The sequence below is a fragment of the Pinus tabuliformis genome, chromosome 4_2 (genome assembly GCF_031772625.1).
Source record: "Pinus tabuliformis cultivar Carrire ecotype Pingquan chromosome 4_2, CPIR1, whole genome shotgun sequence".
Classification (NCBI taxonomy): domain Eukaryota; kingdom Viridiplantae; phylum Streptophyta; class Pinopsida; order Pinales; family Pinaceae; genus Pinus; species Pinus tabuliformis.
The window spans coordinates 663,221,477-663,293,565 of record NC_142304.1 but is presented as its reverse complement, the minus strand read 5'-3'; the positions used below and the strand labels follow the sequence as shown (position 1 = coordinate 663,293,565).

At 37.2% G+C, this 72,089-nt stretch overlaps 1 pseudogene; it reads left to right on the top strand.

Annotated features, from left to right (window-relative positions):
- The first annotated feature begins 16,909 nt into the window (after positions 1-16,909).
- On the top strand, positions 16,910-66,015 carry LOC149171151 (growth-regulating factor 4-like; annotated as a pseudogene).
- Positions 66,016-72,089: the final 6,074 nt, after the last annotated feature.

Genomic DNA, 72,089 nt, shown 5'->3' with positions numbered 1-72,089 from the left:
AACCTCCAGGAAGAGGAGTATCAACAGGCTTGCAGCCATGCATGTTGAACTTCTCCAGTATCTCCCGAGCATACTTACCCTGAGAAACAAATAGTCCATCACTGCGCTGCCAAATTTCCAATCCCAGGAAATAATGAAGGAGGCCCAAGTCCTTCATCTCAAACTCCTTAGCAAGATCATCCTTGCATGAAAGTATCAACAACTCATCACCTGTCAGAATCAAATCATCTACATAAAGTACAATGATAAGCAACTTACCCTCCACCACAATCTGGTATAGGTTAGGATCCGCCTCACTCTTGGAGAATCTAAGTCCAGTGAAATAACTGTCTATCCGTGTGTACCAAGCATGTGGTGCTTGTTTCAACCCATACAACGCTCTCTTGAGCCTGCACACATGCGACTCGCTGCTGAAGATCTTGAAACCTTCGGGCTGCTCTATGTACACCTCCTCCTCAATGACTCTGTTGAGGAATGCAGTCTTCACATCCATCTAATGAATGTGCCACCCCATCTGTGCTGAGAGAGAAAGAATAGTCCGTATGGAAGAATACCTTGCGACAGGTGCAAAGGTCTCCTCATAATCAATCCCTTCTATCTGTGAAAAGCCTCGGGCAACAAATCTTGCCTTGTACTTCTCCACACTCCCGTCAGCTGCCTGCTTCACTTTGTAGATCTATCTCGAACCCACCACTGAATTCCCTTCCGGTCTTGGGACAATCTCCCATGCACTGTTTCTAACAATTGAATCATACTCGTCCACCATGACATCTACCCATGCGGGATCCTCCACAGCTTCATCGAAAGAGGATGGCTCAGTCACAACACATTTGCTCACAAGATCCATGTATCCAGTGTACCGATCAGGTGACTGTCTCTGTCTGCGTTGAGCTGTAGGTGGTCCTACAACCTTCTCTGCATCTTGAGCCAGTCGCTCAGCTTCTGTAATGCGCTTTCACCCTCTGATGGTTGGCGTTGCATGTGTGGTCTCTTCCAATCCATGAACTTTGTCCTGTGGATGATCCACGTCCTGAAGCTCATCCTTAGGAACTAATAGCTCCTCATCTGCGTGCAAGTGTGGCTCCCTCTCAAGCGAACACTTCATGGCTTTCTCCTCCTGAAATTTGATATCCCATCGCACAACAGTCTTGCGGCTGTCTGGAAAATACACACGATAGTTGTGGGGTGTATCAGTGTACCCCACAAATATCCCAACCTCTGTGGTCGGCTCCAGCTTCTTCCTGGCATCCTTCGTCACATGCATGTAAACGTTAGAACCAAAAATCCTCAAATGAGAAATATTAGGCCTCTTACTAGAATAAGCCTCCTCGGGTGTACTCATGCCAAGTATCCTGTGAGGACAACAGTTCTGCACATATACTGCAGTATTGCATGCTTCCGCCCACAAGTGAAGGGGTAGGCCCTGATCATGCAACATCACCCGTGCACCACCCACGATCGTTCTATTCTTCCGCTCAACAACCCCGTTTTGTTGTGGGTTATGGGGAGCTATGAGCTCTCTTCGAATCCCTTCTACGATGCAAAAGTCCTTGAACTCGCCAGAGATGAATTCACAACCATTGTCGCTCCTAAGGGCCTTCACCTTCTTCCCCGATTCCTTCTCGACCAGTTCTTTGAACTCACAGAACTTTGAGTATGTCTCGCTCTTCTTCTGCATGAAGAAGATCCAACACTTTCAAGAGAAGTCATCAACAAAGATCACATAGTACTTGTGCTTTGCTGTCGAAGCTACTGAGAAAGGTCCACACACATCTGTGTGAATTATTTCAAGGATCTTCGTGGCGCAACTATCCTTCTTGTGAAAGGTAGCTTTCACAAATTTTCCCAAAGTACACCCCTTGCATTGATCTGACTGTGCAAGAGTGCCTTCAGGAAGCCCAGTAGTAATCTGCTGCAGTATCTTCAAGGCTCCATGGTGAAGGTGGCCCAATCTCCTGTGCCACAGCTCGCCCTCATCCCGGCTCACCAATCCTTCTGCCTTGCATGCCATTGCTGCGCAGCCATCTACATGCAACTGATAAAGGTTCCTGACTTGAACCCCTATCTTTCGAGTTTCTCCAGTTGTCTTACTGCGTAGGAAAGCCTTTCCCTCGCTGAAAACAACATCATATCCCTTGTCTTCTAACATCGCCACAGAGATAAGATTCTTCTTTAATCCTGGAACATGCATCACTTCCTTCAATATGAAGGGTTTACCAGACTCCTTCTCAAAGGAAATGGTACCAATACCGGTCGCACTGTATCTACCATCATCGCCCATCTCGATGTGCACTCCAAGATCTTTCTCCTCCAGATCAGAAAATAAATCTCGATCTCTTGTCATGTGAAAAGACACACCACTGTCCAAGAACCATACCGATCCTATCACACTTGATACCAAGCATGCGATCAATGAAAAATCAAGCTCAAACTATGAGGCTAAGGCCTCTCCTACTGCAGATCTAGAAGCTTGCTTATTTTTCTTCTTCTGCGGACAATTTGTGGCATAATGTCCGTGCTGGTGACAGTGAAAGCACTTCACCTTGGACATGTCCTGCTTCTTGCCTTTCACACAGGAATGAGAAGCTTTCTTGTTCTTCCCCTTCTTTGCTTTGGCAGCCAAAGGGCAATTTTCTTCATCAGTTGCCTTTGATGAAGATCCGTCCCTAGTATCCAGCCTGATCTCCTCCTGCACAAGATCTGACCAAAGTCTCTCCCATCCTGGCAATTTCTCCTGACCATTGACAGAGTCCTGATAGGAATTCCAACTCTTCGGAAGACCAAGGAGAGCCAAGCTCACCAAGTCCTCATCATCGACAGTCACCCCCACACTTCCCAGCTCATCCCTGCTCTGAGTGAACTTCGTGAGATACTTGGGCATATTGTCTCCTTTCTCACACTTAATGTTTCTGAGTTTATCCTTGAGAGCCAACTTCCTCTGGTCGCTCTTGCTTTGGAATAGATCTGTCAACACTTTCCACATCAAGTATGGAGAAGCCTTTCCATGCAGGCTGGACACAATGTGATGCTTCACGCCCTCCAACAGAATCCTTCGACACTTTGTTGTCTTCTTTTGCCAAGCATCAACTTGAGCAGTATCAGTAGGCTTTGGGACCTCAGCCTCTATGAACTCCTTCAACCCATTATCATCCAACACTGCCTCCATCATGTCTTTCCATGCAATATAGTTCGATCTGCCTTCAAGAGCATACTCCAATCGCAATCCGTTGAAAGACATTGCAACTTTGACACCAAGAAAACACTGCTGCAAATTCGAATTCCACGAGCTCAAAACTCAACTGCTTCTGATCTAAAATTCGTGAGAACAAAATATTTCTCATACAGAGATTGACTGTATGGGATTTTACCAGATATCTCACCTTCCAAAGGAAGGATTAATCCAGAGGCTACCTGGCCCGATTACAGACTCTGCCTGAAGAAATAAAATGTAAACACTTTCTAAATAATAGATCTGATGATCAACTCTGCTCTGATACCATGTAGAAATTTTGAATAATATGACACTTATTCACAGGGATTATCCCGATTATACACTATTGCGGAATACATGCAAAATACATAACCTCCTCTATGTTGGTCATCAATTTAGCAGCATTAAAAACAATGAAACATCAATCGCATGCGCACATTAACACAGTATGTAACCCGGGGAAAGCATACAGATGAAAACCCCACACTATCTGTATATTATAATGATTGAGAACATGTAAAAATACATAGTACAATACTCCTCACAAGTAATCAGTACTATTTCCACCTGTTACACACAAACTAGCTCAGATCTGAATCAATCACAGGTTCAAATCTCCTCCTGCTACTTGTCTGCCTCTACTGCGCAATCCTACATGAGAATAGATGAGAATTGCTGAAGCAAACTCATATTTCCTTGGCTGAACCACGCAATCCTCATTGTCAATACTCAATCCATTGATTGTGCAAATCTCATGCACAACTATAGTCACAACTGATAGCAATCTCAACCTCTAACACCTGTCTCCACTGAACTGTCCATGCATTGAGTTAATTGATGTATTCTTTAGTTGCTTTATGAGTTAATAATTAGTGAATTAATTTAACAATTAATTCACATCACTCATCACTAGTATATTTGTAGTTAGACTAAATACAACTAGTTTAACCAAGTCAAACTGAACACAACTCCATCAACTCCTCAATCAACTCCACCAAACTCAATCACTTGAGTTCTAACTGAAGTCCACCATGCAATAGCTCAACTGAATCATAAGAAAGGAATATGTCCTTCTGACAGCTGCATGTGCCACATCTGTAGCTCAAACTGAAGTGCTCCAAGAGGATAAGATAATGTTTATAGTCTAAATATTATTATGAGCTAATAATATTCGACTGTTCTATTTTTAGCCTGGCAGTCTAAAAATAGAAACCGCCCATATGTCTAAAAATAGAAGTCCATATATTTTTACCAACATGACCAATCATCCACAAATAGCATCCTACAACTCATAGACCATGATCCATATGTCTAAAAATAGACTTTGCGCCAAAAATGGCCTGCAGGCCCACTTAGTGAAGGTGACTTCTTTCCACTAAGCTCCATCATATTGTTGCATTCTCAACATGTCGTGTGTGGTTGTATGTGTGTGATTCACATTATGTGCATGTGCACATGGTTGAGGAGAAGGAACTGGGTGTTTGTTAGGTGTGGCAACCGATCTGGTGTGCGTATGGAATAAACATAAAGGTAGAAGCTAAGGATTGATTAAAGGATAAGTATTAGTATTTTATTTTAGTTTTATTATGCATGTGACCTATGATTCTGGTTTATGATGGTTACATATGATTTATGATTTTGATCTATTATGGTTGTGTTTTGAGCTAACCTGACATGATATGTTTATACATGATGATTTGGTCAAAGGTGCTAGTTTGACTTATTGTGACAGGAAGCAAACAAAATTGCAAGTGTACCTTATTGACAGGCCACCAATGAGGTATGATTTGAATTTTTATTTATTTTTTTGAATCTAATGGAAATTATGTGCTTGGTACAGGAAAGCATGAAATGCCTGGTTGGGTGGTTGAAACCAACTGCAAGAATTACCATCAACCACAAAAATGAATTATAATAGGCAGTAGTATGCTGGTAAAGCATTCAGGAGCAGGGACATTGTGGGAAACTCGTACCCAATATTGTCCATTGATTTCCATGAGCATGATATGACTGGTATGATGGTTTGAGGTAGGTATATGCCTTTGGTCTTTTGACTTTTCGATGCAAGGAAGCCTTGCCAAGGGATGGATCGCCCCAAGATGTTGGGGAACTTGGAAGGTGAGTGACTGCATGGAAGAGGGTGACCATATTGCTTGAGGGACCGTGTAGCAGAGAAGGGAAGGCTAGGGATGGATTTGTTTTCGTCATTAGCATTTCCAAATGGAATCAGATACACATTGGGAGTGCGCCCTGGAACAATGATCCGATAACTATTCACTGAGAGGACAAGTGGCATTGGATTGTAGCACTGGACATTTGATGCAGTTTTGACTTTGGCACTGGATTATGGACTTGCTGGGAAGGAGGTGTATCCTGGTATTACTTTAAAGGTGGAGGTGTGAGGCTCTGGATTCCCTTGTTGCGGATGCAGGAATCATATCATTTTATTTGTTGGTTGAGCAAATGTATATATGTCTATATGTGTATATTATTGTAAATAATGTATCAAGTTGGATTTATAAAGCTCCATAAACAATATGTTTATTTGTTAGTTGAAGCAAAGGTGTATAAGTATATGTGGATTGTAAATATTGTAATGAGTTGTGTTATAAAGCTCAAGTAAACGATATGTTTGTCTTGTTTTAGCAGATGGTAATTGTAAATACTGGAACAATCTATGTTATAAAGCTACATGGGCAGTATGTTTTGTTTTCAACGGTCTTACTAGTTATAGGTGTCATTGAACACCTTGGATAGTGTTCCCCCAAGGGGGAGGGTTCTGTAACAACCCTGGTTAAAAATACATGTAAATATAAAAATATAAGACCACGATCATGGGACACGTAATCCATGTTGAATGGTGGGCAAACATCCTAGTGGGTGTTCATTCAGTTTATTATGGCTAAGGAAATTGGCAAAGGAAAAGGAAAAAGGCATTTTTGTCGCATTTTTTTATGAAAATAATGAGAATTAGGAGAAACGGAAGGTGAAAAGTCACAGGTTTCATGTGAGGAGGAAAGTGAAGGAAAATAATGGAAAATGAAGGAAAATAAGGGAAAATGAAGAAAATAGAGGCCTCATTGATAAAAAGGCTTCTCAGAATCAGTTGGCAAGCTTTTGACCAAGTTTTACATTGGATCAAGAAAGGAAAAGAAGGCAAGAAGAAGAAAGGATAAAGCAAGGAAGAGAGAGATCAAGAAGCTACAACAAGATTCTTTGCAGGTATCGATTTGTATGTGTGATTTCCTTGCTAGCTTTGGCATGCATGGTATTGCATGTGGTTTTTTTTTTTGTTATGGCATGGGTTTTTCTAGGTGTAACAGTGTTTTTAGTCTAGCCTTTCCATTTTTGGATAGCCATGGTGTGATGGGGTTCTCATGTTTTGGTTAAGCTGGATTTCTGGATGGATTCAAAGCTGAGTGAGGTGGATATCCGAATGATAGAACACATGGCGTAGTGGTCCCTAAACCAGATTGTGGATCATGGTAAAGCCACTAGCTTAGTGACCCCTGAGCCATACTGTGGGTTGCGCTAAAGCCATAATTGTGTTGCCTCGGTGGGCCTAGGAATCATTTCCGGTGAATGGAAGGATATATGGTAAAGCCAAGAGGTGGATTGCTCTCCATTGGGCCTAGTAATCCAGGTTGGGATATGCGGTAAAGCCTGGAGAGTGGGTCTAGGTTTAGGGCCTAGTGATTTGATGTGGGTTGTGGTAAAGCCTAAGAGACTGTTGTCTCAGTTTAAGGCCTAGTGATCTAGTGTGGATTGCAGTAAAGCCTGAGAGACTAGGAAATAGGAAAATTCCTCATGGTGTAGGTGGAGAAATCCGGTGGCATCCATTCTTGTTTGACCTAGTGATCGGATGGAGATCATGGTAAAGCTTGTTATGACATGTTTATTGTGTTGCCCTAGTGATCTGAGATGGTTTCTATTGATGAGGGTGAGGTGGTTTAGCCTCCATATGCCCTGGTTGGTTCTTTTTGTTTGAGTCCCATATTCATACTTGGAATATGGCATGAGGGTGAATGGCTGAAGAGAGATTTAGCTAAGCCATTCTATGGTTAGGTGGAACATGGTAGTCCCATCTCGAGTTTGGATTTTTCATCATTAATGAAAGGCTATTGCTCCTTGTATTTATATTAGTATTATGCTGGTTTATATGTGGATCATATGGCTGTGATTTCATCGGTATTTCTGTTGCTATTATGTTGGTTATGTATGTGTTTCATGAGAGTGGCTATGTATGGCTCTCATCATGTTTTTACTTGTAAATGAATGGAAAATGTATCTATGACCTAATGGATGATAATGCAACAAATGATATGAGGGGATAGTGGTTCTTAACGATTCTCAAATAAGTATGAGATCTCTATGCTTAAGTATGTTGTTTACACGTATAGATTACATAAATGTGATATGTTTGACGAAATTCCTGTCATGGCTAGTAGGGGTCTGGTTAAGGGCTTGTTCAACTATTTTATTTTGCATCATTATTTCCTTGTTATTTTACTGTTCTGAAGGTGTAATTCAATTTTGGGCAATGACCTGGCTATGGGCCTAAAAAAGTGGCTCAAATATAGGGGATGGGCACAACACTAAGAAAAATAGTCCTTGGATGCTGGCATGCCTTGTCGTGAGAGTGTTCAGAGCCTCTTGGATGCTAGCAGGCCTATAGCATGGGAGCGTCCGGAGGTCAAGTGGTCAAAAACTTCACTGGGACCTAGGGGCTAGCTACTTGAGTGGTTGGGATGGTTCCTTGGATTCTTGTAGCTAATGTGGAGGGTCTGTATGTTGTGTTTCCATCTATTCCATTTCCTTAAGGTCACATAAGAGGTTGAATCTAATCATAGTAGCCTCTCATCGCATGTTTACCCCAGTTGGCCGGTTACTTGGGTAGATGTGGGAGGATAGTGTTACAGTTCCAATAACTCACTCCCTGATGTGTTTTCCAACAACTCAATCCCTTGGCACATTTTTTTTCTAGACACTCCCGCGATCGGCACTGCCCTTTCAACTGTCTAACTATTCAAATACCCCTTCTCTCACTCCAGTTGCGCTTTTTCCTAGCAGTTCATGTTTTTACTCTACCCTCCTTTCTACATTGTCCTCTTCCCTTGGGTCTTGCACTCCCTCTCTACATGTTCTAATGATCTTCTCCTTTTTTACAATTGTGTTAATCCCAACAGGTCAAATTTCCTCCCTCCCCTGCTGATAGTGAAATCTACCTATCATAGTCTCTCTAGCCAATAAGAAGGGTCCATTTGTCAAACTCCCCCCATATTTATTCCTTTTGGTTAGCTTGTTTCAGTGTGTGGCCTACACACTTACACTCTAGTAGTATGCCCCTTTTTCTATTTTATTTCTTGTCCCTTTGCCTTGTATAGTTTTCCAAGCAAGCATGGTCCTGCATCCTTCCTCTTGCAGCTCCATAAAAAAGCTGAAAATACCAAGCCAATAAAAATACACTATCTAGACTTTAATTGTTGTCATATGCAGTCCATATTTCCTTCAACAAGAAACTCAACCCATCCTAGGCTAGAAACCTCCCCTAGTCTCTGGAATCTGTGTCCCATTGCTCATCCCAATTTGTCAATTATTTTCATAAAATATTTATAGTGCATTTCACAAATGGAATATGACCAGGACTATCACAATACTTGACATATTTGACTACCCAGTCGAATCATCTATACAATCTACTAGAATATTTTTATTGGTTGACTCAATTAAATAGTTGACCAAGTTTTACGTTTAGTTGAAATAATTTTGTGGTCAACTAACTCGATTGTGTAGTTTACTAATGCATTTCATTAGTCGATTTGACCTAGTGGTTGACTAACTCGATTGTTTAATTGATTTCTCTTTGTGGCCCATTGGTTTATTATTTTGGTTGACCTAATTGATAGATGACTAACATATTATTTTGGTTGACCTGATTGATGGTCAACTGACATATTATGTTGGTTGATTCGATTGATAACTATTTAGCATATTATTTTGGTTGATTCGACTTATAGACAATTGACATGTTACTTCATTCAATTAGATCTATGACTAGCTGATGTATCATTTTGGTCAACCTGATTGATAGTTGATTGGCATATCGCTTTGGTTGACTCGATTGGATGATCGATCAATTCAACCATAGGAGTGAATCATCTTTGTAGTTGACCAACATATACATCAGTTGACTCAACCTACAGGTTGAATAAACTGAATGCTTAGTTGGTAGGTTTTTGCAGTTGATCAACATACTACATTAGCTGATTGGTTGGGTTAGTCAACAACTTGAGCTATATGGCTTGCCAACTAAAAATCACCCATAGGTATATATTTGGGTGCATTCGTTAAACAAAGAATATGCTTGAATGTTTGGTAGTTGGATTAGTACATCAAATACTATATTAGCAACCAAATTAATGATTTTTACTATAAATTTTCTTATAAATTTTGTGTTCTAAATTTTTGGGACATTTTTGAGGCTCTAAACAATGTTTTTAGACATCAAAAAATTTGTTGGGTGTGTGTTATATTCTTTCCACATGCATACAATTTTTATTTTATGCAGACCCAATAATAGTTGGGTAGACACAAGGATGGGGGGCAGACCCAAAGATGGTGGGAAAACCTACCCATGGTTTTGCACATGGTTTTCACGCATAGTTTTTGGGCACAATGATTTTTTCCCATGGTATTCATAGAGCCAATAAAGGAAACTATGATTATGTTCTAATCCAGGATTAGTGGATTGGGTTTTATGAATGCTTCCCCACACACACACACATACAATAACATTAAAAGGAATATAATGAAAAATCAATGTGGTATTCTTAGTTTTGGGATCTAGGGGAAAATTTATGTGTATATTTGTTTTATGGAGTCTCGTCATTGTATATATATATATATTTCAAGAATTCGTTTGCAGGTAATTTCTATATAGGGTTAAAACCTTCAAAATTTTGGGACCATTGTGCTTTTAGCACACAATCCCAATTGTGTCAAATGAATGAGATCAGGGAGAGATTTGCAACATGATATTGCAAATGCAAAATAGAGTCAATATGAAAAAGTTACACCTAAAATAGTGAAGGAGATAAATATTTCAAAGAGGATCTTGCAAGATAATTCGAGATGAAGGACCTCGGGCTCATGCATTATTTCCTTGGTATGGAAGTATGGCAAGGAGATGAGGAATTGTTTGTCTCTCAAGGAAAGTATGCCAATGAGATATTGAAGAAGTTCCACATGGAGAGCATACCCATGGAGACTCCACTAATAGGAAATTGGAAGAAGGAAGATGCTACTTAAAGTGAAGTAGTGGAGGATACTATTTACAGGAAGATTGTGGGTTCAGTTATGTATTTGGTGAACACACAACCAAACATATGTTTTTCAGTTAACCAACTTAGTCAAGCAATGGCTGAGCCAACCAAACTCTATTGGAAGGCAACTAAACGTGTGTTGAGATACATTAGAGGCACCACTCAGTTTGGTATTTGGTACATACAGACAAAGGGAGTGAAGTTGCAAGGCTTCACATATGTAGATTCTACAAGGATTCCATTCGACAGGAAGAGAACATCACGGGGAATCTTCAGTATTGGGTCAACAATATTTTCATGGTACAACAGGAAGCAGAGATCAGTTGCACTCAGTTCAGCAGAAGCAAAGTACACGGCTACTAGTCAAGCAACTTGTGAGGCTGTCTGGATGAGGAAGATCATTGTTGGGTTATTTGGTCAGCAGATGGATCCTACAATGATTTAGTGTGACAATCAAAGTTATATCAAACTCTCTCAAAATCCAATTTTTCATGATTGGTCCAAGCATATCGACATCTGGTATCACCATCTACGAGATTATGTGCAAAGGAGAATAATGTTGCTGGAGTAAATTCCTACATAGGAACAAGATGCAAATATTTTGAAAAAGGCATTGTCAAGATGCAAATTCAAGTTTCATAGAGATAGAATCGAGGTAAAAAATTATCCATTTATTGTTGAGAGGGAGAATTGAAAGTGCAATAAGAAAATTCTAGTTTAATTTTTTCCTTGAATTAAGTTAGGAATAAAATTGCAATTCCACATCACATGATAACTTGTATTAGTTAACTAAGTTAATTTGACTTAGTTGGCTTAGTTAATTCAAGTTTAGGTCTAACTTGAGTCATGTATAATTTCTCCTACATTATAGGAGACCTGGTTGAATTTATTTTGAGTTGTAATTAATTAATTTGGTTTAACTGAGTTAAAATAAGTTAAACTAGTTCCAACTGATGGAGGAACTAGTAGGAGGTCAGACAGTGGGGTGTTGCTTAACATGTTCAATAGGTTAACTGATGATTCATTCATAAATAACTGATGCATATCATATCTAATAGTTACCCAGTTGAGATTGGAGTTCAAGGACAATGTACTATCAATTGTATAATCATCCAAATTGTATAGGTGGTGCATGCAGTCAGAGGAAGTCCTATGATGGATTGCACAATTCCTTTGAGGAATTTCCCTAATTAATAGGGGGATAATTCCCAAAGAAACAATTCAAGGAAGTAGGGACTTGGGAAATCGATAAATTGGTTAAGTATTGGCCTAGGCTTGTCTAAAAAGCAGTGAGACAGATAGAGATAGTGCAGAGATTGTTCGGGATTGAGAAACACATTGTAATATTCTCATATATTCTAACTAATGCAATATACAGATAGTAGGGGTTTTTAGTTGTGGCTTTCCGCAGGAAATAATTGTGTAATGTGTTGATTGAATTCTTTCTCTTGTATGCTTCATGATTTCGTGATTGTTTAATTGTTTCCACTGATGAGTAGATTAAATTCAAGTCATTTTTTTAGAAAATTATATAAGAAGTTTGAATCTACAAGGAATTTCTAAATTTTTTAGAGAAGTTTTGGACAAGTTTATCCCATTATTTTTAGATGACATCCTTGTACTCAAAATTAGAGGAGGAACATGAGAAACATACAAGGATGATATTATATTTAATCAAAGAGCATTAACTCTATGCCAATTATTTGTTCCTTCTACCAAAAATAGATTCATTATTTGGGTCGTATAATCTTAGAGAAGGGAATAAATTTGGACCCAGAGAAGATCAAGCTATTAATGAGTGGTAAACACCTAGAAATATGACAAGGGTCATGTATTTTATGGTATTAGAAGGCTACTATAGAAGGTACATTGAGGGCTTGTTAAAGATAGCACACCCAATCACCTCTTCGCAAAATAAAGGTGTAAACTTTAAATGGACTCACTATTGTGAAAGGGATTTCTAATATTTGAATTTATTTTTGAGAAGCACACCAATTCTACAGATATCTGATCCAAATGAGGGATTCATTATGCATTGATTTATGCAAGGAAGGACTTGGAGGAGTCCTCATGTAAAATCGATATGTAGTATGCTTTGAATTTAGAAAAATAAAAAATCATGAGAGGAACTATGCTACTTATGACTTGGAGTTGGTAACCATAGTTCATGGTCTTAATATTTGGAGACATTACCTCATGAGAAGTTCAAATCTCTAAGTTTCAAATATCTAGGTAATGTCTCCACATCTTGTAACCCCATAGGAGAAATATTTTCTCATATCTTGAACATTCATCCTACCCACAACCTTATACATTGCTAAGTTATGATGATATACCACATTCATCTACCATTTTCATGGATCATATACCTCTCACCATCCATTATTCCTCCTTAATGAAAGTGGGCTACCACTCGGAAGGTACTTTAACCATTTTGAAATCAAGTGATTTTAATTAATGCTTTGGGAATTCTAACATGGATAAATATGTTATTTGGTTGACTGACTGATATTGATTATAAACTTGTTCTCTCACCTTACTAGGGGGTTAGTATTTATCCCTAGTCTAACAAGACCTCCTCTAAGGCTTTAGGGTTATAAGAGGGGCACTACTTGGGAAACTTGGATTGAATTAGTGTGTATGTAACCATTCCATACTTAACACCTTTCATCATTCCCTCGATATGACATCCATCCTTCAGGATAATTGTCATTGGTTCATTGGCACTCCTGCATCCACATCCTTGGGTTTGGCTAGGAAAAACTTTGCCCTGGAGGTTGATGCAACTACAAGAAAGATAAAAGCATAAGATGACCAAAACAAAAGAAAAAGAAAAGTTAAAATGAAAAATATGGTTGAGACATAATTAGGCATCATTAGCCATCATTTGTTTCCTGAGCATTAGATGCTCCATCTAATCATAAGGAACCCTTGCGTGTCCCAACTCATAAAAAACATCTTTTTTTCGTTATCTATTTTTCCAATCCCTTTAAGGAAAGTTGTTAGGGCTACAATATAGGGCCAATTCAGTTATGGCCTTGATTGGAGTGACATTGAGACTTTTGTAGCATGATATCACTTTGAATTATGATTTAAAACTCAAAATCTAACTCTTTTCATTGTGAAATTTTCCCTAATAGAGCTGACATCATCTACCTTAGTCAATTCGTGTTGTATTTAAACGCTAATCTTAATCAAGGCTTCAACTTAGGGTCTCATTTCAAGGTTTTCCATCTCTTTTTGTTGATTTCATCATTAGAAAATAGTTTCATTGTGCTTGCATTTGTATATACTTATTTGTTAAGCTATAGCTTGAAACCCTGAGTGTACCTTGTATGATTTGATAAGATTCTTGAGGAAGTTTGTTGGGCCTCCAAAATGTCTTGAAAATGCCATACACTTTCACCTTCATTCTCACTTTATTGCCTCATTTCACCACCTTGTCGTCACATAACCCTACATTTCCATTACCATATGGGTTCATATTTGTATTTTTCAAAAATTATTAATTTAAAGTATTTAAAGTGGATTTATGATTAAAAGTTAGAAAAATAACATGTATTTGCTTATACCTAAAGGTGGAATGAGTTTGGTGACATGTGTAGGTGATTTGGAAGGTTCCAATACACTCTTATGTGGCTTCCAAGACTCAAATTCGAATTCTCTTGAAGATTTGAAGGAGATTTGGGATAGGGGTCAAGCATATATCATGGAGAAAAATCATGGATAAAGGAATATGTGTCTCATATTGGTTGTAACCATATGAAGGATTTGTGGATCTAGGAGGGAGTAGGGGATCTCCATTAATGAGTTAGTTGCTTATGTTTTTGTATAAATAGGAGTACCTCCTCCATTCCAAGGGGAGGACTCTTGGAGCATGTATCCAACTTATGATGGAATAGAATAAAGCTTCATTTTACATAAATTTCCATTCTATAGTTTTAGATATAAATTTTCTTAATGTAGTATATGGAATAGTTTGTCACTTTGTTCTTAAGAGAATTGTTTTCACTCCAAAAGTATCAAAGAAACATTTTATTTCATTATAGATTTTATTTTCATTTAATTACTTATATGTTTGAATATTTTTCATTATTAACGAATGAATTTTAGTTTAAATCTTATCAACATATGAAGGAACAACCAAGAGTCTAAGTTAGGCTCTCCTTCTATTTGGTTTGAACAATAATTAAAGTTCATTTCCTTTTCTTTATTTCAAGTTATTTTTGAGTTTATGATTTGATGCAATGGTAATGTTGTTGGAATAGAACTGTGAGGAAGGACAACCAGTACTTCCTAAGTTAGGAACCTCTTCTCTTGCTTTCTATACATCACATATTGCTGCTCTTTAGTTTCTCTTCTTGAGGACAGTACTATGGGGAAGGACAACCAGGACCTCCCGAATTAGGAGCCTCTTCCTTCACTTATTGCATCTTGAATAAGAGACTTTTTAGTTTGCTTAGCTTAGAGTTATTTGCCTACTCCTGCATATATTTTGCTAGCATCATCATAAGCTTACGAGTATCCCTAGTTGATAATTTACTGAAAATCAATTTAAGCAATTGAATTGCCCAACATTTTGGCACCGTTGTCGGGGATGGTGCTAAGGGATTAGGCATTAGGAATTTAATTCAGTACCAGTGTTTTTCTTTGGAAAAACTAACTCATGTTGAAAGGATAATTTGGTGATAGCAGGATCTTCGTAACATGGGGAGGTATACATAGATGATTATTTTGAAAGTTTAGACAATTTATTATAGTTGCATTCATTATTAAATTCATAGTTAAAATTCATGTTAAAAATAATTTAGATGCATAACTTTCAATCAATCTTTGTACTATAAGAACTTTTGAACTATCCCATTTATGGACAAAAGATCTAGAATGATGTTCAAGCATTTGGAGGAGAACCAAGAGAATGAGGACTATATTGAAGATTGGTTCCAAAAGGTGACTATGCCACAACATTCTTCCATTCTTCAACCAATCCTAGCATTTAATCCAAATGTGCAATTGATCTCTCATATCCTTGTAAACATTCAGGTATATTTTTCACATTTGGATGTGAGCATACTGGAGATTTTGATCCATAAATGGCTTCATTGGAAATACTCCTACACTCGAAAATAAAAATAAAAATCTCTTTCTCAAAAGAGAGTAGGATAGAATAGGAAAATAAAACCAAGGTTGGAATTTTTTTTTTAAGTTTTTGTTTTCAAACTTCGTTTCATTTATTTTCTTGGAAATTTTGGTGGTGTAGTGAGAGCCACCTCATTCAATAACCATTGGCATGAAGATCTACAATCAAAGGGAAGAGAGCTAAAATTTGAGGTTTGAATGATCAATTTTTCTTACTTTGTTTTTCAAAATTCAAAATTTCAATTGTATAAAGAATTGACAAAACTTCTGAGTATGCTCTCTTCTTGCACCTTGTTGTGACTTAAAAGATCAAAAAGGAAAATTGAGTAAATTAGCAATAAAAATCATAGATGTGAAAAAATTATTAGGAGATCAAAATCTACTATTAAATCTAAAATTCGTTCTAATTTTGATGTCCAATTCATAATTAAATTTGTCTCATAATTTGTTATAATAAATCCTTTTTCATTATTAAAAAAAAAATCCTATTTTTAAATTTTCTAAAATAGTTTTATTTTTTTAAATAAAAACAAAATAATTAAAAAAATAAAAACCAAACAGGAAAAAAAAACACACATAAAATTTACCAAAATATTAAAAAACAAAACCAAAAACAAAAATAAGGAAAACAATAAAAAAACTTCATAGAAAACACCAACATAAAATAATTAAAAAAAAAAAACAAAAACACAACCATAAATTAAAAAAAAACGCAACAATAAATTAAAAAGAAAAGAAAAACATTAAACAGAAAATAATAATTAAAAAAGAAAACAACAAACAAACAAAAATATAAAACAACGAAATTTAGGCATAAAAATACAAAACATACATAAAACAAAACCTAAATCTATTAAGGTTAAGAACCCACGTTACAAAATTAAAATAAAAACGTAACAAATAAATCAAGCCACACATGTAAGAACTACCAGGCATAAGAATCAAAGAAAAAAATAAAAGTTAAAAAAAGAAGGGCCAAGGCTCGAGAATAACAACAAACAAAGTGGTATGATGCGCTGGTTGGGGCCAAATCAAAAGCCTCGAATCCAATTTTTTCGTTTCACTTCGCTTTGATTTTAAAATCTGCAAATAAAATGATTTGTACATGCTGGAGCCTTCGCGTTATTTTTATGGCAACGAACGAAACCAGGCCTCGAACCACGGGGCAGAGCTGGTTTCTTGGCTGTACAGTAAGGCAAGGTGGAGCTGGAGGAAATGAGGCGGTAAAAATCATTTTATGGTGACGAGTAGAACCGCCTGGGACCTGAGCAAGACTACCACGGCAAAAGGAGTTACCTGGGGCACCAGTGTTTTGGAGCTTCAGGCTATGGCGAATGTCACGACGCTTTTGGTGGAGAGTCGACCCTGGATTGACAGAGAGCAGGCCGAGCTATATCTGACTTTTTTTCATCTGATTTCGCCGAGGGAATTGAAAGAATGGACTGAGACTATATGTATACTAGGTTTTTTCAGAAATGACTCTGCATATGAGCAATACACATGGCACCTTCCTTTGGACCCGGAAACCTATTCTGTTTTTATTGAAGAGGAAAGATTGGTGAATTCCACAAAACCCCTCAAAATCGATGACGTATTGAGAAATTAGTCTCGAGAAAATCAAGAAAATGCGGGGAAATATTGTTGAAATAACTTGGCAGGTTGATCTTAAAATCAGGTTGTTTAGATTATGGCCGAGGATCCATAGAAATTGCCCATGCTATAGTCGCAAAGATCTGTACAAACTTATGAAACAAAAAAAACAAAAGGAAAGGAATTCACAGAATTCGAACCCTAGACTTGAGAAAGGCTCTCGGAAGATCCGGAAAGAATAAATGCGTGTTTAAATTGCATGCGCAGAGGATCCGAGAAAAAGGGTGCGATCCGCTTTTGGTCAAAATAGGGGAAATTCAGAAACTAACGGATTTGCAAGACTGCTGGTAGCGTCCAAGGTCTCGAGGTCAATTCCTTGTGAGAGCTTCTAATTTGCTTAAATTTCGAACACTTTTTGTGGTTGTGAAACCCTGTGACTCCTCGTAATATCACAATCCTCCCTTCCAGTGGTGGTGCGCTTGCTTGGCGCACAGCCTGCCATATGAAACAACGCGTTGCCTTATCATAAAAAGAAATGGAGTTTGAAAATTTTAGCATCTTTCTCGTCTTCATCATCTAGATGGGTTTGACTGCTCCGCATTACTCTGTTGCATGCCACATTTCTACTTCCACTATTTTAATTTGTGTAAATAAGATCATGAGTTAGAATTGAAATTAAATTGTGCAGTGGACTTTTATAATTTAACACTTTGCTTTGACGGTTAGAGAGGTGGATTGTGGTTGCCGAAATAATTGGTCCAATTATAGCTGGTGCGTGGCTCTTAGTTGTGATTTGAAATTTTTAAATTAAAATGAAATATTGTTACATTGTTTCATATGTCTAACTTATGGTGTAATGGTAAGATAGTGGGGTTCTAGAATAATGGTTAAAGTTTGAGTTTTGTAAGATCCATTATGTAAGGCCTTCGCAAACTTGGGCGGTTGGGCGATCGTGCACGGACGTGGGCGGGCGTGCGGGCGGGCGCCCGGGCGCACTGAACGGGCGACTTGCGACGATAGTGCAACGGACCTACGACAGAAAAGCGACGATAGTGTGACGAAAGGTGAACACTTAGAATTCGACTAAGTGTTGGAACACACACTTATACCATGACTTAAGCAGCTACAAGCCGACTTGTGAAGGAGTGTTGTGGGCATAAGTTAATGGATGTATGGGGGTCGGCCATGGGGCTGCACACCCCTTCATAAGCCTACGTTAGAATGGGTATAAGTACATGAACTTGGAGCTCATTTGTAACATCATCGAACTTGCTCTTCTACGCATTGGACAAGGGGTAAAAAGGGCGCAGAAATAGTTGGAATGCGCATAGCTCATGCGCTCCAAGGTGTAAGTGCGCAGTTTTACCGGAAGTCATTCGTAGGTCGATCGGAGTGGGTTTGAGGTGGAATCGTGCAGAATCTAAGGGGGAGTCTTAGGTGTCTCGGGTGAGCACCCTCCTACCGTGTAGGTTGGCATTGATGTTGTAAAAGGCTGTTCTATGCCTTGATTGTAAAATTTATTCTAAGTATAGACTTGGAGTTTTGCCAAGTATACTTGATGATGTATTATTGAAGAAACTGTTATAATATATTGTTGGGCAGACTGTTCGGGAGTTGCCCCTCCCTTTATACTTGTTTGCAATTGTTGATGTTCTTGGTTAATTGCATATGGATAATGAATGAGTATGGGCTTCATTAAGTATAAAGGATAAGTGCATTTTACTTGGTTGCGAAAAACAAACTATGTAAGGACAAGTGAATTAGGCGTAGTCCACGAAGGTGAGTATTGGTGAAAAGAAAGCGTTCGGTGGTGCCGCACCTCGCTATAAGCGGTTGAAAGACTACCGCTAGTGTAGGGGCGTGACAGTTGGTATCAGAGCAGGTCTGAAGACTTGGAGAAGTCTTGCAGGAAGCTGGGCGAAGCAAGTGTATATACACTTGGAAACTTGACAGTTGATATTTGAGCAAGGTTGCTCGTGACAGTGACAAGGGTACTTGCAGGTGAAGGAAGTCGTTTTACACGAAGTGAAACAAGGGCCGGTTCACGATTGCAAGGAACTTGGTGAAGCTGGTAAAGGTTGGAACTGGGTGTCGTAGAGTTGGGCAGGCGGTACTACGTGCTGGTCATACGATTTGGGCATTTGTCAGATGGGCAAGTGGGACTGCGTGTGGGCAGGTATACACGGTTTGGGCGTTTGTGGACCAAACGAAGTACGAACCGGGGAAGACGAAGTACAAGGCATGGCAAGTTTGGGAGAAGGTGAAGGGAAGCTCTTGCTTACCTTATACAGGTTGAAGAGGTTGAAGGAAGAGAATCCCCGGATCCGAAATAAGCTTGAAGTCTTGGAAAAGAATGTTGAAGGAGAGCTTCTTCAACTTGGTTGGACAATGGAGCAAGGTAAAGTTGCAGATTGTGCTATCAAGGAAGAGGAAGTGATGATGATTGAAGATGTTGCAGACATGACCATGATGGAGGATGAACTTGAGATTGATCAAGTTGGACCAGAATCGTGCAATTTGCCAGCATGGATGGATGAGGATACTCATATGGAGGAACCTCATGACAATGATGATGAAGTAAGTATTGATACTTGTGTTTCATTTGGGCATTTGGGAGATGGACCATGTGCAGGGAAGGGCAAAGCCAGTTTACCTATGCTAGGGAGGACCTTACCATGGATGTCTATGATGAGACCTTGTATGGAGAAGCAAGGATTGTTGATTGTTGCAGGGCTTGTTGGGGTTGTTTGTGACCTTATGGTAGAAGGTACAAAGGCCCGTGACAAGGGTGGAACTTGATGATCGTTGTGGATGATTGGGTCATTGTTTAGCCACTTTGGCTAAGTGTCCGGCATGACTCATGGACAGGTTGAGGAGGACACACATTCGATGATGCTTGGGTGGACTTCTCATGGCCAAGACCAAGAGATAGTCTTGGTGGACACTTTGGTGGAGGAGCTATGATGGAAGAGACTCGTGATGATGATGATATGGTTGGGTGACCGAGTTCACTAAACCGAAGATTGAAAACTTGGATGAGGATGACCGATGGTTGTGTTGAGTCTACTTGGTTGGACTACATGGACAACTTAGTCATGAACATCAGGTTGGAGGCATGGAGCATGGCAGTCTTATGCAAGGACATTATGTGAGAGCACTTGTAGAGGTGTCATGGACATCCAATGAGGAGTGCCAAGGCAGGGATGTTGTGCAGAAGGATTTGCTGGTGTGACATGGAGACTTATTACTTATGAGCCTATGGAGAGGTTGTACACTCTTGTGCAACAAGACCATGGACTTGGATGGAGTTGTGAGCAGACTATGGAGCATTCCTACTACATGGAGAGCTGAGACATCTTGCAGGGACCTTTGGGCCGAGACTTGTATGCTTGCTAGAGTGTTGGTTGGGGATGAATTATGGAGCTCATGATGACATGAGTTTGTTGTGACTTTGGGGGACTTCATACATGGTGGACTTAGAAGATCTGATGCATTGAGGAGCGGAGGTCAGAGACTTTGATGCAGTATGGGATGCATACTTTCAAAGTACATGTATGGGCATGGCTTGAAAGAGTGACTTGATGTGGAGGATCGATATGACACACTTTGAACTGATGGAGTTACGATGATGATGATGCCTTGGTGGCAACACTTGGGGCATGAGTTGAGCCGAGACTCAACTACCTTTTGACACATGGGAGCTGATTGATCTATGATCATGGGCAGCACATGGATAGATGAGGCAGGTGTATACTTGTTTCTATGGAGATTTGAGGGTTGACACATTGCAAATGTGATGGAGGTAGTTTCATGGACTTGGATGTGGCATACCGAGAGTTGGAGTTTGATGAGATGGTCTCTTCATATGGAGGAGGCACACATATGGATGATGTTGGAGTAGATGTGGCTGACTTCGTGTAGCACATTGACACCAAACATCATGGATGACATGTTGCAGTTGAGATGAGGACTACTTCATGGCCCTGAGCATGGTTTACTTATATGGATGGATTCTTGATCGAGTTCAGGATGTGACAGGATGCTTTGAGGAACGACTGATGGTGGCATGAGGATGTGCATTCTCATGGTTTGGGCGTGACGGTTGGATTAGCTACCCAACTAGTTCAGACATGGGGGTTAACAGTGTGCAGAGATATGTTAGCATTGTGTTGGAGTATCATGGCAGCGGTTCACATGAGGACGACACATGATGAGGTCGACATGATATGTTGCAGTGGGCATGTAGCTTGAGATGGAGGGACCAGCCTTCCACAATGGAGCAACATGTGGAGATTGTGACATGGTGGTTGATGATCATGGATTGAGATGGCTTCCGATATATGACATATTGTCGAGATGAGATGTTGGCACATGGTTGAGGTGTGTTAGCACTTGTTGACATATCATGGGCAGTTTTGCACATGGTGGTGATAACATGATGGAGTTTGACACATTGTTGCGGCGGACATGTAGCTTGAGTTGGAGGGATCAACCTTCCATGGTGGAGAGCAGCATGGGGAGATTGTGATAGGGTGGTCAATGATCATGGACATCTAATATATGACATACATTAGTATGGAGTATCTTGGTGACAGTTGGTTGCTAAGATGAGACATGGTGGAGATGGAGTCCTACATATGTTGCCGAGATGTTTGCCATATGTGAGGGGAGTCGACATCATGGATATTGATGCTTGGAGGATGGTATGTTGTCGAGGACGACAACGATTTCAGGTGGAGGAGAATGTAAGGCCTTCGCAAACTTGGGTGGTTGGGCGATCGTGCACGGACGCGGGCAGGCGCGCGGGCGGGCGCTCGGGCGCGCTGAATGGGCGACTTGCGACGATAGTGCAACGGACCTACGACAGAAAAGCGACGATAGTGTGATGAAAGGCGAACACTTATAATTCGACTAAGTGTTGGAACACACACTTATACCATGACTTAAGCAGCTACAAGCCGACTTGTGAAGGAGCGTTGTGGGCATAAGTTAATGGATGTATGGGGGTCGGCCATGGGGCTGCACACCCCTTCATAAGCCTACGTTGGAATGGGTATAAGTACATGAACTTGGAGCTCATTTGTAACATCATCGAACTTGGTCTTCTACGCATTGGACAAGGGGTAAAAAGGGCGCAGAAATAGTTGGAATGTGCATAGCTCATGCGCTCCAAGGTGTAAGTGCGCAGTTTTATCGGAAGTCATTCGTAGGTCGATCGGAGTGCAGTTTGAGGTGGAATCGTGCAGAATCTAAGGGGGAGTCTTAGGTGTCTCGGGTGAGCACCCTCCTACCGTGTAGGTTGGCATTGATGTTGTAAAAGGCTGTTCTATGCCTTGATTGTAAAATTTATTCTAAGTATAGACTTGGAGTTTTTCCAAGTATACTTGATGATGTATTATTGAAGAAACGTATATTGTTGGGCAGACTGTTCGGGAGTTGCCCCTCCCTTTATACTTGTTTGCAATTGTTGATGTTCTTGGTTAATTGCATATGGATAATGAATGAGTATGGGCTTTATTAAGTATAAAGGATAAATGCATTTTACTTGGTTGCGAAAAACAAACTAAGTAAGGACAAGTGAATTAGGCGTAGTCCACGAAGGTGAGTGTTGGTGAAAAGAAAGCGTTCGGTGGTGCCACACCTCGCTATAAGCGGTTGAAAGACTACCGCTGGTGTAGGGGCGTGACACATTACATGGTGGATACGTATTTTTTGGAAAAAAGAGGATGTCACTTTGTAACTCACTAGCTACCATATCAATCATAAATAGTCAGCGTGATATTGTCCATGTATTTGCCACATTATTAGCCAGTCCTTTGCACAGTAAACATTTATATAGTGCACGTGGCACTCCATGGTGTTGCCACGTGGCATCCATACAGCTCATTTTTACTATTTTGCTAAAACTTCAAACATTAATAACTTTCTCATACAACATCTGTTTAAGGAAATTCAAGTGTTGTTGGAAAGAGCTTGGCGAGATCTATATGATGAGATAGGTTTTAATAACATTTGAGACAATAAAAAATAGTCAATTTTTATGGATTTTACAACATTTACACTTGGAAAAAGCATTAAATCATTAAAAAACACGTTTCTGATATGAATTTACTTTAACCTAATTTTTGAATCACTAAAATCCAATATAAAACAAATAAATTATCAATGACACACTAACGGGCAGTCCAAGGTGCACCATTCCCTGGCAGGTAAAATGTGCATTTTATTTTTATTTATCTTCTTTGAATTTGTTTTATTAGCACTATTTATGAAATTGTTGCGTATATATCGTATGAAGAGGGACTGATCACCTCTCTCCTTCGATAATCTTACATTTTATTGCAGATTAGTGCTAAGTTTTTGTAGGTTCCAGGAAGATCAAAGAATACCAATTTATGCACAAGTGATTTTCAAAGACCAATCTATTTTTCAAAAAGGAACACGAAGAAGTCAAGTCCATTTCAAATCACGTCCATAATACCATTGCTACTCATTCATTTTCCTCTTTCTAAGCTTACAGTCCATCCATCAATATCCATCTTCCTAGAGCATAACTTCAAATCATTTTTCCTTTGCAAGTTTCACACTTTCTTGCATCACTTACATTTCATTTCTAACCCATGAATAAAGTCATTCAGCGCACTTACAATGTTGAGTTACCTTATTTTCCTTTTCCTTTTGTAAAATAAAACCTGCTTCATAAATGAAAATTTTCCATCTATGGTCCTTCAAAATCATTATTTCATACTTGTGTTAGATGATGGAAGATTCATGAAGGGCTTTCTTCTAGCAAGTCTTGACCCATCGACATCAACAGATCATCTGGGTTTCAGACTAGAGGTATTTTTAGTACCTTGAGGCTTACATGCCTTAATGGCAAGTTCTCTCGCCAATGAACATTGGGAATACATCAATGTACCATGTTTTTCGTATCTTTTAGGTGACTCGACTTCAACTCCTTTATTCGTACCTAGTAAGATGTACTTGGGCATCTTGACTCTCATTGACATTAATGGTGAGTAGTCTCGTGTTGGTTAACGACATTCATTAATGGTCGGTAATCCAACAATTTCTTTCTATGTTTGACATCAACAAAATTTATTCACATAGAAAAGAATTATGCCATGATGCGGATATGTATGAAGACTATATGATTTCAATAGCCTATAGCAGATTTTATTTTCAGAGATCAGTTGTAGCAACATTAGTTCCAACAATAAAAAGGCATAAATATTCCACTTTTCAGTTCTTCATCCACTATTCATGGAACCAAAAGAAGAGGAAGCACATCAGATTCATTCACTTTACATTCATGATCCAGAAGCAACATACACACTCTTCTCACGGATGCATTGCTTATTCACTTTTCATGTAGGTGAAGGTATGTTCTTTTCTAGCTTTTTACCATATAATTCCTTCAATACTGAAATTATGATTTTTGGAAAGTGCTTCACCCTATTCCCTTTCTCATTTCATAAAAACTAAAAATACCTTCAGTTGGGGGGGGGAAATACCAATTCATGTTCATACCTCATGTTCACATTTCACAATGCATATTACATTCATAATTCGTCATCACCATTTATATATCACATGCCACCTTAACCAACATACTTTTCCAAACAACTACTATTGCATTATGATTCAAAACGTTACATGTTTTGCAAATGATGATCATAGAATGAATGGTTGATTAAATGTTTTCAAATCCTTTTGATGTAACGCAAAATAACAAACGTATTGTTACACAAGAACCAATACTAATAAAAGTTGGTTGTCACACAAGAACCAACCAAAATAATATGTTGCAATCAAATGTTTTTCAAAAAGAACACTTTGCAAAAAGAACAAATTTGTGAAATGATTATGCAAAGTTAAAAATCGATATCAGCGAAAGTTCATATAAAAGCAAGACAATTCAAAAGATCAAATCACAATTAAAGTAAATCAATGCAATAGATTGCATGAGGACATGCAATAACTCTAGTTGGGGGGTATGTTGGGCCTCCAAAATGTCTTCAAAATGTCATATACTTTCACCTTCATTCTCACTTTATTGCCTCATTTCACCACCTTGTCATCACATAACCCTATGTTCCCATTACCATATGGGTTCATATTTGTTTTTTCCAAAAATTATTAATCTCAAGTATTTAAAGTGGATTTAAGATTAAAAGTTAGAAAAATAACATGTATTTGCTTATACCTAAAGGTGGAATGAGTTTGGTGACATGTGTAGGTGATTTGGAAGGTTCTAGTACACTCTTATGTGGCCTCCAAGACTCAAATTCGAATTCTCTTGAAGATTTGAAGGATATTTGGGATAGGGGTCAAGCATATCTCTTGGAGAAAAATCATGGATAAAGGAATATGCGTCCAATATTGGTTGTAACCATATGAAGAATTTGTGGATCTAAGAAGGATTAGAGATCTCCATTAATGAGTTAGTTGCTTATGTTTTTGTATAAATAGGAGTACCTCATCCATTCCAAGGGAGGACTCTTGGAGCATGTATCCAACTTATGATGGAATAGAATAAAGCTTCATTTTAAATAGATTTCTATTCTATAGTTTTAGATATAAATTGTCTTAATGTAGTATATGGAATAGTTTGTCACTTTGTTCTTAAGAGAATTGAGCTCACTCTAAAAGGATCAAAGAAACATTTTATTTCATTATAGATTTTATTTTCATTTAATTACTTATAAATTTGAATATTTTTCATTATTAATGAATGAATTTTAGTTTAAATATTATCAACATATGAGGGGACAACCAAGAGTCTAAGTTAGGCTCTCCTTCTATTTGGTCTGAACAATAATTAAAGTTCATTTCCTTTTCTTTATTTCAAGTTATTTTTGATTTTATGATTTGATGCAATGGTAATGTTGTTGGAATAGAATTGTGAGGAAGGACAACCAGTACTTCCTAAGTCAGGAACCTCTTCTCTCGCTTTCTATACATCATATATTGTTGCTCTTTACTTTCTCTTCTTGAGGACAGTACTGTGGGGAATGATAACCAGGACCTCCCGAATTAGGAGCCTCTTCCTTCACTTACTGCATTTTGAATAAGAGACTTTTTAGTTTTCTTAGCTTAGAGTTATTTGCCTACTCTTGCATATATTTTGCTGGCATCATCATAAGCTTACGAGTATCCCTGGTTGATAATTCAATGAAAAGCAATTTAAGCAATTGAATTTCCCAACAAAGTTCCTAACTTGTATAAAGCAGCTAAACAAAATATCCTTGAGAGATACATAGAAGCATTCCTTGGACATTTATCATATGCTTTAAGATATAAAAAAACCAAAGTCTTTGGATGAGGCCAAAATCCTAGCTATTGAAATATAGCATAATCTAAGAACATCCAATGTTGATTCACTTGATTAACAAATGGACAGAATTGAACACAAACCTAAGATTAGTGATTAGGTGGGCCCTACCTTGCAATACGTTTCCCAAAAATTTGATAAAGTTACTTTTGAGCTAATGCAAGGACAAACGACTATGATGAACCAATGAAAAAGGAAGGGGATCCCATCAAAATTTCCCTCCTAAACCACAATTCAACAAAGAATGACCTCCCAAGGAGAATTATTTCGTTGGAAGCAATGTTTCACATCAAGGTGTACCAAATACTCTTGCTCCAATCAATATGGTTGACCAAGAAGGTATTTTTTGGTGTCAATCATGTAATGGATTTCATACCCAAGAGGATTTTCCTTACAATCAAGTGGAAGAGGAGGAAACCCCAAAGTAGCTTAACATTCTTTATGATAATGCTCATTTTAACACCTTTCTTGGAGAATCCTATTTCTCTCAACAACAACATGAAGAAAACAAAGAATAAATCACTAGTGATCATGCTGATCCAATCATGGTTGTTTAGGAGCGAAGAAGGTTAAAAAAGTTTGCATTATTCTAGAAGAAACAATGACTAAAACCAAGTAAGTACTAATAGAAATATTTCCATTAAAAAGAGTGGTAGGCCACCCCTACCTCCTAAGAACATCCCAAAACCCAATACACATAGTCCTAATATGTCATTGGATGTTGACTTAGGAAGTTTTTTGGAAAGGATGAATGTGTAAGTACCCCTTTTGGAGTTGGCCATGCTTGAACCCCAAAGAGGGCAAGTAAATAAAAAATTCAACCTTGAAAAGGAGCCTAAGGATCCTCCAATGATTCTCCGAAACATGTATAATGATACCAAGAATGGAGGGCATGCACCTTTCTTAATATCCCTAGAGATATACAATTTGATTTTATACAAATATATGCTTGAATCCACTACTTATGCCAATGTAATGCATTTTAGAGTCATGAATTAGTTGGAAATAGAAATCACTAGGCCATATAAGAATGTGTGTAGATTTGACTCAAAGTTTATCTTAGTGCATGGCTTGATAAAATATGTTAAGGTATCTCTGGCTACTAACACACATATCTCAATGTTGATGGATATTGTGGTCATAGATGTGATAGATTCCTAGGGAATGCTCTTGTGTAGGAAATGGGGAACCTCTAGTGGTGAAAATTTACAAATGGATTTATCGTATGCTACTATACCTATTATAGATGGGGGAACATTCATCCTATATAGAGAACTCCACATCTGTGAGCATGTGGAAGATACGGAACCATTTCCCTTTCCCCCACCTGTTGAAAAAGTCAAGGAATTACATGGGAAGAAAAAACACTTTGAGCCAAGAGTTCATGAAAGGCCTAAAGAGGTTGGATCATCATATAGGAATTTTTTCCAAGTTAAGAGTACTCATGTAAGAAATAATAAAAAAGATGAAATTCCAAAATAAGAAGGAAAAATGGGTTCAAAGCCAATGTAAATATTTTCAAGTTGGTAATTTGGTCCTTGTCGGAAACAACCTCCTTCCATTTAGGATCCATGGAAAAGTAGGAATTTGATATCTCTATATCACTAAACTTAATGTTAACCCCTACCTTCCCCAATGGGAGGTAATTACCTTACTTTGTTCAATGGAATCTGATGCATTTTAGATAAGTAGTTGCATTACATTTGTGTGTTGCATTAATGTGTGAATATCCTACTTATTCATTTTTCATGATATTATGTTGCATTATAGATTAGATTTCATTTAGCTAACCTTTTTATTTTCAATATATATTTATTATATCATATAAACACAAGGGTGAAAAATGAAACCATGTACAAATGCTATCAAACAAGTTGATTTGAGTGTGCATGTAACATGTATATGAGCCTAGGGATTTCTGGGGTTCTCATGAACTCCCCTGTTCACACATATGGATCATGTGCTCTATGGTGAGCACATGTCCCCAAGTTGGAGCCAAATGTTAGCCACCAAAAGTAGGTAACACTAAAAGATAAATTCTTTCTCCTATCTTGGATATCCAACTAGCTAACATCCCTATGCATTGCCCTGTTATGATGATATGCCATATCCCTCTTCCATTTGCATGAGTCATACAAGTCTCACCATCCAACATTGATCTTGAATGAAGGTGGGTTACCACTCAACGTGTACTTTAACCATTTTGCAATCAAGTTCTTTTACTTATTGTTTTGGGAATTCAAACATGAATAAAGGGGTGATTTGGATGATTGAATGATCTTGAATGAATCATTTTTCTTTCACCTTACCAAGGAGGTTAATCTTAAGCCCTAGTCCAATGGGTCCTCCTCTAAGGCCTTAGGGTAATAAGAGGGGCATTACTTGGGAAAATTGGTTTAAATTAGTGTGTCCATAACCATTCCGTGCTTAACACCTTTTATCGTTCCCTTGATATCACATCTATCCTTTAGGATAATTATCATTGGTTCATTGGGATTTGGAACTCATACATCCACATCATTGAGTTTGGTCTAGAAAATCTTTTCCTTGGAGGTTTATGCAGCTACAAGAAAGATAAAAGCATAAGATGACCTTAAGAAAAAAAAAATAAATGTGAAAATGTGAAATATAGTTGGGACATAATTAACACGTGGTGAAAGGCCTAGGATGAGCTATACCCAACTCATTAGCCATCACCTAATTCCTAAACACTAGATGCTACATCTTATCATAAGGAACCCTTGCATGTCCCAACCATGATGGGTGATAAATTGACTCATCCTTAAAGGGTAAATAAATGTTGTATCATAAAAATCAAGCTTAGACACCTAAGCTACACTCAATATAAAAGCATTATAAAAAAGAAGTAAAACACATGCTAGAGGGGTGGTAAATGTAGGCTGAGGAAAAATGGAACTTGTGCCCCCATGCTTTCTCCCTCCATTCCATATATACACCTAGGATCTCGACCTCCATTAGTTGGTCCCATGGCCATGGCACTTAGCCATTAAGTCTCCCCCTCCATTGTCATTATTATCACTAAAACATATGAATTGAAGAGTTGAATTTGGAAATGTCACTCCCATATGGGCCGGGAGCACCTAATAGGGCTGATTACATGGCCACCTCTAACAAGGTAGGGAACACTTTTATGGGGCTTGGTCTAGTTAGATATTTGAAGGTGATCCTAATTTGAAGTCTTACTATGACCTTAACAGTTAATTATGTTACGCTATGATGCATCTATAGTCATTGTCTCTAATGATTAGGTGCTTTCACTCGAGTTTGAGATGATTTTTCTAGGTGGTTCTTCAAAAAGGAATAGAGTCCAAGAGGGAATAGGCAATCCATGTTTAGTCTACATTATGACTAAGTTGTACCACACCTCTGAAGAGAAGTGATGACCTTGAAGATGCAATGTTTCCTTTCCAAAAAAAACATTCTAAACTTTGATGATCCTGACAGTTAATTGACACCTTAAAACACCCTCAAATGCTAAAAAAACTTAGCTCACTTTGCTTAGCAATGGGGATTCTTAATGATGTACTTAGAAAACCCAACATGCCCCTAGGTTCGCCTTGACATTCTTTGATGGACATACCTTGATCCGTATTCTAGATGATGATGATCCTCACTAGGATGATTAGGAAGGGCTTGTACTACCTCAGAGAGCCCCAATGTTGGAGAGAGAGTGCACCATGTTGTCTTGATGACACCCATGGAGATGACACATGCACCTGGATATGGATTTTGGACACATGGAAATGCTTTGAGGCTTGATTTGAGGATCCTTCCTCAACTTATGGTTGATCATAATGGTTGGATATGAATCTAGCCTTTATATTGCACTTCTGGAGCCTTATTATCCATAAAAGGGCATGGCATCATGTTTAGAGAGGGATTTTAGCTCACGCATGCGGGAAACTAGTGTTTTATTTTGTTTTATTAAGCTATTAGGTTGGATTGTAACCCTTCATGATTACTCACAATCAAACTTGTTATAGGACTTCTAGTTGGATTGTTGGATGTGATAGACCTCATACAAAATGATGATCACTCCATTCTTATTGTTCATCATCACTTGTGAATTTTAGCCTCATTTAGGGATCTTGACTTAGCCTTGTTGTACCTCGCTACTTGTGGAGATGTGATTTTTTTGGAGATATTACTATTAGAGAATAATTTATGTCTTGGAGAAGTCTTTTTGGGATTTAAGGAAGGAAATTTCTTGGAAAATTGGCAAGTGTTACAGCATATTTTTTTTTAATGGTTTTTCATGTGATGAATGTATGCTAGGGTTATTCTATTGTACCATGTATAAATACATATTTTTTTTGGAAAATATTGGTTGATCATTGCATGTTAAATTTATTTTCCTTGAATTCCATAGAAGACCTCCTAGAGAGATTTCTTCTACTTAATTTCTCCTCTCATAAAAAAATAGTTAGGGTTTGTCAAATGAAAACTAGGGTTTCCCCCCTTACTCCAAGCATATATTTGATGTCTCTTAAATTTATCTCTAAATACTATATCACCCAAATAGGGAAAGGCAATAGGAATCCTTGTGGTGGTAAAAATTCATAATTTTTTTAATCTTTTCTTCTTATCTATTTTTCTAATCCCTTTAAGGTGAGCCACTAAGGCTAGGGTATATGGCTGAATTCAACTAAGGACTTTACTATAGAGACGTTGATACTTTTGTAGCATGATCTCACCTTGAATTATCCTTTAGAACTCAAAATATAGCTCTTTTCATGGTGGAATTTTCACTAATAGGGTTGATGTCATCTAGTATAGGCAATTGTACCCTAGTTAAACCCTAATCTTAATTAAGGCTTCAACTTGGGGTTTGATTTGAATGTTTTCCATCTCATTTTGTTGATTTCAACATTAGCAAACATTTTCTTTGTTCTTGCATGCCTAAATACTCCTTTATTGAGCTATATATTGAAACCCTAGGTGTTATGTAACTTTCTAAGGATTTGTTTATGGTATATTGTTCATATACATAGAGAATTGTGCCTTTATCCATTCAAGAATAACCTTTTTTAGCCTTTTATATATATCACCTTGAACCATTTGACTTTAAAAAACATTTAGGTGAATATTGGGAAGCCTCCCATGTGGTGAAATTCCAATAAAGAGTAGGAGGGGGATTACTGAGGTGATAGTGGACATCCACCTCATTATTGCATCTTGGTATGGATCTTGCCTTGTGAGGCCTCTCACAAGGCCTACTATATTTTAAGGCAACAATGGTCTAAAGAATTTATAGACAACAAATTTTAAATGTAAGAAAAATAAGGTGTCTAAAATTTCTAGCTAAATATTACTTTGAAATCAAGCACATAAATGGAGGTTTTAACCCTGTACATAAATTACCTGCAAACAAATTCTTAAAAAAACATAAAATATACATTGGCAAGAACATAAAATATACATAGCTATTTTTCCTTTGGAACCCTAAACTGGGAACTAGATTGATTTTTCATTATATTCCTTTTAATGTTATAATACATTATATACATGTCGAAGCATTCATAAATGCCCAATCTATTAACCCTGGATTAGTAAATAATTCTATTTCCCTTAACTAGATCTACAAAATACCATGGGAAAAACCATGCACAAAACCATGTGCAAAATCATGGGTGGGTCCACCCACCATCCTTGGGTCCACAAAACCATCCTTGGGTCTTCCCATTCATTATTTATTTCTTCTCTCCAGGGTGTTGCCTCAAACCCCATGCAGGTGGCCTACCACCCCCTTGCAAACACCCCAGCAAGGGGGCTACTGTCCATGCTGTTAACATCACAAAATTGATCATCTAGCCTAATTTACTAGATGGATCGAAGTACACCATGTAAAGCCAATTTTACCATAGTAAAATTGTTTTCACTGTGAGAAATTACTTAATAAATCACCTTTGTTAAGTAATTTATAATTAAACCCATGAAGAATAAATAAATAAATCACTATTATTTGATTTTCTTCTAGGAATAATTAATTAAACCATTGTTCAATTATTATTGCTTGTCATATTTGACCCAATCATGAAAAATAAATAGGTAAATCATTAATTATCTTATTTTTCTCTAAGAATAATTAATTAATCACTAATTAATTATTATTCTTTGTCAAATTTGACTAAATCCATTAGGAATAATTAAATAAATCATTATTTGTTTATTATTCCTTAACCAATTTCTTGAGATGATAAATAAATCATTTATTTATTTATTATTTCTAAATAAAAGTTTAAATACTTTTTCCCTCCTTACCAAATATAATAAAATATTCCAAGTGGTTATTCCAAGAATAGGATTAATAATATTTTATTATTTCTCATTATTCGAGAATAACTCAATATTTTGTTATAAATAGAAGGGTTTTTCATTGATTATTCACTTTTTATTATTTTCATTGTTGCACTCATTGTTGTAACTCTGATTATTTTCATTGTCACAAACCATATTTTTGTTGGGTTTACACATTATAGAGGAGAGAGACTCTACACAAGCTGAAGACATTTGAGGATAGCCAAGAACCCATCCCATAGAGGGGGACTGGTAACATTTATTTGTTCCCTTCATAGGTGTTATAATAAAACTATTCTTTGTATATCTGGTTTCCATTGGATGATTGGAGTTATTACTATTTCTTTTTGTTGTTTAACTATGATTGTGGCATAGATCAGAATTTTGGTAGGTTTTGTTTCTATCAGTTGTTGTAGATCTACAATGTTTAACAACCATTTATATTATTGAGATTGTTTGTCATCCACAATCTTAAGTGGGTTCTTTTCGTACATCTTTGAGAAGAAAACACTACAACAAAATTGGCGACTCCATTGGTTTTATACTTCAGATCCAGAAACCTGGGTGACCTTCAGTTTTTAGCTTAGGGTTTCTTCTTTTTTAGACTCTTAATGTTTCCTAGCTTTTTAACCCTAGATCTGTTAAATTTTTGACTTCCGCAAGTTTTTTGGTCTTTTCCGCAGGTCACATGAACCAGTCGCGATAGAGGCAACCGTTTTTTCCGAGATTTGCCAACCGGGGATCATGGTGTAGAAATCACATTTTTCAGCCCAAAAAGTGCGATTTGGAGGCCAGAGCGCACCTTTCAGCCCAAAAAGTGTGATCTCACTTGAAAACAGGTCAGTACCTGCGATTTTAGGGTTTTCGGGTTTTTATCAGATCTGTTTATGGGTTTTGTCGAGAGCTATCTACTGGGTTGTTTGACCTCTGTCTCATCTCGCTTAGGCCTTGATATACTATGATTTACTCGTCAAAGTGGAATTTATCCCCCCTAGGGCTTCTAGTACGCTTCCACTTTTATAGGAGGATTTTAGTTAAGTGAGTAGTTTGAGTTTCTGCAACACTTTCAACCATATTTTCCAGATCTGTACCCTTTTGTTTCAGATCTATAAAGATAGGTTGTCACCATCCATAGTTTCATATTAAACTTGTTTGGTGATTGGCCTTAGGGTCCTATCGGTTGCCCTGGGTGTTTCACCCACCTCCCTATCTTTTTGCAACGATCTTCCTCTCTGGTTTTTTGTTGTTGCTGCACCACTTTCCAGCAACCTAGTGTCATTTGATCCCAGTGACACCGTCAATTAGATATCTTGATCTTTTTAGTGCGTTTCTGAGTCAATTTCGCCACCAACCAGCACAGTGTTTGCAAACCCAGTTTGGGTGGGGTTTAGTTAATTGCTTTTCTGTTCATTTTCTGTTGCTAATTTCAGTTTATTTTCAGCAAGCTTTTTTATTTTTTCTACAAACATGATCTGGGCTTAATCAATACATACACTTGCACACACAACCACACCTTAAGCGAAGGGCCCTTGGTTTACACCGCCAAGCCAAGACTTAACATAATAAGTTTATCTCCCCTCATCAAGACAAAGGCATATTATTGATCTCCATTTCCATGCCACGTGTGTCTTACCACCATTGTGCCACCAAGGCATTTGTCGTGGAGACTATTAGGCCTTCACCCCCAGTTTCTGCTTGGGCATATTACCCCTCCCTCTCCAGTTTGAGTTCATAGCCCTCCGAGTCCACATACCAACTCTTCTCCTAGTTCATCTGATTCCTCATCTGATTACGAGCCTCCTTCACTACATATCGTCACCATGTCTGGACCCACAGCCGGTGCAGGAACCCAACCTGGTGTTGGATCCAGTTCTATCCCGGTAGTCACATCAAGCAGAATTGTCTCAGGAACTGTTCTGACATCCCCCATGCTCCCTTTTATGGCTGGGTTAAGTCTACTAGATTTTAGCCAGTTGATAAACAACCTCATACACCACGATGCTGGTGGCCTGTTATGCCGACTAAGCTTCCCTCAGACATCCCTAAGTTTGAGGGTAATTATGGAGAGGATCCTTCCAACCATGTCCGATCCTTCCACATGTGGTGTTCGTCCAACTCCATTACTGATGACTCCATTCGTCTTCGGCTATTCCAACGCACGCTCACTGGAGATGCTGCAAAATGGTATGTAGACCAGCCCGCTGCATCTCATTCTGTTTTCACGATGCTTGCTAAAGCATTCCTTTCATATTTACAATTACCTCTCCGATACGACACTGGTACGGAGCTATTGACCTCATTCCATCAGTCCTCCGCCACTTGCCTTTCCGACCATGTTCAAGAGTGGCGTCGAAGGAGGAGCACATGCCATGCCCTGCCCTTCGAAGGCCATGTCTATCTAGATTGGTCTCTTAGGAGCCTTTTAGCACCCATTGGAAAGGATGTCGTGTCCCACTTTCCTCAGACCTAGGAAGAAGCTCTCCAATCCGCTCTATGATATGAATTAATTTATGCACAATTTGGTTATGTCTATATAGTCATTACAGACCTCCCTTGTCCTGGAAGTTCCAATGCACTAGGGAATCTCACGCCGTTGATGGTATCATTGGAACCCTTTCACATCCTTCGCCATATACTCAGCAAAGTTATGGCTATCTGCAAGGGGCACCAATTCCTCTAACACTCATTTCCCTCCTGCTAGAAACATGTTTTCAGGACCCCAACCTATCTACCAAACTGTTGCTCCTCATTATGCACAACTGAGTGCTTTAGCCCCTCAAGCATTAGCATCACAACCTCCCATGTATCCTCGGCCCCAGAAACCACCTCCCCCTCAATGTCAAGTTTTTGCACAGCAGAGTGCGACCAATCCCCAAAATTCGAAGAAAAAGAATAAGGGTACGGGTAACAAGGGTAACCAGGGTAATCAAGGTAATCAACCTAGTGAACCCCAAGGGAACCGGCCTAACACCAATGACCAGCAACAGGGCAGCTAGCCCAAGCAGAACAAGGCTATTCATACAAAGAAGCCTTGTGCATGTTGTGTTGTACATGGCCATTATACACATGAGTGTCCTCTCTTACCCCAGATGCTCCAAATGTGGGAAGATCAAGTAGCTTCTGGAGGTCAACAATCGCCTCAAAACCCTGTGCCATCTCAGCCGGTAGTGCTTACAAATCCTTTCCCTCGGAAAGGATTTATTTGCTGCTCAACCTCAACCAGGTCAAGCAACCCATCCCCCCCAACCTTCTGGTCTTGGTGACTACTAGATCCTTATGATGAATTATGATGAGGTTAACCCCTCTGATATCAACCTAAAAACTCAGTTGCGTTAATATGACAAGCCATCAACTTCATCTGCTACTAAGTCCAAAACCAAAGCATCTACTAAGCCTCTTACAACACCAAATGGTCCGTTATAGATCCCTCAACCCAAAGTTGAGATAATTCCCAAGATCCTCAAGGGATTATTACACTGTAATGCGGCTTCTAACCAAGCTGCCCATACATACAGTATAGTAGACCACTTGGCACAATCACATGCTGCCATGTCGATGCTGGAAGTCCTCTAGTCATGCCCATCTCAAAAGAAATCTCTACTAACTGACTTGGGTGCAGTAGATCCTTTTGATGATCGTTTGATTTTCTTCCCTGTTGATACATCAGAACATCCCCCATTGCCTCCATCTGTTTCTTTCTAGATACCAGTTAGAGTATATAATTCCATAATCTCTCGATGCATTATTGACGAAGGTGCATCCACCTGTGTGATGTCCACTGCCGTTTGGAAACAACTTAAGTCACCTAAGTTGTCCCCCTCCACCATCACTTTGCGTGCTTGGGACAAACACTCCTCCCATCCCCTTAGCATGTACCATAATTGTCCAGTGACCCTTGCGGGCAAGACTGTTCATGTCGACATTGAGGTTATTGATGCCCCTTTGGATTATAACATTCTCTTAGGTTGTAGTTACAATTATGCCATGTCAGCTGTCGCATATGTGATTTTCTGCAAGATGTGCTTCCCCCATGAATGGAAGATCATTACCATTGATCAGTTGACTTACTACGAGTCAGCATCCGTGACCTCCCCTGAGTCCATTATCTCTTCAATATCGGATAAGTAGTCCTCATCTCCTCTTACCGATATTTCACCTGGAGTTTATAAATATTCCTCATTGTTGGGTGCTTTCCCTGGTCCTCCCCCTCCCATATCAGAGCCTAACTCTATGAATGTTTGCATGTTACAAGTGTCACGTGCTACCCTTAATCATTCTAGTACATTCAATCCACAACCAGCTCCTCAACACCTTGTGGTTACCATCCCAGCTGATCCCTTTGGATCCACCCCCCAAGGACCTCCCCCGTTTGTGGGTGCCCCTCCTATGTTGCCACTAGGAACTGTTCCTCCAAGTCTCAACCATCCAGGAGCTATTCCACTGGGACATTACCCTGTAAGCTAATTACCTTTCTTATTTCCCCCTCTGGGAGTGTTTTGTGTCTTTTTCATGGCTTCTCTGGTCCTTCCTAACATAACTCTGGGGATCCCATTATGGTACATCGATCCCCCTACAAGCATTCCACATGGTCAGCTAAGACCTTATCATGCTTTGACCCTAGTTCAACCGGTCCCTACAGCCCATGTCGCTGCTTCAGTTCCATCAAAACCTCAACAGGAACCCACTCTTGTTGCACAAGCACCCAGACATGGGGGAAAAGCTAAGAGGAAATAACCAAAAGACAAGGCTCCCCAAGCTCCTCCAACCCCTAAGGTCCCAAAGCCGTCACCTCCGTGTGCTTTGTGTAAAGTTGTTGGGCATGCCACCAATAATTGTCCCGAGATTCCTCATCTTAAAACTTTGGTTCATGAAATTTTCCCTGAGTCAAATATCCATGAAGTCCATGTTAACTTACCGGGTCCACCCAAGAAACTCAAAACATTGTGCACAAATCACCCTTGTGCCTTGTGTGATCATCATGGTCACTATTCCCATTGTTGCCCTCATCTTGATGAATTTTGTGATTGCCTTGAAGTGCTTTGCGAATATGAGGCCACTCGTAGTAGAACCCCTACTCCTCTACCCATGGATTTTAGTACCCTAGTCAACCAGAACGGGGGAACTCTAGTCCCACTATCGTGATCCCTCCCCCCACTGTTGAGGTGACGAAAACCACAGGCCATATCCCTTACCTGTCATCATCCTTGAGTTTCTTGTAGGCAAACATTTCTGAGGTTTCTGCGCATGTTTCTATTGAACCTATTTTGACAGAATCCTAGTTCTCAGCATTCGTAGATCCTCCACGTACCAGCTCATTGTCTACCATCCAAGATGATGCGTATGTGAACTTTATTTCTCAGGTTGATGCACCAGGTAATGTCGCTACATCATTTAGTTAGTATTCCTCCCGTCTGCCCATCCTCTAGTTTGATAAGGACATCATGGAAGCTATGTCTACCCCTGATTACCCTTGCACTTAGGCAAGGGGGCATATTTTTAGAGGATTCTAAAGGTCACTTCCTTCCTAATTCTCCCAGTGCACTCTACCTCAAGAAATTTCGCTCATAGCACATCCCTTTGATTTGAATGTCTTTATTTCTTCCATGAAGTTAGGTAGATTGCATCATCTCATCCTTTGTCTTTTGCACCTTTCAGATGGATCCATCATTCACAACATATATCAGTCATGCCGACGGTGTGATTCACTTCTCTCAGAATCTAGGCTCGGTAGCCCGGGCCATTTTTACCCCCTTACATACGTTAGTCCTTTCGAACGATGTGTGCATTGGATATGCCACCAATAATCAGGCCGAATATGATGCAATGATAGGTTTTTTAGTCGATTCCTTGCTACTTGTCATGCAATTGAATGGTGTGTATTATGTGCATAACCAATTCCTATTTAGAAAATATCTATGAGTTAAGTTGTTAGTACGTGAATTTGAAACGATTACGTTCAGTCTTGTTCCTAGAGCCAAAAATAACTATGTAGATACCATTGCAAATAATATTCTAGATTGGCATTTATCACATGTATACCACATAAGACAACCATAAATCATAACACATGGCGAACCATCATCGTCATATAAAAATGCATAATCATATTATGTATCATATAAGTATTTCGAACCAATAGTTCTAAATACATCCTACATGCCCATAGCATATTACAAAAATCAAAATCAAAGGGACCCACATGTCCCTACATCTAGTCACTATTCGACGGATCACATGCCAAAGGATCTGCTCCACCTGCACGTAGATCATGTATTGCCTGACCAACCATTGCCACACGCAACATGATACCTCACCACTCTAAGGGAAGGTCGGTACACTCGTCCGTGTATTGATCGTCTAACTCATGCCATCCCCACTTTGATACTCCAGTCAAAGGTACCTCAAACCTACGATGTAGATTAGCGAGTAGCGCACTCTCGTCTGGACCTTGTCGTGATGACGATATTCCCTGATCTGCAGCCCCATGCACTGCGGCTCGTCCTGCATATCTTGCTGGTTTTACCAGTGCTATGTTCGCATACAATATATTTTACACTCAGTAGCATATACATGTGATAAAAATATGAAACGCACCATAAAAATAGAAACTTAATACTTACCATATGGTCCCCATGCTCGCCCAGGAAGAAGTGGCAAGTCAGGATCTCCCTGATAGTTCATCCCGCTATAAGGGTAATAATCAATGTAGAGGGACATCTGATCCCAATGTGCGAAAAATTCAGGTCAGAACACCTGTTCGTCCCTCTCCCCCTCTCCGTAGTAGCTGCCCCCAACAACGTATCCTGGGCTCCTGTGGGCCCCAATCTCAGATCTATACATGAGAACGGATGGTGGGTATCTTCTCAAAGAAGAATGCACACAGTACTGTACCAAAAGCGCAATCACAGTTCACCTACCTCCTACATAGACTTAACTGTTGTTTCACCGACAACAGCATCATCTGGGCACACCCATAGTAGGTCCCGACCAAAGCACTCTCAACCAGCATCATCTACCCACTAGTGATTTGGTGGAATGCCTGGCTGCCCAAGACCCGTATCATAGCTGCGGAAACAACCTGTGTCTCTAGCTTCTCTAGATCACTAATGGGGATAGTTGTGCCCTTGACATGTACATCCCGTGGATAATGGTGCTTCACAAACTCAGTAATGTTCTTCCCACGAGGCAACACCAGATGAATATCCCCCACCACTCCGAGGGGAGGTAATTCGATCAAGAAATAAATATCATGTAATGTGATCTCAATCTTTTTCCCCTGCACGACAAAGACCTCCTGGTCTGGATCCTAATAGCTCACAATTCTCGATAGCAAGGGTTCACTTACCCTCATTAATGGCTTCTCTACCAACTTGAGAACCCCATAATGATCCAATGCCCCTCGAACCCCCTTATCCCTCTGGATCTAGGATCGAAGAGTATCCAAGTCTCATTCACGCCAGTTGATTTTCAACTTTGCCATGCCTGTAAAACACCACATGTCTTGTCATCTTAGAGAAGAAAACAATGGTCTACACTGATAAGCCTATAGCCCCCACCAGGCCTGCAGACCAACCCTCTCTTTAGCCCCAAATCGTAGTTTTCTTCCCATAAAGTGAGAGCTCGCAGGTTTCCAGCTGTTTCTTGTGATCCATATCAAACTTTTAGGCCCAAAAAGTGTGATGAGACTGTGAGCAAGAGCAGGGGTCTCTCACGGAGTTGCCAGGTGCCAAAAATCATGAAATAAACCACTGAAGTTGAAGAGATGAATAAGTCCACCTACCTAAAAGTCGCAAATCCTTATTTTAACGGTCGGTTTGTCCACTATGATCTCCACAAGATTTAGGGTTTCTTCCTCCTTTCCAAATTCACCACAGCTCACTTAACAAATGAATTCAAATTGGAGGGAAAACATCCTTTCATAGAAAAATCTACAATTTTTCTATCACCCATTGCGATCAAACTGTAGGTCAGTTTTACGAATCATCAACATCATTGGAAATCTCTCATCAAGTACTATAATGAGTCTTCCTCATTTTTTGATGTTTTGACACTTCATCAGGAAGTCATTTTTCCAAGAAGGGTCACTTCACCGCCTATCAAAATCGAATCTCTTCACAAAGAGACACTTTACTTTGAGTCCCACATCCTCTTAATACGTTTCGTACCATGTGTCAATTTTCGTCATAGGTAACCATCATTTAGTCATTTTTTGATGGTCCCCACCAGGCCTAGTCTATGTGGCAGTGTCATCGAGTTACCCTTGTTCAGAGCATCTGCAATGAGTCACCCTTGAATCCATGGAGTCTGTTTCATGTCCCATTCTATCATGTCACAATATTCCATCCATATTTGGATACCATTCATCCTTTGTTGCTCATTTTGGCCTCAAGTCATACTATCTCCATCCCCTCCGGAGTTGAGTCAGTCGCTACCAGGTCAACCATGCACTTTATGCTTACTTTGGCAAGGGAAGTCACCTATTTGTCCCTCAGTCCCACATTTTCCATTATCCCTGGTGTTAGTCCATCAGTCACATTACTATTTTCCCTCATGCCTTAGTTGAGGATCCTCATTGCCTCACCTATCATGGGCCCTATTCTGTCGACAACAACTCATTTATTCCAGAAGAACAATCTAGAGGGTGGTGTATCTTAGTTCTGACTTCCATTCTTGTCTGGTGCCTTAGATCGAGCAGAGGGACTCATTATTGCCCCTTGACTTGGTTGTTTCATGTTCGTTATTCATACACTTGACGGTCTAGTGATGCAACAGATTGTACCGGTGATTCTCGGGTGTGTGTGAGATGTTTTAGACCTCATGAGGGGCTGGCCCTTCAGGTAACCCCCCACATGCCTAGATGCATTCCTATTATGCTACGGCCTCAGATGTAGTTCCGCAAAGTTGATGGGTGTGGTTCCTACTGATCACAATGTTCATAGCATGCACATCTCCTTAAGATGATCCATTCAATTTTGCAGAGCCCTTCCCTGTTCAACATGGCTTCTCCGATTGTTCTACCCTCCCTCCCACTCATTTTTTGAGGGAAGGGTCATTATATCTCATGTACTTAGATATTATTATATTCAGTCCTGACTCATTTTTTTCTAGGTGCATTATGTATATGGGATGCATTGTATCATTTTTTGGCTCTGTATGCCAGCATGTCATGTATCATTCAACATGTAGTTCACTGCTTAGTTTTATGTTTCTGGGCACACCATTATTTTTGTAATAAGTTATCTCGGCAGGTATGGGCATGCCTCCCTTGCCTCATTGAGGTCTGGTACCACAACATAAAAGGAGACTTGCATTAGTCTCGCCCCCTCTATCCCTATCTTCTTTCACTTCATCTTTATTGGTCTCTCTCTCTCTCTCTCTCTCTCTCTCTCTCTCTCTGACTCCCCTGTGTTGTCTAGTGATTGTGTCTTTACAACGTACTTCGGTCATATGTTTTTCTCCTAACACTCGTATATTGGGGGGAAATCTATTATCACCAAAAAATTGATCATCTAGCCTAATTTACTAGATGGATCAAAGAACACCATGTAAAACCAATTTTACAATAGTAAAATTGCTTTCGCTGTGAGAAATTACTTAATAAACCACCTTTGTTAAGTAATTTATAGTTAAACCCATGAAGAATAATTAAATAAATCACTATTTATTTGATTTTCTTCTAGGAATAATTAATTAAACCATTGTTCAATTATTATTCCTTGTCATATTTGACCCAATTATGAAAAATAAACAGATAAATCATTAATTATCTTATTTTTCTCTAAGAATAATTAATTAATCACTAATTAATTATTATTATTTGTCAAATTTGACTAAATCCCTTAGGAATAATTAAATAAATCATTATTTGTTTATTATTCCTTAACTGATTTTGTGAGATGATAAATAAATCATTCATTTATTTATTATTTCTAAATGAAAGTTTAAATATTTTTTCCCTCCTAACCAAATATAATAAAATATTCCATGTGGTTATTCCAAGAATGGGATTGATAATATTTTATTATTGCTCATTATTTGAGAATAACTCAATATTTTGTTATAAATAGAAGGGTCTTCCATTCATTATTCACTTTTGATTATTTTCATTGTTGCAGTCACTGTTGTAACTCTGATTATTTTCATTATCGCACACCATATTTTTGCTGGGTTTACACATTATAGAGGAGAGAGACTCTACACAAGATGAAGACGTTTGAAGATAGCCAAGAACCCATCCCATAGAGGGGAATTGGTAACATTTATTTGTTCCCTTCACAGGTGTTATTATAAAATTATTCTTTGTATATCTAGTTTCCATTGGATGATTGGATTTATTACTATTTCGTTTTGTTGTTTAACTATGATTATGCATAGCTCATAATTTTGGCAAGTTTTGTTTTTATCAGTTGCTACAGATCTACAATGTTTAGCAATGATTTATATTGTTGAGATTCTTTTTCATCCAAAATCTTAAGTGGGTTCTTTTCGTACATCTTTGAGAAGAAAACAATACAACACCTGTTGGGCGCAGACACAATGTAATAACGCCTGGAGATAGTCATGAAAAGAATATAATACATACCCAACAATAAAAGGGAAAGAGAAGAAGGTTGTGGATGTGCTCAACAAATGGATTCATGAAATGAATAATACAACCATTAATATATGCAAGTATGATCTAAAAATTGGAATTTTAGAGGATGGAAATAGGGATCAACAATATGTACAAATTAAATAAATCCTACTTTGTAGCCCAAGTACAAAGAATATAAGTTGAGTGAGGATGGATTTGTCATGTACAAAACTAGAATTTACATGCAAAATTCATAAGAGATGAAAAGGGTGGTATTGAATGAAATGCACATTGTACCCTATATTTGACATCTAGGGTGTCAGAAGGCTATATCAATTATCAAAAATTAATAATTTTCTACATATGTAAAAAGGAAAGTGGTTGATTATATAACCCGGTGTTTGGAATGTCAAAAAATGAACACTAAACATAGACATCAAGTGGGAGTAATCCAACCTATACCCATTCCTAAGTGGAAGCGGGAGGTTGTTTATATTGACTTCATTACCGAAACTACCTACGACTGTGAGGTAACATGATTCCATCATGGTGGTGGTGGATAAACTTACTAAGGTTTCTCATTTTATTCTAGGGAGGTCAACACTCAAGTTTGCCAACATTGTAGAGATGTTCATGAGGGAAATCACTAGACTACATGGAATACCTAAGGCAGTCATTTTAGAGAGGGATCCCAAGTTCACTTCTAACCTTTGGAAGGGTTTGTTAGAAATATTTAGGGCTAGTCTAAAATTGAACACAACATATCACCTAGAATTAGATGGAAAAACTAAGAGGATCAATTAGGTGATTGAGGATATGCTCAAGTTGTATGTGATGGACAAACCATAAAAATGGGAAGAATATTTTCATTTGGTAGAGTTTGAAAACAAGAATGGATATTAAGAATCCTTGAATATGAGTCCATTTGAGGCCTTGTATGGTTATAAATGTAGCAAACATGTGAGTTGGGATAACTCAGTGGATGAAACCATTGTTGGGATAGAATTGCTTGAGGAAATTGAAGAGAAAGTGGTAAAAAAAATAGAACTTGAAGAGTACTCAAGATAGATAAAAAAAAATCTATGTACACAAGGGCCAAATAACAAGGAATTTAGAGTGAGCAAACATGTTTTCCTAAAATTAAAGTCCAAGAACATTTCATTAAAACTAGGAAGTTATTCAAAGTTAGCAGTTAGATTTGTGGGCCATTTGAGATCCTAGAAAGGATTGCTCCAATTGCATATCGACTTGCAATGCATGCATACATGCATATTCATGACATGTTTCATGTTTCTTTACTTAAAAAGTATGTGCTTAATGCTAACTATGTAATTGATTGGAATATGATTTAAGCAGATCATAAAGGGGACTTTTAAGTAGAGTTAGTGTGAATCCTGGACCAGAAAAGTCAAGGAACTCTGAAACAAATCCATATAGATGGTAATTGTCTAATAAATTTATTACAACCCTGAAGACACTACATTGGCGTTGGAGGAGGTTATGCGGGAAGCATACCTGCACTTATTTTGGTTGTACATATGTATACTATGCACTGAGGACATTGCATAAATAAGGAGGAAGGGAATGTATCACCTCCAAAATGAATCTAAAGTTGTATTTGTACATATTTCTATTAGGCTATGAGCCAAGTTGTGTTGGGCCTATGTGCACGTGTATATATTGTTTCGAGGCTTACATGCCTATGTCTATATGTTTTCAGTCCAAAGTATTATGCAATTAAGTTTGAAGAGCCTATGTGCTAAAAGACCAATGAGCCTAATGTTATAATATGTATTCACACCCAACTTAATAAAATACACCATGATTACAGACTGCTAGACGGAAAAATTATGGGGGGCTAGCACTCCACAAGAGTGAAAGGTGAGGGGGTGGAACCATGACATGGTTCCAAATCCATGAAAATAATATAATATTCATGAAGTCATTTTATGAATATAAACCAAAGTTTTGATGACATGATATAAGCCTAAGTCTAGAAAGTGAGGGGGAATTGGTCTACGTGAGTTTCCAAGTTGCGGGTGTGAGATCCTCAAGCAACACTTGGTGGAAATATCACATCTCTCATTCATTCTAGGATCATTATACCATCATTTCTCCTTGGTACCTTACTATTTCATTATTGGTTTGTTGTTGGTTCATGCTTCATACTTGAGGGTAAGTGAACTTGGATAGCCACTGAACCTATAACTTGGTAAACCTGTGTTAAATTCCTTGGTGGAATTCTATGGCAAATTCTCCTTGCTTGTATTGGGTAAGGGTAGAGCTTGGAGGGGGGATTAGTTGGGTAGAATTTCCTAGTATGAAGTTTGAGGGGTTCTTCGAAGATTCTTGAGGGTATTTGTTAGGTCCCTATACTACTAGTGTAACCCCTTATTGTTATTAGTACAACCCCCTTATTATATTGTTGTGCCCATGTAGTCCCCATATTGTTAATATTGTACCCCATAGAAGCCCACAATTGTTATTATTGTGCCATTACATTATTATTGTTATGTTGGCTCTGATTATATTATGACCCCTTAGACTCCTATATATAGAAAGGAAGTCTTTTCATTTGTATCATCCAAGAATTGTTCATTTGTGTAATGTAAAGGAGGTTTCCCCCTCGAAGAGGCTTATTTCTAAGGCATTGATCTATCTTTTCTATATTTTTGTGAGTTGGTTTCATAACATTTGGTATCAAAGCTTTGGATTCTAAGGTTTCGTTGCTCCAAATAGGTCATCGTGGAATTTTCGCTATAACTTTCTTTCTGTGACGGTTCAGAAGCAAAAAAAAAAACCCATTTAAGACGAACTAGCGCTAAACTTAAGGTCCAAATTTCAGAGCTTGTCTTGCTATATTTTTGGGGATATGATCTGAGGAAGTTAGGGTTTTTGCAAGCTTTAGAATTTCAACTAAAACAAGTCATCATGGAATTGTCTCTATAACTATTTCGCTACGAAGTTTTAGAAGCTAACACAAAAACTAATTTGAGAAGAAATCAGTCTGAACCTCGGTTCTAAATTTCAGATCTTGTCTCACCACAGTTTCAGAGATATAGTCTGAGGAAGTTAGGGTCTTTAAAGACCCCCAAATTACATTCCAAACATGTCACCTTGGGATAATCATCATAACTGTCTCTCTGAGCATCAGATTGAAATTTCGTAAGTTACAGAAATAGGACGAACTATATTTTATTTTGTATATTTTTCAGATCCAAATCAAAACAGCGACACGTGGAACTTCATACAAGTTCGCTCTTCTGAAAAGGTATATAATCAGGTCATCTTGGGAGATTGCGGATAACTCTTTCTTGTAGAATCAAATTTTGATCAGACTGGTTGCATTGGAAAGAGGACACAGAGGGCTACTTCAGGTCACAATTTCAGAATTGGAAGAGCTGAAATTACAGATTTATAGTTGTTTCAAGATCAAGCTCCTAAAATCAAGAAAAGGTGATATGAGGAAGTTTGATGGCAAGGATCCGGTAAATTGGATATGACAGATGGATCAATATTTTGATCTACATGAGGTGCAACTGTTACAAAAGGTACGTATTGCATCTTCATATTTAGAACCGGATCAATTTTTATGGTATAAAGGGATTTGTTCTCATAAACCACTTGTTACGTGGTCAATTTTCACGGAGGAAATGATAGCACATTATGAGGATACAAAGAGAAACACCTTATTTAGCCAATTGATAAATCTCAAGCAGAAGTGTTCAATGCAGAGCACATTGAGGACTTTCAAAAATTGAATATAAGAGTAAATGATATTCTAGAGAAGCAAAGGATTGATGTCTTCATAGGTACTTTAAAGGATAGCATTCAACATGGGTTCATCTTTGGGAACCTGATTCATTGGAGAAGGCATTTAGGTGGGCAATAAAAATTGAAAGCGAAATTATGGAAACAAGGAATCCCACCACTCATGACTATAATTATGGAAGTGTTGTTTCTCCTAGCCTTCCACAACCTAAAAGGGTTACACCACAACAATTGGAAGAAAAAAGAGAAAAAGGGCTTTGTTACAATTGTGATAAAAAATACATTAAAGGTCATAAGTATGCTAAGAAGAAATTATTTTACATTGATTGTGGAGAGGAGGAAGAAAAGGATCAAGAAACATCAAAACAAGAGTATATACACTAGGAACCAACCCCGAAGAAAGAAGAAATGAATCTGACCACATCTTGTAAAGCATTGGAAATAATCACTACTCCTCAAACTCTTAAGATAGAAGGACATATCAAGAAGAAAAAGGTTCAAGAAGTGAAAGACCACATCAAGAAAGAAGAAATGAATCCGACCATATCTTGTAATGCAATGGCTGGAATTACCACTCATCAAACTATCAAGATAGAAGGACATATCAAGAAGAGAAATGTTCAAGAAGTGAAAGATCACATAGACGTCAAGAAATGAATTCGACTGTATCTTGTAATGAACTGGAAGAAATTACCACTCCTCAAACTCTAAATGTAGAAGGAAATATCAAGAAGAAAAAGATTCAAGCAGTGAAAGATCACATCAAGCATCAACAACAAGCTCCAACTTTTAAAGGATAACGCCACTTTGGTGCATAATCGAATGAAACAACAGTCAGATCAACATCGCAATGAAAGAAGTTTTGATGTAGGCGATTGGATATTTTTATGGTTACATACATACAAACAAATGTCCCTCAGGAAAGCTAGTTATGAGAAGGAAATGTTGGCAATACTACACGCACTTAAGAAATGGCGACCTTACCTGATGGGAAGACACTTCAAAGTAAAAATGGATCATGATAGTATTAAATACTTTTTAGAACAAACATTATCCTCTGAAGAGCAACAAAAATGGGTCACAAAGATGTTGGTTTATGACTTTGAAATCATCTACAAAAAATGGAAGAAAAATGTTGTGGCAGATGCACTCTCAAGAAAGGATTAGGATGTGGAAGCATTGTTGTGCACCATTTCTATTATTGAAACAGAATGGATAAACAAAACAAGGTATGAATGGAAGAAGGACGAAGAAGTGTGGCCACTCATTCAAAAGTTGCAGAAGATCCCATTTCAAACAATATTGCTGTAACTTGACAAGGAAGGAAAAGTCATATTGGAGCCTGGAGCAGACACAAAAACAAGAACCCGATAGCTACGAAATTGATCAATTTCAGAGTATCTCATCAAGTGGAAGAACTTACCAGTTGAAGATTCCACATGGGAGGACAAGAAATTTATATAGGAGCATCAAGAACTACTCAAGCGTTGAGGACAACACTTTTTGAAGGAGAGGGGCATGTTAGGTCCCTATACTGCTAGTGTATCCCCTTAGTGTTATTAGTACAACCCCCTTATTATATTGTTGTGCCCATGTAGTCCCCATATTGTTAATATTGTGCCCCATAGAAGCCCACTATTGTTATTATTGTGCCCTTACATTATTATTCTTATGTTGGCTCTGATTATATTATGACCCCTTAGACTCCTATATATAGAAAGGAAGTCTTTTCATTTGTATCATCCAAGAATTTTTCATTTGTGTAATGTAAAGGAGGTTGCCCCCTCGAAGAGACTTATTTTTAAGGCGTTGATCTATCTTTTCTATCTTTTTGTGAGCTGGTTTCATAACAATAGTTGGAACTTTTGGAGCTATAATACTTTGAGAAGTCAGAGTTTATTTGAGTTCTATGCCCAAGAAGAGTAGTGGTACAACTTGATGGACTATAGAGGAAAATAAGGGGTGCACTGCATTGGGTTGTATAGGTTGTGGAATGTAGGGTTGTGCTTGTTTACTACTATTTGTATGACTAGGAATTACATATAGTTGGTTCTAGGTGAGCCTTTGTCTTGGTGGAATCATAGCCCCAACTTGAGGGCAACCTACAGTTGAAATATTAGAGTAGTGAGGTCTATGATTTGGTGGAACATTTGAGATCTACAACCAATTGGGGAATTACACAAGATGAATATTTCTATTGTGTGATTATTATTTCTTATGTGTAAATGTTATTTGCATATTTTGTGTGTTGTACATATTTATATTGTTGTTATGTACATGTTAACTGAAGTATACCATGGTCGCTTGCATGAGGTATTCACAAAAAACCTGAATTATGGTACATAGGTATCATAATAGAGGAATTTAGTCTAGTAATGCAGCTAGAAAATATTATGGTCTAGTTAAAATGTTGTCAATTGTCATTAGAGCCTAGTGGGCATAATTGTTAAATAGTGAATTCGTTCATTCAATTATTAGACAATCGACGCAACAATTTCATTAATACATCGATGGATAGTTAATTCACATAGATGATTGATGGGAATTCGACATGCAAACTGATACATGTAATCGATCAAGTGGTAGTCGATGGATAAAAAATTGACTTCTTAGTCAACGACTAGTTGACACGAAATGGATCCCCGTGTAAAACATGCTATATTCATTGGTTGTTGAGTGAGTCAACCATCTATAAAAATGTGGTAACTGAGGTAGATTTGAGTGGTAACATCCCTCACTGGATGGTTGGGGGGTGTTATGATATGAAAGTGGCATACACTATAGAAATTGATATCTTTCTATCAATTGATTCATCTCTTAGAACTTCAATGCATGCCAACTCTAAGTGCATCACATGTACTTTTAGGTTTTGATGATGTCATGTTGCTTAAAGTTATTCACAATGAAATGGTTGATCTCAATCTAGCTCATGCTTAACATGAATTGTTTTCTATATTTTTAATGATTCCTTATTGTTTTTGACATTTTAAGTTTTAAATACATAACTGGCCCTTTAAGCATCATATGTGAGTTAACATTATTGTTCTGAAGTCAAAGTTTTCTTCAAAGTATGAATCTAATGTAAATTGATATTTCCCATTTTAATGTACTCAACATTTGCTTTTCACATATTTTAGGGAGAGTAGTGTAGTACTCATTCCATATAACAAACTGCATAGATTTGACCCCCTTCATTCAACCTTGGTTGGGCATATAATTGAGCATCATCCAAGTTGTGTTGAAAATTGTGTGACTTTCACATTTTCATCTTTTGCATAATTAAGCATCACCCATGTTGTGTTAAAGTAATTGTGTGACTTTAACATTCTCATCTTCTATTATCTTTTAAAGTTATTGTGCTCAATTAAGCATTTGAAGATCTAATTACTTGTCCTAGTATCCATATTGATACTTTAGGCTAACAAAATAGTGAGAGTGGTGGTGACAAGATTTATTTTCAACATTATTGATGACTCCATTGTGATCCTTACGTGGATCATCTTGTCATGATATTCAAGGCTCCAAACTTGAAGATTTAACTTAGTCAAGGGAGACATATTTATATTGTTAATGATTAAGGTACCTAATGACGATGATACTTGAAGGGTTATTGTGTAAAAGGTTCCAAGTTTGATGTTGAGGATTAGAGAGTTGTACTAAAGATTTTGGGTACCTAATTCCACACTATAATTGACCTATTGATATGGCCGCTATTAATACCAATTTTTAATTTTATTTTTTATTTTTATGTATAACACAATTGTTTTGCAAAATAAAAAGAAATATAAGATCCAATATGTTTATCGGAACACACAAACTTGCATAGTAATGTGAAGGAATAGTGAAAATGTAAAAGACTATATGGGGAGTTAACTTGTTCCAGGTTGTTCCATAACCTTAAAACTAAACCAAAAAAAATAATTAAGAAGGAAAATGTAACAAAGCTCAGTGGCTTCTTTTCCACATATATATTTTAATGTCTTTATCACATGTTGCTTATTAAACTTATGTATTACTTTCCATATGCTATAATGACTTTTGTCTTATGCTCTTGTTTCAATGTTGATTTCTATTTGTGTTCTCTCCTATTTTTAAAGTTGATTTAAAAGACTGGGTAGTAAATCACACGTTGTTTCAAAAACGTATATGCTTTTTTTTTTTAATGTAATGTCAAATTAAACTGTGTTTCCAAAAGAAATACGCATTTTTTTTTTTATTTGAGATTTTTGTGACACTACGTTGAGTGCAATATTAAACTAAAATGTGTGCATTGCATGTCATATTGTTCCAATTCATGTACCATGATAACTACTAGTTGTTGTAGCATTATATTAATTACAATATGCTTTTTGTCAATAAAATTTAATTTGTTAAGCATGTTGCATTCTCATTTAAACATGTTCAAGGCATAAAAATAATAAATATTTTAAGGGGTGATGAAAGGTAGGGGCTCTCAATCTTGTGAAAGTACTTTAAAGATAAATGCCTCATGATCATTTATGTATGTTTTAAAAGATAAATTTTGATATCTTAAAAGGACTTAAAAGGACTAAGATAAGTTTAACCTTGATCAATTATTTGATCTCTTTTTAAGGTGAAATTCCACATACAGTATAATGGGATATACGGATTTTTATTTACCTTCATATATTTGTTACATAACATATTGAAACTTATTTCTATAATAAAAAAATGTTATTTAAATGTATGTGGATATAAGGATTTTTATTTACCATCATATATTTGTTATATAACAAATTGAAACTTATTTCTATAATGAAAAAGTGCTATTTAAATGCATGTGGAAGTTTTTTTTTTTTTTTTTTTTTTTTTTTTATTTTTTATTTTTTATAATTTATATTTTTTTATGATACTAATTTGAATTCATGATAAATTTTTATGATGTGACATTGAATTTTCATATAAAGTTTTAAGTACTTCTATACCAATATTTTAATTTTTTTTGCAAACTAGTAACATGTGTAAGAAATTACTTTCATTTTATTAAATTCTTCTTTTTTAAGAGTTCAATGCATGCCAAGTTTATGTGTACATTCTATTTTTGGGATTTGTGACATTTTGGTGTTTAGCATTATTCACAAAAAAGAAAAAATAAGCCTAATCTATCTCATACTTAATGTTATTATTGAAGAATTTTAATATAGACTTAATTTTGTTATTGAAGAAATTTAATTAAATCCTTAAATCGTATATGTATATTATTGGTAATTCAAGCGCCATATTGGAGTTAACATTATTATTCAAAAGAAATAAAATTTTCTACTAAATTTGAATGTAGTATAAAGTGATATTCCCCCCTTAATTTTATTTTCACAAGTGAGTAATACACCTGAGTAATCTAGAATATTTCATATATTATAATCTCCCCATTCAACCCTAGCTAAGCATTTTTAAGTTTCCCCTACCCTTTGTCTTAGTGGTTAATAAATAGATAATGGAGTGCACAAAGGGCACTTTCTAGCTGTGTATGCCCATTGAGATTATGAGGTGCATATGGAGTGGGGTCTTGCATGTTGTGTTAAGATATCTTTGTAGCTTCATCATTCTTCTCCTTGTTGACACATAATCCTCTGGGATTGGGCAAATATATTGTAAATATGTAAATACAAATAAGAATATGAAGAGACCTTGGAATGTGAATCCTATGGGTCTCTCTCCTATATTTATATATTGATATTCTTCTCCAGAGAAAACAATTAATTTTAAGGAGTTATCTTCCTGACCTAACATGGTATTAGAGCACAGGTCCCCCATTTCATTCCTTCTAAGTAACTCCTCTGCCATCTGCTCTCTCTTTGACAAAAACTCAACATTCTATCTTTGCATTCTGACTCTCTTGATTCCCTAAAATTTCTCTGCCATTGTAATGTCGATTCTGCTCCTATGTACTCATCCTGGTAGCAGAGTATAATTGTTGGTAGCACATTATTATGGCATTGTTCCTAGTAACACATTGTTACTACGTACACACTACATAGACCCTCCTAGATCTATGAATGTTGAATGATGTTATTGAACATTACCTTTTCAAGGAGTATTGAACGTTTTTTTTTACCAAGGACGTTGAACACGATATGATGCGATGAGCATGAAAGATTTGGATGCAACAAGAGTCAAGACTCGTTGGAAGAAGTAAAGAACCTATTGTGGCCACAACCCCCCCATATTTTTTCCAACAAAATCATGGTGACCCTCAACTTTCCATTTTCAAAAACTTCATTCTACTAGCATTTTGGTAGTTGATGATCCCTTTGCTTCGCTGTTGAACTTTTGTTTTGGCATACCCTTCGTTATGGCCATTGTGATTGTCATTTTGTTTGCTGCTCTTTTACCTCTCTTTGCTCTTTTGCGAGATCACTTTATGAGGTCACTATTTCACATCTATGACAACACCCTCCTAATAGTCACAAGAAGATAACGTTATACCTTCGGTTGCCACATCATCCCACATTTCACGTTTGGTCACATTGGTTGTTTATTCCCTCCATTTTAACTTGATACTTACATTCATAAAATTGATTATTATACATTATTACATTAATACACATTATAATATAAACAATAAATATATATTTAAATTAATATATATATATTTTTATAGACATAATTGTATATATAAACATAACTGTATATTAATAAATTTTATTATAATAAACTCTATGATATATGCTAATATATATTAAATAATTCAATCTTAACACTTTGTAACACATTATTATTTATATTAATATATCTTACATATATTGAAAACAAATTGTGTTATGAAACTAATATATATATATATATATATATATAAATATTACAGCAGTAAGTATTTGTCATATATATATATATATATATATATATATATATATATATTAATGCAATAACGTTTATATAATAAAACTATCCATTAGTTTTATAACCGTGCACATAATTTATACATTATATTGTACCAATTATAAAATCATCACTTTGTCATGTAAGCGTAGGGAGGAAGAAAATCAATATACAAAAAAGTTTAAAATATGCACCATTCATGTAATAAATGATGATGTCTCACAGACCCGAGTTTGCATAAGAGATTTCCTATTTGTGCAAATTGTCCGGACACGCTTTACCTTATACGAAAGTATGTGTAAGTATGTCATGCTCTCAAAAAATAATAAAAATATTTTTTTTGCTAACGTTTACCAAAATATTAGTTTGAATTTTAAATTATATATCACTTGAATAATTAGATTATATATAACTTTTTAATCTTATTAATGGGCTAAGATTAATTATTAAAATATAACTATATATTATTTATATAATTTGAATGGATAATAAATTATCTCATCAGTGGCTTTATCATATACATAAATTTGAATGGATCATAAATTTACTTTTAACAAATTTTTGTACCACACTAAATTTCTAATTTAGGTAAAATTTTAAACATCTTTACTCTTTACTAAAGTCAATACTATTTCTGAAATCAAAGGAAAAAAGTTATTTCGACACAAACAATCAAAATCTTGCTCCAAATTTTTTTAATATTTCTTTTAATTAAATATTTGTAAAATGAACCTTAAAAAAAACCATATTCTATGGATTAATTAAAATCTTTAAAGACAAATATTTCCACATCAAAATTGTAATATTTGAAAATATTAATTTGATGAAATTTTATTATAAATTTTGTTATCATACCATGAAAACAAACATCATTAGAACTAATATTGATATTAAAAGATTAATATTAATAATAACATTAAATATAATATTATTAAATTTAATAAATTTAGATTAATACAATATTAAATTAAATTTAATATTCAATTTGTTATATATATTCACTCTAGATATATATGGAGGGAAGAACAAAGACAAAGTGATAGAGGTGGAGAGATAGAGGGAGTGACAAAGGAGAGACTGAGTTAAAATGATGGAGAGGGGAGAGGAGGAATGAAGAGAGTGAAAGAGGGAAAGAAGGAATGAAGAGAGAGAGGGAGAGAAAGAGAGGAGTAAGAGAGGGAGAGAAGGGTAAGAGAGAGAGGGAGACACAAAGATGGAGGGGGGAGAGAGGAGGAGAGAGGGAGGGATATAGTGACAAGGTTAGAGAGCAGTGAGAGAGCGGGAGACAGAGAGAGAGATGGGGGGAGAGAGGGAGGTAGGAGAGAAAGGGAGAGAGGGGAAGGTTCAGAAAGAGGCCCCGAGAGAGAGGAGAGAGGAAGGGAGAAAGAGGGATGTAGTTGGAGGGGGAGAGAGGAAGGGAGAGAGGGACGAAGTTGGAGGGGGAGAGAGAGAGTAAAGAAGAAAGACATAGAGAGAGAAAAGTGGAGAGAGAGAGGGAGTGATAAAGGAGAGATGAAGAGAGACTGTCTATGTTTTTGGGTGAGATAGAGAGACAAAGAAGGAGAGATGGAAGGAAGGGGAGAGAGAAGGAGAGAGAAGGAGAGAGGGAGATAGTGACAGAGTTGGAGAGCGAAGAGAGAGAGAGAATGGGGGGAGACGACAGGAGGTGGGAGAGAAAGGGGGAGAGGAAGGAAGAGACAAGACATGAGAGAGAGAAGGAGGGAGGGAGATAAACAAGGAGTTGGAGGGGGGAGAGAGAGGGAGGTAGGAAGAAATACATTGAGAGATAAAGGTTGAGAGAGAGATAGAGGGAGTGATAATGGAGATAGAGAGAGAGGGAGAGGGAAGGAGAGATAGATAAATCTGGAGAAAGAGTGTGTATGCTTTGGGGGTGATATTGAGAGACAAAGGAGAGGCAGAGGGAGATAGAGATATAAACGAGAGGGGAAGAGAGGGAAGAAGAGAGAGGTAGAAATTGGAACGGAGAGATAGATAGATATGGAGAGAGATAACATGTGTTGGGGGGGGGGGGGGGGGTGGGGAGGGGGGGGAGAGGAGGGAAGAAGAATTGTTGCACTAGATGCATGGATTTCATTGTAGATGATGATTTCTAATCCTATTTGTTTGTTTGCAGCACTATATGCATTGATTTCAGTGTAGATGTTTATTTCTAATTATATTTGCATTAGGGGAATTTTGAGGTCTAAAATGGGCCCCCGAAGGAAATTATAAAATAATAGTGAAAATAATAAAATAATATTAGATTACATCATCAAATTTTAGAGGGAAAAAAGAAAAAACCATTTTTTCAACTCGTATTTTCAACTTATCTCCCTATGGGTTTACTCAAATTTCGAGTGGAAACACTTGTTGGATGCAGAATTTGATTCATCATCCAAGGAGTACCCATGTTGCATACTTTTGATGGATCCTACTACACAAAAAATGAGAAATACATGAAAAATGTGATTGCAATCACATTTTTTTGTATATTTCTCATTTTTCGTGTAGTAGGGTCCATCAAAAGTATGTAACATGGGTACTTATTGCATGAGGAATTAAATTTTGGATCCAACAAGTACTCCCTCTTGAAATTTGAGTAAAATCTTAGGGAGATAAGTTGAAAATACTAGTTGAAAAAGTAGTTTTATTATTTTATTATTTTTTAATCTTTTTACTTTTTTACTCCAAAAATAGCGAATCATCCCCCATAGTTGACATCATCATCTTGAATCCTCTTGGTTCTTATAAAGTTTATTTTGGTTGTACTTTTGTCTTAGGAGGCCCATTTTAGACCTCAAAAATCCCCTAATGATTGCTTGCACTAGATGCATTGATTTCGGTGTAGATCTTGATTTCTAATTCTATTTGATTGCTTGCACTAGATGCATTGGTTTCAGTGTAGATGTGGATTTCTAATCCTATTTGATTTCTTGCATTAGATGCATTGATTTCAATATAGATTTTGATTTCTAATCTCATTTGATTACTTGCATTAGATGCATTGATTTCAATGTAGATGTTCTTTTCTAATCATATTTGATTTCTTGCATTAGATGCATTAGATTTTGTTAATATTGAGGCTATAGATTATTAAAAAAAATAATTTCAAGATATATTTAGTACTACCCAGATGGACACTATTAAGAATTAATTAGTTGTAAAAAGTTGTGATACCTAGAATAAAAATGGAATAGATGTGCAAAACCAATCCTCATGCAAAATGCATATTTCCTTGACAAGATCATCTCCCTTCTTCATCACCAAATAATTACTAATAGACAATTACATATATTCAAAATTACTAATCGATAATTTCATACAACAATGCAATCAAAATATTTCTAAGAGGAAAAGATATATTTATAAACATCCAAAACAAAAAGATTTTATAAATCTGTCCACTCATTAAAAAAAATCAAAAAATCATTATTTTTTTACTTTTCAAAATAGACTATAGATTAAAAAAATTGTCAGAATATTCTTGAAGGAAATAAATTATTTCAAACATTAGAAAAGAAACAAATTATTTCAAGAGTAATCTTGATGCAGTAAATTATTAAAAATATTCTTCAAGGTATATTTAGTAATACCTAGAGGGACACTATTAAGAAATAATTAGTTGTGAAAACTTGTGATACCTAAAATTAAATGAAATAGATGTGAAATATCAATCTTCTTGCAAACTATTGATAAGATTATCTCCCTTCTTAACCACCAACTAATTATTAGTAGACAATTACATACACATAAAAAAATATAACACAACAATTGTAACATTCACAAACATTACCATCAAAACCCAAATGCATAAACACACAAACCACTCAAAATCCAAGCACAGATGTACAAACCATTCAAGGAAATCAACAAAGACTAAATTAAAGAAGAGAATGAAATGTTCATGCCAAGCAAAAAAAACATAATTTGAATTTTGAGATTAATCTTAAACATATATATAATAATGATAATCTAAAAATGTGACATTGTTGCCCTCAACTAGAACCATCTTATATCCATATAACACCGATCTATGATGTGCCAAGAGGGATCGAATCCCTCGAGGTGCAAACCTTTCCTCAAGTTCTACACTCCAAAAAGAAGGTTTGCACCTCAAGGGATTTGATCCCTCTCGACACATGATAGATCCGGTGTTCGATGGATCTAAGCTAGTCTTTAACGAAGCAGAAGAAAACCAAAAACATTCGAAACATATATTATATTCTATTTTGTTAATGGCTAGACATCCGAGATTTTAAATCTACAAATTGTAGTTATTATTGCAGATTGTATTTATTCTAAACTTGGTTGGAATCATATTAATTTAACAATTGTTTCATTTTGCAGATTGTTTCTTTAGCAACTTTTGTGCAATTAACAGAATTCTGTAAGACGATATTGATTTGTTGTTAAACTTTCCACTTTTATGAATTTAATGGTAAATTTCATGCTTCATTTCATTCCTTAGTTTATGTTGGCTGCACTATTATAGTCCTCCATAAATTTTGCCTGTGATAACTGTTTATCGCTATGAATGGAATTTTCAAATAAAATATATTACTGATTGGATGAGAGATAAAGAGTGAATTTATTTTTCTCTGCACTTTCTCCTGATTAGTTTCTTTTTGCACTTATAATTTCTGTTGAATGAGTTGTATTATGGTTCTCTAATTCCCAAAGATGTGGTACAATGGTTAGATGGGAAAGTTTGGTATCCATAGATTTTGTGGTCCAATCCTATATATATATATATATATATATATATATATATATATATATATATATATATATATATATATATATGATTTTATATAGACATTATTATATATATATCCTAGACATGATTATAGATAATTGAGAGCTACTCCAAGCTCCAAACATGATTTCTTCGATTGAAAAAAATGATAGTTCTCTGTCAAAAGAACTTTTCCTAAAACAAAAGATTAGTTTGTAGATGCGGGAGCTTTCTTCACGTCTTAAATTCATTACAACTTCAACGGAAGAGAACTATTTCATTTTAATGAAGCTCTCTCAAGCAATCCCTAACCTCTTCACATTTAATTACGCTGCTAATTTTATTACGAGGTTCATTGATAAGTGTTTTTATTACGGGGTTCACTGTAGAGATTTGTTGTTCAAAGTCTCTACTTACCCACGTCATCCCGATGAGACTCACCCACATCATCCCGCTAATACTTTGTAGACTCGGGAGCTTTCTTCACGTCTTAAAGTCATTACAACTTCAATGAAAGAGAACTATTTCCTTTCATTGAAGCACTCTTGAGCAATCCCTAACTTCTTTGCATTTAATTATGTCGATAGTCGTTTTCTTCGCATATAATTTTTAATTACACCATAAGTTTTTTTGTCACATATAATTACGCCGATAAGTGTTTTTATTACGAGGTTCATTGATAACTGTTTTTATTACGAGTTTCATTATAGAGATTTGTTATTCAAAGTATCTTACCCATGTCATCCCAATTTAAATCCAATAACCATTATCAGATGATAAGATTTTTCCTTCATTCTAAGCAACTCGATCTACCCTGCCACGACCTGCCTGAGAATGCATGCATTATTCCCACTAGTTCAAGTCACCCACATACATAAGCCACCACATGCCTGAGAATGCATAACATCAATTCACATGAGTTCGACTCACCCACATAGACAAGCCTCTTGCCCCTAAGCTTTTCCAGGAATTCAAACACATTGAACCCGAGGCATGCATGCATGCATATCATCACGGTCATATCCCATATCGCTTGTGAATTGTGAACTAAATAACAAGATCAGGATAAAGATGAATACATGCGATGCCATCACCATCTGGAGTATTTGGCATATTTTCCGCCATTTTTTTGGCAATTGAAGTCAATGCTGGAGAAGGGGCACTCCCCAGGAAAATATAGCTCTTACGACTGATCATAAACCCAATTCCTTGTAAACAAATCACACTCTACTTATGGAACATGCATTGTTGTTTTTACATTTTCCCTCCCTGCAACAATCCTTGATTCATCTTCATCTCCCGTTCTATTTGTTATTTTATGAGGCCTCACAGATTCCACACTAGTGTCTCCCTTACTCATGTCATCATGATCATGGATTACCAATGGTTGATGGGTTCATGTAATTATCCCCATATGAACCAAAGGTTGATGGGTTCATGTAATTATCCCCATATGAAGCAGTAATAGTAGTACCTTTCGTTCCTTCGCACAATACAGAGTGTTGTTCCCCTCTGTTGAATTGAACTTGTAAATATTTGATGTAAACTTGTCAATATTTGATTTAGCCCCTACAAATTAGTCCTGGTACTTTGTCCCTTGCACGTCCAGTGGGCAGAATGAACATGAAAGACTCACTCCAGAGGTCGAATATCTCGCTTGAAGCCACTAATAGGTTGCCTTTAGATAAACAGAGGGATTCCTTCCATTTCCCATACCATTTCATTTTTAAACAATAAATTTTGTGTACAACCTAGCTCTCTAGTGATCCAAATTAGGGTTTCTCTGTTGTGGTTGTGGAGAGAGTGTTAGAGAATTATATATTACAGAGCAATGGAACACATAAAATATTGCAGAAATATAAACATAGAAAACACATAAAACAAGAGAGACACAGATATACGTGGTTCACCCAATTTGGGCTACATCCACGGAGAAACAACCAGTCCTTCCTTTTTTATTATCCAGCAAAATGAAGAGATACAACCTACAACAGATCCGTTGTAATTCCCTCTTCGCTCTCACACAATCTCCTCTCTCTTCTCACTTAAAATACAGATCTACATAGACACAATACAATTCCCTCATATATAGCGAAGGGTTGCATTCTAGGGTAAAAAACCCTAAATTAAACATAACTTCTACTGTCAGATCTGCACCTAATGAACGATCCAAATTGACTACGAAATTACAACATTTTACAAGGCAATTTTACATCTATTTTTAGCTTCGGGGGCACTGCCCTCGATCCCTCTCCAGGGGGGGTCCCAAAGATCACAACCGCCCCCCCAGACCCCCCTTGCAGTATACATTTTACGAGTGGTGTTGCCGCCACATTACGAACTAGGGTCCAATGTGGTAATACCTCTAAATAAAGAAGATAATCAGGCTCCACACCCAACAGAGAGAACACCTGGGCACCATGTATGTCGCCTCGTGTGGGTTTGATTTGTTTATTTATCTATCTCTCTTATTTTGTTTAATTTGGAGTTATAAAATTGTAAGTTTTCCATTTATACAAATTTGATAACTAATGAAGAGTTGTCTCTTCGCTGTGTCTGGTATCATTCAAAAGAAGGTATAATAACACTTTAATTTTATTTTTTCGTTTCTCTTCTTTAGGCCATTACCAATGTCACTATGGGTATTCTTAGGGCCATTACCAATGTCACTATGGGTTTTTCGTTATCAGATATAGACCTTGTGATAAGCATAGTAGTATTTGTTCTCTATGCACTTCTTAAACTAGTGCCCAGGCCAATGTGAGTATGGATTTGTCTTGGATTTTTGTTTTACCACATTGGTTTATTGCACAAGCCTTGTTAAATTTTAATATTTCTTATTCATCTGTTACTGATTTCTTGTTTTGTTTTACCACATTGGTTAGTTGCACAAGCCTTGTTAAATTTTAATGTTGTTTATTCATTTGTTACTAACTTCTTGCACTATATCTATAACAGAGATGCATAAATAATCAAGACAATTAGTAGATAAGATATTAGTCATCATTTTTTGGTATACATATTCACAGGGTTGTCTCTGGGCATGTCAAGCGAGAACAGTGCAAGTCACATGGGAGGAATGCATGGGACTATAACAGGAACACGCCATCCTTTTACACAATCACAGTGGCAGGAGCTGGAACACCAGGCCTTGATTTTCAAATACATGATGGCTAGTGTTCTTGTGCCTCCAGACCTGATTCTCCCCATTAGGAAGAGTGTGGCCGCCTTATCTATTTTGTTGGTTGGATCTTATCATCCCAGCGATAAGATTTTACATAACCCACAAAAACCATGCATTTTTAAAGGCTGTAGCAAACTTGGAATGCTGAAACCCATGAAACCAAGATTACCAAAATGTGAAAAGATAATATATATTTTTGATATGTAATGCAGTGGCATGGAGTCCCTTCCAGTTGGGCTTTGCTAGCAATACAGACCCAGAGATTGGAAGATGCCTAAGAAATGATGGAAAGAAATGGCGCTACTCCAGAGACGTGGTTCCAGACCAAAATTATTGTGAACGACACATGCACATGGACCATCATCATTCAAGAAAGCCTGTGGAAGACCATACTGCACCCCCTAGTTCTCAGCCATATCTTATTCATAGTTGGGAGGAATGACACCCACCATGACCACCACAAACACCAATACTTCTGACGGTCTATCCTCTTCTTCTATTAGTATGGAAACTTCTCGTAACATGAACATTCATACTAGCAATATTCATCCCCTAGTTACTATTAACAGTCACCATCATCACCATCAACAACAACAATCTCCTCTTGGAATGAATTCTAACCTCCTCCTTCAAATTATTTCTGTATTGGATTCTTCAGTGGGGTCTGACAAATAATACAAGTAAAGAAAAAGAGATCCATTCCTTGGTAAAGCTTGTTATGAACGTTCATGACAGGGTTTTGGAAAATTATTTTTTGCTTGGAAAGACATCATTTTCATTTTATATAGCATTTGGTGGAAATCTGTAGATTATTATTCCAAGTTGAAATCTACAAACATGTTTCACATTTATATCATGTATATAAATAAAATATTCCCATTATTTAGTCCCTATACCAATAATATTCTTGTCATCTTGTAGGTTTTCTGGCATTTCAATTCAAATTTCATTGGAATTTCTAACCTAATATATCCGAACCTTGACTAGTTTGTAGTCAGTAAAGCAATGTAGATGGTTTGTTGTTGCAAGGAAATCAATTTTATCAATTTTCTTATATTTCACTCTCATACTTGCAAGGAAAGCAATCATTTTTCTATATCAACTTAAGCTTCTTTATCATACAAGAACCAGTGTGCTTAGATCTTTGAGAAAATTTCATAACACTAAATTTTTAGCCCTAAATGTATTCATAACCATGTCATATTTGTTGTAAAGGTGCATTTTTGGGACTTCCTTTTACAATCCATAAAGTGAGATTTTCTGCGAAAACCGTCTGCTCCGTTTTAAACACTTTGTGTAGGTATATGAATGGGATGAAAGGGGGAGACATTGATGAGCAAGTATTTTTCTCTGATCTTTCTGGAAGCAAAAGAGGGCTTGGTCAGGATTCCATAATTTTATCAGTGTACAACACTGGTCGGCATTCAAGTATGATATCTAAAGTCTCACAGGTTAAGACATAACAAAATGGTTCTTTTATGCAGTACAATTCCCCTCAATTAAAAATACTTTTGGGACAAGAATTCAGTCTCATGACAAATGCAAATCAATAGATGCAACAGCAACATTCATTCAAAAACTTAGGCTTCAGTGTTGTAGAGTCAGAAAATGTGGGTTGTGAGAGTGAAGGACAAGGTCAAACCCTAACACATTTTTTTGATGATTGACCTTGATCTCGCAATGCAGCCACACTTTCATGGTCAGGTGTTGAGGAATATCGATGAAATAGAAGCTCATCAACCACCAAACTATCCATTTCAATTCGAATGTCATCCTCAGATTTTTTTTGCAACAAATTCAACCCTCATGGTAAGTTATCACTTTCCCCTTTCAAATTATCCATATCTAAAGACCATGATTATGATGATTATACTCATATGGGTCTTGGAGTAAGCAACATAATTAATGAGGAGGAGAGGCATTGCCACAACAATTATATATCCATTACATGGAAGAGTCCAGTAGGTGGCCCGTTAGCAAAGGCTCTTCAATCTACTAGCGAATGCAAGAATGCTTCTTCAGGACTAAGGCATAACTATATGAATGGTGTTGTTGACCATGGATGGGAATTCAGTCCAAGAGAGATCCAAAACAATAACATTTGCTTGAGTCATAATAATGATGTTGCAGTGTCTTCCTCCTCAACAGGTGTTTTGCAAAAAACATTTGTCTCTATTTGATAACTCTAGCACTATAAGTAGTCAGATCAGCAACACTACCCAAAACCACCCAGTCTACCATACTGCTTGCCTAAAATCAATGGAAACCAAATGACATCTCTGTTAGAAATGTTTATGGAGTCACTTATGATTTTGCAAGGATTATGGACGGTGAAATTGTGTATAGTTTGTTGTTTGTCTGATCCAGGTGGATGTTGGTGGCCACCCTCCTATCCCATTTGGACCCCCACAATTGTCTCTTTCAATTTTTCTGTTTCCTTAATTATAGCACAGTTTACTATTTTTTGCAGTTTTTCGGGTCCTAAACTTCCGGAGCCGTTTTGAGGCCCTAAACGACGTTTTTTGGGAAATCCACCGCCAACGATTTTTCTGTCTAAAAATCGTCTTTTTCGTCTAAAAATCATCTTTTCCGTCGTAGTCCTCGGAGAGATCTTTCCAACGGGCTATCATGCGCGTCAAACGGAGATAGTACGACCAATTCGCGACCTCGGGAAGTTGATGTACCAACTTACCCAAAAACGGGGCCCAAAATTTGGCGTTTCATCTTCTAGGGTTAGGTTTTGGAATGTGAAGGGTTTTCCATTGTTTCTCAACAATAAATAGGCCCTCGAGCCTCATTGTAACACAGTTTTTTTTGGAGAACAGTTCAGAGGCATGTAGTCGACACATCTCTTCTCAGAGATAAGCTACCATCGCCCTAGCTGGGTTATTTCCATTTCTATTTGTAAGCATATTTCAGTATTTTACAGTAATGAAATGAAGTATTATTTCCACTGCATATTTGTCTTTATGGTTATCTCTGTATTTTATTGCGTTCCTGTTTGAATCCGGATCAGTGGTATCAGAGCGGTTTGCTTTTTCTCTGTTTTTCTTTGCATGTCCCCAACGAGGTCGGGATATAAGGAGTTAGGGCTTGAATTGGTCAAACCTTTGCAAGACCAGCCTCACAAATCTCAACGACCTCCCATGGCGGATGAGAAGAAAGCCGAGGGGGCAGGAGATCCTATCAGAATCTTGCTCGAAGAAGCCCTCGAGCGGCAAAGGAACGCAATAAAATACAGAGATAACCATAAAGACAAATATGCAGCGGAAATAATACTTCATTTCATTACTGTAAAATACTGAAATATGCTTACAAATAGAAATGGAAATAACCCAGCTAGGGCGATGGTAACTTATCTCTGAGAAGAGATGTGTCGACTACATGCCTCTGAACTGTTCTCCAAAAAAAATTGTGTTACAATGAGGCTCGAGGGCCTATTTATTGTTGAGAAACAATGGAAAACCCTTCACATTCCAAAACCTAACCTTAGAAGACGAAACGCCAAATTTTGGGCCCTGTTTTTGGGTAAGTTGGTACATCAACTTCCCGGGTCGTGAATTGGTCGTACTATCTCCGTTTGACGCGCATGATAGCCCATTGGAAAGATCTCTCCGAGGACTATGACGAAAAAGGCGATTTTTAGAGAGAAAATCGTTGGCGGTGGATTTCCCAAAAAACGTCGTTTAGGGCCTCAAAACGGCTCCGGAAGTTTAGGACCCGAAAAACTGCTAAAAATAGTAAACTGTGCTATAATTAAGGAAACAGAAAAACTGAAAGAGACAGTTGTGGGGGTCCAAATGGGATAGGTGGGTGGCCACCAACATCCACCTGGATTATTGTCTTCCATCTTATTTGTTTGGTAGTCTAGAGTGATGATTATAATACTCTTAGTTGCACACTTCCCATTTTCAATTCCTATGTGTATTCATTGTGTTGTAGAATGACAAGTTGGTGGTGGTGCTAGAAGAGTGGATACAACGAAATCCTCTAACTAAACAATCCATTCCCACATGATTCCTCTGGTTGGAGGCTTCAACTTCTACTACACATTTACTGTAATATTTAAAGTCCCATGTACACTTTTTGTTCTCCAAAGTTGACTGGAAGCATTATCATCATTAACCCAAACATATAATATGCATATAGACATTATGCAAATTATCCATCCATCAACTTCTTTATTTGAAACTTTCAATTGTGATTATTAATATAACATTATCGATGGGTTGTAGATTGTCAATGCTAAGCCATTTTGGTTTGTGGGCATGCGGTTTTGATTTAGACTTAATAATGTTTTCTAATGTTTGTATGGAAAATACATATGTAGTTATACTGCATTAGCAACAGGAGAGAGGTTGCCTAATAATTGATGTTCAAATGAAAATGTACTAGCTGGACTTAGAGCTCAAGGGTTGATATTTAAGACCTTGAGTTTCTTTTTTCTTTCTTTTCTTGAATGGATACATCTTCATTTACAATCCAAATGACAATTTACTATGGTGTTTGGACATTCTGTGACTTTATCATGATTCAGAGTTAGTTATGGCTCTGTGCATGTTTTAATTTCTAATGTTATACTGGAAACTGTGGGCCACCATTATTTTTAGTGCATAACTGCATTATTTCAAACTGTTGATAGTGGTTTAATGTGACTTGGGATATATATATATATATATATATATATATATGGTTATAGAGGATGTAAATATGTTAGGGATGTTTACTTTTGAATCCATGTCAAGGTATTTATGCAAAATTGGCAACAGGCATTATTATATGAGGCTTGACGTAAAGGCATTCCTATATGCTTCTGGCAAAGTTATTTTGATATGGAAATCCCAAAAAATCTTTTTAAAGGCCTGAATTGTCTGATCTAAAGATTGAAATTCTTGTAAAGATGATGTGTGTTAAATTTGAATGTAGACAAACCTATGGTGCAAAGAAGATAATATCTTCACTCCTTTCTAGACTTGTCTGTTGCATTGAATTCCTTACATTCCACAGAGGCTACATGCCACAATTGCACCATATTGAAATGAAGGAATTCAAGTTATAAAAATTGTTTGGGGATAATTGTTATGTGTTCGATCTTCCCCTCCTTCATATTTTACTTCAATGATATGATTTTGTTGTATATACTAGTCATGTGGATGGTTTATTACATGTTAATTAGGATAATTTGATAAAATTATTTGGTTTATTGGAGTATGCAATTTAACTTGGCCAAATGATACAATTGGTAGCATATTGTTTTTTATTATGAATAGGTTATTCAGGCCCATTAATTCTAGCAATGTGGTGTACTTTGAATGGCAATTGTATTATTCATGTTAAAGATAGAAATATATATGATATATCATTGTATGTTGATTTAGTCCTTTTGAAGAAGTTTGAATAAGACAAAATAAGACGAGGTGGGCTCTCTAAAAGATGCTAAGCTTTGAAGTAGTTGGCCTTGATTACTTGGTTGTTGTTTCATTGACCTAAAGGGATATTATGTGTTTGGTGAGAGATACCTCAAATATTAGGGAAGGAACTTGAAGATCTCTAAGACTAGTGGACAAACTTCATAAAAGGAGACAAAATATGCCCAAACTTCTAGAGTCAAATCTCACCGAAAACTGAAAGTGGAAAGTTAGATACCTTTCAATCCTGTCAAAAGGAGAGCAGTGCAAAAAATCCTAAGAAGAGTTCTAAAGGATTTAACAGAATTCTGAAATTTTCTAGGAAAAGTCATAATAGTTCAGCGACAACTGATAGTTATGAAGATGCAAAACATTTAAGAGAAGCAGAGGGCGGGATTCCTAAAGATCAAGGTGACATTATTGATGTAACTAAAGATGTTGGTGTTGCAAATACTCATCTATCAAGGATACCAAGTGGTGCAACACTATATAGTGGATCTAATCAAGGTAGATGTTTTGCGTAAATTTATTTTAGGCTCTTCGTATGTGTTGAGCCTCAAACCTGCACCTTCCCATACACCCTCTCAGCCTTCTTTTCCACTCATTTTATCCACCAAGTTGATTAAATCATTGTATTTTAGTTTGAAAACGAGCTTTTGACATGGTTTTCTAACTACGCTGATGACTGTTGTTTGGTTTAGAATTTTTCTCAGACAGCTGCGGAAGCTTCTCAGTTTCCGCAGCTGACCCAAGTTTCTGCAACCAGCACAGGATTCCGCAGCTGTTTTGTCAAACACCATGCTACATGTGTCCTCTCAAGAAATGAGCCACATGGGCAAGTTACAGGAGTCAAGGACATGGATCGTATCCCTCCAGATCATCCAGCACGGCCATAAAAGCCCGCGGTCAAACAAGGGGCAAAGGATAGTCAACGGAAGTGTTCAGCGGTGGCACGGCTCTACGTAGCTCTGTTTTTGAGCACGTGAAGCTACGTGGCACAATCCTTAGCCACGAAGACATCCTGGCAGCGCAAATCCAACAGCCATACCTCTCGGATTTAATAAACATGATGACAGTTACCTAGATCCGGGCTGAGGAGGATTCACGTGTCTCTGGCAGCGTGGTTAATAGCGTAGATTTAGTTAATCTGTTTTAGCTTTCTTTCCTTATAAATAATGCGTCCATGAACGCTGTACAAGTTAATCGTTGTTAATGTAATTTGAAGACTGTTGTATTTCCCCACTGCACTTTTATGTTGCTGTTTAATATATGAGAAGACTGGTTTAAACTTTCGCGTGTAGCTGTTCGTTGAATTGGTTGAAGTGGCAGAGGGCCCCTGCTTACTGAAACCTTGTACAATTGTCTTTTAACTTTTGCATTGCTTTATTTCTGTTCATGTATATTAGATGTACAGTTGTCATTTAAATTCTGCGTTTTATTTCATCATGTATATTAGCTGTACATAACAAAGCTTTTGATTTCTGTTGATTTACATTTTCGTTGCTACTCTTTTATGGTTACAACTGATCAGTGTTTTTGCAGGTGTTCTTAGGCAGCTCGGGGCAATTTTTCACCTTTTCTTTTCATAACTATTGGCATACGATATCATCTTGTCTTTGTCGCTGACTCTTGTTTTCTGAAGTTTTGATTTGCAGTACTGTCATTTCCTTAAGTTGTACATTTATTTTCTTCTCTCAGATATCATGCTATTCATCTACTAACGGTTCCTTTCTATAATCAAATAACTTTATTAAGAACCAGAATACCACTCATTATAGCTTGATTTAGTTTGCTTTAGATCTCACATTGCTTGACTCGTTCATGACTGTTTCTCACAGGGTAAATTAAGCTGAAAGGCAAAAGGTCAAGAAAGATAAAGTAGTGTGATTAGTTTAGTTTAACTTCTTTGAGATTTCACATTGCTTAACATTTCATGATATCTTCTCACAAGGAAGATTGAGTTGAAGAGTTGAACTAGTGTGGATTAGTTGTTCTTACTTTTAATTGAGTTTAGTGTAGATTTCACTTTCATTTTCAATCAGCAACAAAGATACTGGGCCGATGTCATAGTTCATTGTTTGATGTCTTTATTTCTTTTTAAGAATTGAATTCATTTCAGTCATTTTAAAGATTGCTTTCTTTTAAGTTTTAGAGATCACCATAATCATCCATATTTCACTTACTTTATTACACTTTCATCATCTCACATTAGGGAAAGATAAATCCAAAAACAAACTTAAAAAAGTGAAAAACGACAAAAGATTAAGGAAATGGTTATCTAGTACATATAGTACACTTCACTTTGTCAGTTTACGAACCCCGAGTTGACATTATAAATAGCAATTTAGATCACACTAAATTGACCAAACATTTTGGCGCCGTTGCCGGGGAAGTGAAATTAGGTAGCCAAATTCTTAAAAAAAAAAAACAAGAAAATTTCAAGGAAGGAAAATTGATAACCTCTCAAAGTATGCTCTCCTCTTGCACTTAATGTGATCTGGAGGATCAGAAAAGAGAAAGTTATTGGTTTAATAGTTTCTTGAGTATGCTCTCTTCTTGCACCTAGAGTGACCTGGAAGATCAGAAAGAGAATTATTACCCCGACTTGAAGAAAAATAAAAAAAATGACATGCATAGAGCAAGAGATTCTAGGGGAAGGTTTTTAGCTAGAGCCAAGAGTTCGATTTTTACAAGTCCATCTACTTCAAGGAATAGACAAGAGACACCTCCATCATCTCCAACTTACACTCCTAGCCCTAGGATTCCTGGAATTCAAGAGGCAGGAGTCGACTCTCCCACACCTTCCATCGAATCTGAATTAGAAAGAGATCCTTTCCTTCCTTCTCCAGAGAGACAAATTGTAATTGAAGAAGTAGAATCATCTGAAGAAGAAGAAGGAGAAATTCCTTCTCATTCACCCTTAGTAGAAGAACCAGAAGACTCTGAAGTCTCCAGGGAAACTACCATGACAGAGGAAGGAGCAACTGGATTTGGTAGAGGTAGAGGTAGAGGAGGAGGAGGAAACAATGGAGGAGGTAGAGGTAACATTGGGGGAAATAGGGATGGAGATAACTCATTCGGATTTCCTATAGTCGATGAGGACTCTCGAGCCACCATGAAAAACATCTCACCATCTGTCCTCCCAAACTTCCATGGGTTAAGGAATGAGGACCCTGAAACATTTCTATTTGAGTTTGAAGTCGTGTGTCGAAATTATGATTATCTGGAAGACTCTCAAAAACTCAAACTGTTTCCTTCAACATTGAAAGGAGCAGCCTTGAAATGGTTCATGGGATTACTCAATCAATCCATTAGGTCTTGGAATGATATGAAACAAACATTTTTGGACAGGTACCTGGACTATTGTATGCCCACCAATCACAAGGATGAGGTATTCAAAATGGTGCAAAGAGAAGATGAAAACTTGGAGGATCTACTTGAAAGATTTCAATACAACCTGAAAAGAGCAAAAATGAATAACTTAGATGAGGAGACTTTGAAAGCCCTTCTATTAAAAGCCATTAGAGATGAATGGATAGATATTTTGAACATGATGGGGAAGGGAGATATATCTCAACTTTCACTCAATGATATAGCAGAGCTATGTGTCCATCTCTCAAGAGGAAAATCTAAAACTCAAAAAGGGCCTAGAGATCCTTCTCTCATCAGAGCAAATAAATCTGCAACTGGATCAGTAAGTAGGGCCGAGATTGGCAACATGCTTGATGAATTCAAAACTGAATCTTAGGGAGTCTTAGTGAGCAACTGGACACCCTTAAGATTCACAACAAGCAGAAAGCAGAAGCTGAGGCTTTGGCCATCTTTTGCCCAAAGTGTAGGAAGAAACATGCTCTAAGGGAATGTCCCTTTGATGCAAAAGTTGTAGAAACATGTGTAATTTGTTCAGAGAATCATGAGACCAAGAATTGTCCTTCAATTCCTGGGCTCAAAGCTGTCTTTCAAGAAGATCCAAATACAATCGAATCTCTCTGTTTTGTTGCAAGGAGACCTTGGCAGGGGCAACAAAATCAAGGGTTTAACAACTCTATGAATTTTCAACCCTCACCAAATTGGAATCCTTGGCAACAACCTTGGTCCCAACCTCAAAATCCTTTTCAATCATGGGTACAAGGTATGCAAAATCCTTATGGGAGATTTGCTCAATTTTATCAATATCTCCCATCTTTTCAAAACCAACAAGCTCCACAACTTCCAAATCAAAATCCACAACTATCATTGCCATTTCCACAACAACAACCTTCTCAACAGAATCTAAATTCTCAACTCTTGCTTCCATTCCAACAGAAGTCAAATCAACTTCCTTCTCAGCCATTGCCAAATCCCAATAATAAAAACCCTCAAAATGCTTACATGATGGAAGGTCAACAATTCCCTACCTATATGATTGTTCCTCTCAATGAAGTACAACTCAGATCAGGTAGAGTCCTAGATAAGCCTTCTATAAATGCTCAAAAGCAAAGCATTTTTGAGGAAGAGTCTCTTGAAGCCAATAAGGGTTCTGAAGCATTTCTTCAAAACCAAAACACTCAAAAAGAAAAAGAAAAAGAATTAACCCCCACAACTCCCATAGTTGAGCAACTTGCATCTTTATCCACACCTTCTTTTCCTGAAAGATTACAAATTGATAAAGGAGTGGAAAAACA